At 38.5% G+C, this 69,995-nt stretch overlaps 2 protein-coding genes across 4 annotated transcripts in view; both read left to right on the forward strand.

Moving 5' to 3' along the window:
* Positions 1–358: 358 nt before the first annotated feature.
* nampt.L (nicotinamide phosphoribosyltransferase L homeolog) lies at positions 359–32,393 on the forward strand (the record flags this gene model as incomplete). The annotated part of the gene is given in 11 exon segments (NM_001096519.1): positions 359–589; positions 10,397–10,553; positions 13,715–13,818; positions 17,984–18,112; positions 19,518–19,676; positions 20,209–20,345; positions 21,144–21,369; positions 21,547–21,666; positions 22,351–22,491; positions 22,875–23,009; positions 29,653–32,393. Coding segments are annotated over 11 exon segments (1,476 nt in total). The 3' UTR covers positions 29,767–32,393.
* Positions 32,394–62,228: 29,835 nt separating this feature from the next.
* Positions 62,229–69,995, forward strand: part of sypl1.L (synaptophysin-like 1 L homeolog) — a 10,034-nt gene continuing 2,267 nt past the window's right edge. Inside the window, exons 1-5 of one of the 3 annotated variants that reach the window (XM_018252650.2) lie at positions 62,229–62,387; positions 62,724–62,795; positions 67,066–67,187; positions 67,867–68,071; positions 69,837–69,995. The exon at positions 69,837–69,995 is cut by the window's right edge and continues 24 nt beyond it. In XM_018252650.2, coding sequence (XP_018108139.1) covers positions 62,727–62,795; positions 67,066–67,187; positions 67,867–68,071; positions 69,837–69,995 — 555 coding nt within the window. In that variant the 5' untranslated portion in view covers positions 62,229–62,387; positions 62,724–62,726. Of the gene's footprint in view, positions 62,388–62,434; positions 62,620–62,723; positions 62,796–67,065; positions 67,188–67,866; positions 68,072–69,836 lie in introns of those variants that run through there. The other 2 variants (XM_018252651.2, XM_018252649.2) reach the window with 2 other exon arrangements.

Consider the following 69,995-nt stretch of genomic DNA (forward strand, 5'->3'; position numbering starts at 1 on the left):
GTGTGAGCGAAGTCACAGCAACTTCCCTATGGCAGTTACACCCCGCCTCCCGGCGGGCACAATATCCGGTAATTGCGCTTCTCTTTGGCCCTTCCGCCGCCGGTTACAGTTGCCACAAGCTGTCACACCCTCAGATAGCGTGTGCGCCGCCATGTTTGTTGCCGTACAAAGGCCATTGTGCCATCGCCGCCTCCACTGCTCCGCCAAAACCGAAAGTGACAGTAGAAACCGCCCTAAATAAAGGGGCATGATAACCACGTGCTGGGCCAATCCCGAAATTAACCAATAGGAAACGTGCGCCGCTGCCCCATTTTATGTCACTCAAACCAAGAATTAAAAAAAAAAAAATTGTGTTGAGATAGTCCATAATTCAGAAAGGTCCTGGGCTGCGACCACTCCCCGTGACGTCACCCCACGCCCCTTCTCCTAGCAGCCTGCCACTGTGAGAGGTATAGAGCCGACGGGTCGCAGTACGGCTCAGTATTGTTTGTTCATCGTTTGTCTGCGCTCGGGAGTGGAACTCACCGGCGCCGAGATGGAAAGCCGAGAAGCTTACTTTAACATCCTTCTGGCGACTGATTCATACAAGGTAAGGCCCCATGGGAGTAGCCTCACAATTACCCGTGAAAGGAAAGGTGCGAAGAGAAGAGAGCACTTTTACAAATAGGGACCCCGGGCCTCCCTGCTTGCCTGAGAATAACGGGGTGTTAAGCACCAGAGGGGATCACGTGACACACGGGACGGGGGTGTTCCGCGTCCTTTAGCTCCGCCAGTTGCAGTGAGAGGGGTGACCCCAACCTTTAGCAGTGCCGGGAGTGTGAAGGTCAGGACACTGAGCATTGGGCTTCCATGTGATCTCCAGAATAAAAGGGCTTCTATTAATACAGAAGTGAAAGAAATTGTCTCATGCGCACAGACAGCGCTAAGATACTTATTTTATTCACCGTTCTACCATGCGCAGGTTACCGTCATAACGCACATGCCTCCGTCATACCTCCTGTCCTTCTCTGACCCTCCTTCCCCTGGGGACCCCGAGTGATGCTGGGAATTGTAGTTAATCGTAATCTGTACAACATGATTTTGATCATTTGCTTCGGTAATGCTTAACTGCTTAGTGTCCGCTTTGCTACTTTTTTGTACCAAATTTTGCTTCTGGTGTGTGTGATTTTCAGAATTTGAGCTGGCTCTTCTATTTTGAATGTGTTTATTTTTCAGTCATACTCTCATACTCTTGATCATAGCCACCATCTAGCCCTGCTGAGCTTAAAGTCAAAATATAGTAAATAATGCTGGTATAATAAAAATCCTTCAGCTGTTGGTGAAACCTGGGGCTTATACTGACTAGTGGTATCGTGTATCTACAATGAATTCCAAAATTCTAGTAAGCCCATCCAACACCAGTGTTATTAATAATAATAAAAAAAAACTCTTATCAAATACAGCCAATATACAAGCAACTGGTATGCCATTTAAATTGGTTGTTCACCTTCCAAACACTTTTCCAGTTGAGTTGTTTTCAGATTGTTCCCCATAAATAAATACTTTTTTTCAATTACTTTCCATTTTTTACAGTTTTTCCAAAATCTAAGTTTAATGTCTCTGGCGTTTGTCTGGCAGCTCAGTTATATCAGGTGCAGACTCTGAACTGTTACAATTTTGCAACATTTAGTTCTCAGCAGCATCTGAGGAATATCAGCAACTATTGCATCAATTCTAACAGCTGCCTTTAATGAAATTCAGTAGTGATGTGCGGGCTGGCCCGATACCTGCGGGTTTACCTTCAGGTTTTCGGGGCCGACCTCACACCCCCCTTTCCGGGTCGCGCCCTTAGAAATGTTGACTTCTGGGTTGAACGTCTATAGATGCGCGCCCGTACCCTTTGTGACGCCAGTCCGACACTGATAGCAACACCAATCTTGTGTACTGTGCTGGGAAATATATTGCCCCTTTATACATTTGTAATTTAATATCTAGAAACTACAAATATTGCCATCAACAGTATTGTTTTTATCCTGTAGGTGTGTAGAAAGCCAAAAATGACATTCCACCTCTGCTTGTTAGCAAAACAAAAAACATGATATTGTTATCTGCTATGCAAAGTGGGCCCTACAGCACTACTGTGACCTGAATGGAGGCTTAGATAAATAGAGGAGCTAGTTTCTATAAACTATATTGTGTCTTATGTCACATGGGGCATCTTGGTTGGTTCTGACATCAGATGGTTAAATGCCCTCTTCACCTGTAACTGCTTGCCATAGAAATGTAGTACATGTAGTGTAGTACATGCAGTGGTGATAGGAGGACCTCTGCTCAGAAATACACAGGAGCACAGGGGGAGCAGGGAGGGGGCTCTATGTAGGGGTCGCCAAACAAGCGTATCTTTCCCCGATATGCCTACTGAATGCAGGGCGACAATCGGGTTAATCCGAATGATCAGATTACAACGAAGAGAATGGTTGCTAACGGGTCATAGGACTGCATCAAGTAGCCGATGCAGTACTCCATCGGAGGAAAAATCTGCCCGATTGATGGGACGGTTTTTGGCCTGATATCGATCAGGTGACCTGCCGGACACCCCCACACACAGGCTTATAAACTGGCAAATCGGTCTAATGGGACAATATTGGCATCTTTAATCTGTCTGTGTATGGCTACCTTAAGAGTGGTCCTGATAGGTTTCCCTGTCTCCTGCTCTGTTCTATGTGTGCCGTACCCTATGCTCCCTGTTTGTGTGTCATACTCTGCCTGTCCTATGCGCCTTGTATGTGCAGTGCTCTGCTTGTCCTGTGTTCCCTGGGTGTGCCATACTCTGCCTGCACTATGCTTCCTGTGTGTGTCTCATACTCTTCCTGCACTATGCTTCCTGTGTGTGTCTCATACTTTGCCTGCACTATGCTTCCTGTGTGTGTCTCATACTCTGCCTGCACTATGCTTCCTGTGTGTGTCTCATACTCTGCCTGCACTATGCTTCCTGTGTGTGTCTCATACTGTGCCTGCACTATGTTCCTGTGTGTGCCATGCTCTCCCTGTGGAACAAAAGGGTAGGGTTAGCAAATTGTTGTTCGGGGCCCCTAAGCTGTTTCATGTACTGGGGGTGCTGTGTTATCCACAGGGGAGGAAGAGGCATATGGATTTAAGGCTTTGTCTTCATATGACCACTTTTTTCACATATGAGTGATGAGTGGTATCTCTGCAGTGAGCACCAGCCATTTGGTTTTTTGGTGTGCTACCACAATTAAAGTGGACATGTTTTTGTGGTTACTTGGGTGTGGTTTAAAATCAGGGAGTGGCTAACACTGACTTCCTTTATCGGCCCCCCCACCACGTAGGCCAGATAAATTCCATCTCTCGGTACCACAGATGTTGGACAGCACAAAAACAATGCAAGTATGCACATGTGCCATCTCCGTGATTGCTTCCAATTTAGATTTAGTACAGTGCTACCCTGCCTTTGGGGTGTCAGTTTCAGGTATGGGTTAAAAAGAATTGGGAGTGCAGTAATAAATGGTGGGTCATGGTCAGATTATTTTTTTCAGTCCATTCATAACTAATCACAGTGCTTTACCTCTCTCAGTACTCCCTAGTGGGCAATGTTTGCACTTGCATCCCATCCCAAGAAACGTGATTGGCTCCAATATTTGGGTTAATGAGTAGGTGCTGTAAGGCTTACGGCTTACAAAAAATTGTTGCTTGGATACGTCTGTGTTAGTATGGCACTATAAGGAGGAACAGGCTGCTGTCCCCTGTGCTGGAACTCAGGAAAAATGACAGAAGGGGAACTATCGGCGAAACACCCATCTGTATGAGCCCATATAGAACATGATTGCACACTGTGGATCTCTGACTTCTACTGGGTTGGGCCAATTTGTGGCTAACTGAACATTAGGACAGCTAGAGCACAGAATGTCCTGATTTACAAGATCTACAAGTTAACCTTGTTAAACACTTGATCAGTGTGTGATGAAGCATTCCTATTATTGAGCGTTTACATAAGCCAGTGAAAGCTTTGCTATAGTAGTAATAATAAGTGTAATGTACACCATTTGTACAAAGCTCATTGGCCTAAATTCCTACCTAATGTCATATTTTTTCTTTATAAATGCACAAAATATTTACCAAGTTGTAAAGGTTTAGGTTTTCTATACACAGTTCTTTCTAATAGTTGCAATTCTGAGAGAGCAGTAATTCAGTTCATACAAATAGGCTCCTTTAGCAGGACAAAAGTTCAGAACAGAGTACACATTCTTTTACTGTACAAGGTCAGTCTTGTAACCAAGGTTGCTAGTAGCTAGATTCCTCTATATAAATTATCATTGCTCAGTGATTAATATTAAATGTTTTGTACTTTTTTTCTCTCTCTTTATTTATTTATTTTTTAAGACGGCTTCTAATTATTTTGCAACCTAGATATATGGGTGCTCGATAAAGGAACACTTGTGTTGTCATTTGCGTTCGGGCAGATGTTCCTCTTCTCTTGCAGAATTCTAGCCTAAAGGCACACTTCCATGAACATTTAACATTGTGTATAATCATTTTTAGTAATTTATATGGTTCTGCAAATGTGAATTTCTATAGTTCTTGTGCTATTCCATTCCATACTGTAACTAAAGTAGTCTAGAAAGGTAGTCAAAATTTAAAGGGGATGTTCACCTTCAAATTGACTTTCAGTATGATGTAGCGTGTAATATTCTCAGACAATTTGCAATTGGTTTTAATTTTTTATTTTTGTAGTTTTTGAGTTATTTAACGTTTTGTTTAACCACTCTCCAGTTTGCAATTTCTAGTTGCTAGAGCCCACATTACATACAGATTGGAATGGTAGAGGTCCTGAATAATAAAAAGTAGCAGTAACAATACATTTCTATCCTTAAAGAGCATTAGCTTTTTAGATGGGTTCAGTGACCTTCATTTGAAAGCTGGAAAGAGCCAGAACTATATAAAAATAAAAAAATGAAGACCAGTTGAAAAGTTGTTTAGAATAAGCCATTCTATAACATACTAAAAGTTAACTTTAAGAATTGGCTTCGGACTGTAACATAAGGGACACTGCAACAGTCAAATCTTTGAAAACTGTTACAGATTTGTCCTCACTTTCACAAGGGTGTTTTAGACATGTACATTAATAACAGAGGTGTGCATAAAATGCAACATTGATGCATGTAGTCCGCATAGACAATAGCCTGCATAGTAGGTGTAGCCCTCTACTTTGAGTTTTCCGTCAGAAATACATGATATCCTCAAGCAGAAGCAGTTGCAAACTTCTGAACCAAGAACATAATTTATTGTAAATAAAGTATTGCACCTATATGACGAGTGATCAACAGTGCATGTATTACGTGGATGTCTCACAGTGGTACCTGCTTTATTTTCCATTTCTATGATTATGTATCTCTAGATAAGAAACGCGTTGGGACATTTGATTTTAACCTATGGAATAAAGATCAAATTTTTATCCAACCTGGTGTGCCGCGTGAGTGCGTACCTATTCTTCCTTTTCCTTGCATTTCTATGAAGGCCTACACCATGGAGGAACGCCTAGCGTATATCCACATTTACTGCAGTCAGTAGATAAGTAAAAATTACACCACTGTAATGGAAAGTTAGTTCTTTTTAGACCTGATGTGCCCGTTAGATGAAAGCTAAAGAATATACATGGGTTATTTCTTGCACTAGTATTTTGTCTCACCAGCCTTCAAAGTGTTAAAAGAGGCACAGTTGAGGCTTAATCCCAAAAACATTATTCTGCCTCAGGTAATTTAAAGGAGACATAGTGTGTGAAAACAAGAAAGTGCCTACAAACATACATATTTGCAATTATAGACCTGCATTCACTATCCCAGTTTATTCCATAAGTGTTCTTTTGGGTGAAGGTCAGGACCAGACAGTACGTTTTTTTTTTCTTGTAAACAATTTCTGTACTGACCTCTGTGTGTGGGAGCATTATCATGCTAAAACAGGAAAGGGAATTCTGCAAACATTTGCCACAAAGTAGTAAATTCAGAACTGTCAAGAATGCAATCGTGATGTGTAGGTCTGGACTGAGAATCAAAATAAGCCCTGGCATTTCAGGTATACAGAGGCCCAAACAGCCCCCACCAGCCCACTAAATACTGACTTTTTATGGCACCTTATAGCAGCCCCTCTGGCATTTGCCAGAACCTACAGATTGCCAGTCTGGGCCTGCTAATGTTTGCTTTCACTGGAATTATCAGACCTTTATTCCACTTCCACCAAATGTCATGGTTGGCATTACATACATACAGGTGGTGTTCTCCTGGCATCCACCAAACAGGGAATCCTCCTTCAGGCTGTCAGTTTGTGATGTGCAAATCATCACTCCAAAAAATAGTTTCCTCTGCCCCATTTGTGGTCCCCTTAAAGGGCACCTGTTGGACAAAAATATTATCCCCAACCAAAGGTGTGGGATAACAGTAGTAGTTTTTTAAAATGATTTTTATTTATACCCCCGCCAGCTCCCGTTACGAGTGGCCATGTCATACATAGCTCATGCGCATAATCAGCTACTGACGTCATGCGCATAATGAACAAGTTGTGGCATTCACTCGTTATGCGCATGCCCCAACATGGCAGCTCTTACCAGGTGCTCCCTCCCTGTTCGGTGGCCTAGCACTGGCTTTGGGCAATTAGAAAAATTAAAACTGCTACCCCAACCGGAGAGCAAGCTCTGTTAGTCTGCACCTTTGGTTGGGGATAATAATTTTGCCCAATAGGGGCCTTTTAACTACTCTAGCAGAATCCTGGTGTTGCTTGTGTGCAGCTGAAGTCTGTATGTGCCTATATTTTATGTATGAACTAATAATTTATTAGCATACATTGCAACTTTGCCCTGGATGACCAAGTCTGATAAATTTATGCTACGTATTACTTAGACATCAGTCAAGTGCCAGGTGGAATAATCGCACAGTGCTTAAAACTGGTCAAAGTGTTGGTTTCCAGGTTTAGATTATATAATAGCCGAGGCAGTGGTTTCTGCTGTTTTGAACAATGTCTTAGTTAACAAGTATTCTGTTTATCAAGGGATGTTTATTATCAGTTAAAACCAATATGAAAAATTTGAATGTTAACATTTAAAAAATGTAATGTGTGAAAATGCACCTTCATATTAAATTTAAGTTCTGTATTTGAATAAGTTCCTCTGAACATGTTTGAAGGCTTTACATTCTTGTGCCTGACCTTTACTGTATTGTCAGATGGTATGTTGTGGGCAGGTGCTGATGAAGTGGTTATTCCAAAGTTAGCCAAGAGCAATATCTGCATGCTGCTGCTCATTACATTGCCAGAAAAGTATCAGGTATTCTAACTTGTTTAGAATCTTTGCGTAGTTTAGTCTCTTGCCATTGGTTTATATTCATACCGTGTGAAAAATTACCTTGCGGAGGTTCCTTTAAATTTGTCTTCTCCTTTTAATGTGGTTTCATTACTTGACATTTCTACATAACAGTTCAAATATTGGTGAATGTGCAAAATAAACTCACAAGTATCTATATGGAAGAACAAAAGTGGTTTCCTGTAATTTAGGCTACCTGTCCACAGTTGATGGTTTTTATCTGAAGCCTATGCATGTGTGGCTCCTTTCAATTTGATTTGGCCAACCTGTTTTTTGTTTATTTGCACCAAAATTGATATACAGGTATGGGACCTGTTATCCAGAATACTCCGGACAGATCTTTCTGTAATTTGGATTTTCATACTTTGTCTACTAAAAAATCATGTAAACATTAAATAAACCCAATAGGCTGGTTTTGCGTCCAATAAGGATTAATTCTATCTTAGTTTGGATCAAGTACAGTTTACTTTTTTATTATTTATTATTATTACAGAGAAATAGGAAATAATTTAGGAAAAAAATTGGATTAATTTGATAACATGGAGTTTATGGGAAACCACCTTTCTGTAATTCGGAATAATGGGTTTCCGGATAATGGATTTCATACCTGTACTGAGTTACACCAAACTGGGTAAACTTATGTATTGTCAGTGGCCAACTTAAAAAAATGCATAAGTCAACATTTTGTGATCCAACCAATCCGTCAAAACGGTGCAGTTTGGCCACGGGCCAATAATCCTGTAGAATGAATATCTTGCTCTTTATGACTAAGTAAATAAATGTTTTTTTTTTTTCATCTCTAAAATCACTCTATAAACAGCCCAAAAATAACTTACTTGCATTCAATATTATTTCCTTTCTCTATTAGATCTAGTTCAACTGCAGTTCTTATAGTTACTTGTCTAACGTGAAACTCTTGTTCTGAGCTCTCCTATACTCTCTGACCCAGTAGGCACCTCTTTGAGGTCTTCATAGAGTAGGAAGGCGCAGAAAGGAAAAGGGGGCAGAGTTTCAACTTAAACACTCCATAAGTATATGTACAAGTAAAATGTTTTTTACTCATTTATTTAATTGGCTTTTCATTATATAGTTTAAATTCTTCTTTGAAAAATAGATCAAATTTTTGGTCATATTCCTGTGGAAAAATTGACATTTCAAAGGGTTCACAAACTTTCAAGCATCACTTTATAAACAAACAAACGCCTATCAACAACAAATACGTGTAGTGGAACTTTTAGCTGAATGATAGTGTATACTATCAAAACAAATTAAACATATTAAATTTATAATCTCTTAAAAACAATATTTGGGTAAAACAATTGTTCCTTTTTTCTTTTTTCACAAACACTCAAAATTGGATTTTGTAATGGTATACTAGGCTTGTACCATTCCACCCTGTCTTATTTTTTGGTGATAAGTTGCTTAGACCTTTCAGACAATTTAAGAGTTTTGAGAAGGATGATGGTATTCAAATCCCAGAAAAATGTGTTTTTTTTTGTAAAAATAGTTTTTTGCAGTGTCCGGCTTACTAGGTTTTGTGCTTTCTAATTTGCGCTGTGGTAAGACTACCGGCATTCGTGATATTTGTTTTTAAAGCATATGCTTTCTTGGTTTATAGTACACTGGCACTTGACTTGTGGGGATTATAGTGCTCTGAATGGCTACAGAGCACAGAATTAAATATAATAGGCTCTGAACTACTTCACTTTCATACTTTTATTGACTATATAATACACGAGCTATAAAAAATTTGTAAAATGTATCTTTATAAACTGTACTTAAAGTTTTATGGGTCTCATTCAGGTCCTTTTCATCTTTCATTGGAATTGGTATTCAAACTGTTTTCAGGAACTATATATAATATACAGGCATTTATCTGAATGTCACAAACGTGAGAGTTACATTAGGGAAAAAAGTACATTAAAATATCATATCAAGGAGTGTCAGATGCAGATTTTCAGATAGGAAGTGACTACATTACTAAAATATTATTATATATTGGAAGCTTGCGCTTTAGTTGATACCCCCTTAGGTAAGGTGGTGTTAGCCATATCAGTCTAGTGACAACATATATGTAGAGATTTAAGCATTGGTATATATATATATTTTTTTTTATATATACAGGATAGTCCTTTCCATTATTGGCATTTCATCCATGGCCATGTGCAATTCCTGCACTGTTGTTGATGAGTGGTCTTTCCAGTGTAGAGTAATCAGCCTTCTGACCCGAAATAGGGCCTTGACAAATATTTTAGGAATTTGCCCTGTTCAGGTTTATTGTCAGGAAGCAGATTATAGGTTCCATTTATATATTAAATCTAAATGGACAGGAAACAGCCATTAAGCATTGCCAACTTAAGTAAACCTGTAAGCAAGAGACATCAAACAAAAAACTCTCCCTCCACAGAGAGGTAACTTTTCTTATAATAAGAACTGAGACCAAAGGTGCATTTTTAACATCTGTATAAGTTCAAGTACTTGCCAATATAGGTGTAGACTGCCTCTTCAATGGTATTCTCTTGCACATTAACCATTGTGCTCCAGCTCCTTGTAAGAATTCTCACTGTCCACAAACTCCCTGTGTGCCATCACCTTAAGAGAGATCTGCCAACATCTTTTTAAGGTGGACCTGCCATCCAGACACAAAAAGCTGTATAATAAAAAGTCCTTTTCAAATTAAACGTTAAAGCCAAATTCTATTTTTTATTAAAGCATTCATAGCTGTAAACTCATTTAAAAATATCAGCTGCCAATCAAATTGTGTCTGCCAGACAATTACAGACATGAATGAATTCCCAGACTGAAGGAAAAAGATTCAAATAATTTATATATTGTATTAAAGTTCATTGTGCTTGACTCGTGTGATAAAATAGTATTTTGAATAATTTATTTGGGCGACGGTCCCTTTTAAGTTATATTTTTAGTTGTTATATATTCTGTATATATAATAATATTACATTGAAGCATACTTTTATCATATCCCTTGCATATGTAGGTTTTGGTTGGATGCAGACATTTCATTCTCACTTGTTTTAATTTGATTTGCAGGTTACACATTACAAGCAGTACCCACCAAATACCAGCAGAGTTTATTCTTACTTTGAGTGTCGGGAAAAGAAGACCAAAAACTCAAGAATAAGGAAGGTGAAATATGAAGAAACTGTCTTCTATGGTTTGCAGTATATTCTAAAGAAATATCTAGAAGGTAATTTAATTCTAGCATGTTACATATTAAAGGATTAGTCCACCCATAACTTTTGTCTGCATTGTTGCAATTACATTTTACTGGGTACTGCAGGTGTGTGCTAATGACCTCAATTGCCACCACCCCGCCTCACGTCACAGAATATTTAATACACTTTCAGGACCATTTACACAAGGGTGGGAATGATAAAAATATATATACCGCTATGTTATATAATATATATTATATATATAATTTGTCCAGCTGGAAAAAAGAAATTAAGCAACAGGAATTGCTCCAGAGCCTGAATATAAAAAGAAAGAAGGACAGGTCGTTGTTTTTAGTGTTTGGGGGGCTGATTGGTAATAGCAAGGAGTTGTCCATAGAGTACTGTGTTGACTGGACAGCCATGTTATAGACTTTTTATTTTAAACAATGCTTGATGACTAAGGTCAGTGACGGTTATTAACCTTGTAGCAACTGGAGAGCTGTAAAAAAGAAAATTAAACGTTTTTCAAAACATAATCAAGGTCAGTTTTTACTTGTATTATGGAGCTATCTACGTTTTGAGTAAAAGTTACCGTCCCTTTCTAATTTTATAGAGCTGACATGTTATGCAGCACTTTACAAAGTGTTTATAATTCACATCAATCCCTCATCCAGTGAAGTTTAGCACCTGATTTATGTAGGACACATGAATCCAAGGCAAGTCATCAGGAACCATCTTCATATGGTTCAAGGGACCTCTGCCATCGACTCCTACATGACCTCAACAGGTTTTATATGGTGTATTTTCAGATTCAAGCTATTTCCAGGTTTGGGGTATAATAAATGACAAAAAATTTGTTTTTTTTTTTAAACCCCAAGAAGAAAAATCGATTTTTACCCAAAAATAACCTTGAAAACCCAACTCAATCATTAATAGATCTGCCCCTTAATAGTGGTAAACCTTACACGTGTAATCGCCTCCCAACAGCTAAACCTCTGAAGACAAAGATCTGAGGATCTCAACATACCACCCCTCCAGCTACTGCTAAATCACAACTTCTATGTGGGTAGTATAGTGCCCTGTTCTGGTATTGATGATGTCATTGCTTGAAAATCAGTTGAGCTATGTTGCCAAATGTACTCTTCCAGGAATTCATGCAGTATTCTGTAGAAATGTGCCACCAGTGATTCATCATCCTGTAACAAAATGAACAGTAGAAATTGTCTTTTAAAATCTCTAAAAATAACTGTAAGATATTGTATCTGCCCTGGACTTGGCAAGGAAATATTTCCAAATTGCAAGTAAGGAAAACTGTAATACAGCATAATCACCACAACTGGACAGATGAAATTCACCTGAAAAGGAACTAAATCATCTAATAGTTCACAGATTATTTTTGCCCTCTCTCATCTGTCTAAGAGTTAAAGCCCCAGTTCGGCTCTCGAGAATATGATGCAGAGGCTGCAGAGTGAAATATGACCTTTCCTCCAGCCAATCGCATTCCTGCACAGAAGACCCGGGGCATAAACACTTTGAGATAAGAGACCAGGAATTGCTAGTAATACGCAAGCGGCTGCTGCACTGCTCCTTCTCCTCTGCATTCCTGCGCAGAAGATCATAAGAAGAGGGGCAAGATAGCTAAGGAGGAGGAAAAAAAATGTAAGAAATAGTCCTAAAAGAACATAAAGATAGAGATTTAAAAGCACAGTTGAAGAGTAACAGGATCTTATAGTCTGAATTTTAGGTGTAAACAATGCAGGGCCAGTTTATCTGTCTGATACCTTTTATAGGTTACACATGTCATAGCAGGCAGACTTTCATGTGGGGGGCCACACAAGGGGAGTTGTTGGTTGGATGCTCACAGGCTGCCAGTTGGACATCACTGTAAATATTAGGGATGCACTGAATTCGGGATTCGGCCAGGATTCGGCCTTTTTCATCAGGATTCGGCCGAATCCTTCTGCCTGGCCGAACTAAATCCAAGTCCTAATTTGCATATGCAAATTAGGGGCAGGGAGGGAAATTGCGTGACTTTTGTCACAAAACAAGGAAGTAAAAAATAGTTTTCCCCTTCCTACCCCTAATTTGCATATGCAAATTAGGATTCAGTTCGGTATTCGCCCAAATCTTTCAGGAAGGATTCTGGGGTTCGGCCGAATCCAAAATAGTGAATTCAGTGCATTCCTAGTAAATATGTAGAATGAGGTAGCAGGAGAGACTGGGAGTGAAAATCTAACAATAGAGAACAATAAAAGAGTAAGTGAACAACACTTGCACATTTTGTTCATGTTCATCTATAATGTATATGATTGAGGGTCTGAACCCTGCATTGCTTGTGTACATCGCAATGCCCTGTTGGCAGTCCAGTTGTGATATAACTATGTTTTGTTTATAATCTGACAACATTGTGCTTATCTAGTAGTTACAGTTCAGTTCAGCATGTGCTCAGTGTAAAATGTATTTGGTTTTCTAGTACACACTGCATTTCACTGTTCAATATGCCTGTAGTGCCAGGAGCTCTCAGTATATAATCTGCTTTCAATAGAGGACCCACACTACCCTTATTGTATAATACGTTTTTCAATGTGTTTTTCAATGTGCTGACAAGACAATGGACAAAATGTTGGATGAAAAGGAGGAGAGGTTTAAAGAACAAAAGGGGCAGAATAAATGGGAGTGGTAATGGTGGGCAGAATAAGCAATGAAAGCAGAGGAAAACACTGAAACCGAAGAAAAGCTAGATGATAATGAAAGGTGGAAGGAATGAGAATTTCAAGAAAAAAGGAAAATAGTATAGACATCCTGCTATCTTTTTCTGTAACCCTTGTGGCAGGGGGCTGTCACTGTGTCTGTCATGAAATACATGGAGGCCAAATTGTGCCATGAAGTGCTGGGGGCAATGGAACAAGGGAGAGAGGTACCGAACTGACCAATTGTAAAAAAACAAATCGGTAATATAAATTAAGAATTATTTTAGTAGGCCAGTTTTCAGAGGTTTTTGGATAACCAGTTTACAGATTATATAGCCCATACCTGTATTGGAGCTATTGTAATTAACTCTGCATATCCACACCAGCCATGCTGTACATAAAATCTGGCCAATAGTTGTAAACTTATCTGTCTTTATGGTGACCCATGAGGTACTCTGTTCTTTTTCTGTTTGTTCTGATTTAAAACACTACTATTTTATCAGGCAAAGTAGTAACCAAACAGAAAATTCAAGAAGCCAAAGAGGTGTATCGAGAACATTTTCAGGATGATGTATTTAATGAGACGGGATGGAACTACATTTTAGAGGTAAGGTGGAACAGTTAACAGTAAAGTTCAGTTATTTCATGATTTTGTCCTTTAGGCCGCTTTAGCATGGTGGATCCTTTGCCTAAAATCTGATCAATGATCCGTTACATACTGTGCCTAAAAATTACATATTTTTATGTTTATGGACAAATAGAAAAAGTAGGTCTGTATTTAGCTTTTGTATGTATTTTTTATTGATGCGATAACTTTTGTGTGTCCCTTAACTGTGCACAGATGCTCAAGTCATTGTTAGTGTTATTGAAATAACAGTAGGGTTTCTTAGTTTGTTTAAAGGAACCATAACTAGTGATGGGCAAATCTGTGCCGATTCGCCAAAAAATTAGCAAAATGCATTGAAGTCAATGGGCGTCAAAATAATTTCAATTTCCCGAACTGACTCCAAAAACCCATTCAACCCCTCTTTAACTCTATCTAATGTATCAGCCTGTACAATTGATTCAGCGAGAGAATTCCACATCTTCACAGCTCTCACTGTAAAAAAAAAACCCTTCCGAATATTTAGGCGTAACCTCTTTTCTTCTAATCAGAATGGGTGACCTTGTGTCAGCCGGTTATGATATCACCTCTTAAAGGAGAAGGAAAGGTTAAAACTAAGTAAGCCTTATCAGAAAGGTCCATCTAAATATACCGGTAAACCCCCAAAGTAGTGCTGCTCTGAGTCCCCTGTCAAAAGAAACAGCACATTTCTTTCCTTCTATTGTGTACTCATGGGCTTCTGTATCAGACTTCCTGCCTTCAGCTTAAACCTCATTGCCCTGGGCAAGAGCATGCTCAGTTTGCTCCTCTTCCCCACTCCCCTCCCTTTTCTACTGTAATCTGAGCCCAGAGCAGGGAGAGACTCAGGCAGGAAGTGATGTCACACCATGTTAATACTGCAGCTCCTATCCTAAACAAACAGAGAGTTTCTAGAGCTTTTTACTCAGGTATGGTAAAACATTCTACAGAATAAATATAGCATTCTAGCTTGCACTATTGCAGCTAATCTATTGGCAATAAAATACCTCCATAGCTTTCCTTCTCCTTTAAGCGCCTCTTCTACAATGTGAACATCCACAATTTGGCCGTCTTTCCTCATAGCTAAGATTTTCCATACCTTTTAACAGCTTAGTTGCCCTTCTCTGTACCCTTTCTAATACAATAATGTCCTGTTTGAGCACTGCAGACCAAAACTCGGCATATTCTAGATGGGGAAGTATGACCCCCTCCTCCCGTTATTCTATGCCGCTTTTAATACAGGTCAAGACCTTATTTGCCCTTGATGCTGCTAACTGACATTGCTTGCTACAGCCAAGTTTTTAATTTACAAGGACTCCAAGGTCCTTTTTCCATAATGGATTTGCCTAGTGCAGTCCCATTAAGGGTATAAGTGGCTTGGATATTTTTGCATCCCAGGTGTATGACTTTACATTTATCAACATTGAATCTCATTGGCCACTTAGCTGCCCAGATTGCCAGTTTGTCAAGATCGTGTTGCAAAGATGCCACATAATGCATGGAAATTATTGGGCTGGATAGTTTTGTGTCATCTGCAAACACTGATACATTACTTACAATACCCTCCCCTAAGTCATTAATGAACAATTTAAATAAAAGTGGACCCAATACTGAGCCCTGAGAGACCCCACTAAGAACCTTACTCCAAGCAGAGAATGTACCGTTAACAACTACCCTCCGTTACTGCATCCTGTAGCCAGTTTCCTATCCATGTGCAAACGACTTAATTTAGCCCAACAGACCTTAGTTTAGAAAGCAGTCGTTTGTGGAGCACGGTACCAGACGCTTTGGCAAAATCCAAATAATCCAAATAAATCACATCTACTACGAAACTGTCCAGAATCTTACTTACCTCATCATAAAAAGCATATTTGTCTGACATGACCTTCATTTGTCTGACATGACCTTCATAAAGACATGCTGATTGCTACTCATAATGCCAATCATTAGGACAAAATTTTGAATGTGAAACAAGCCTTCAAATAAATTGCCTACCACAGATGTGAAACGTACTGCCCTATAATTGCCAGGCTGAGATCGTAATCCCTTTTTAAATATTGGAATGACATTAGCTTTTCTCCAATCCATAGGCACCATACCAGATGAAAGTGAATCTAAGAAAATCAGAAATAGGGGCTGGTCTAAAACTGAACTAAGCTCTCTTAGACCCCTGGGATGTATGCCATCAGGCCCTGCAGCCTTGTTTACATTAATTTTTATTAAAGCATTTATGAATCATATCCTGAGTCAGCCACTGACTAGATTGAGCTGAGCCATCAGTGCAGCTATGAAGTGAGCCTGGGAACTCCAACTCCTCTATTGTATACACTGAATAAAAGAACTGATTGAACACATTTGCCTTTTTTGTATCTGTTACAACCATACTGGTACTATTCTTTAAAAGAGCAACACTCTCAACCCATATCTTTTTACTATTAATATACTTAAAAAAGCTTTTTGGGGTTAGTCTTAGCCTCAGCCGCAATGTACTCTTCATTTCCTTTTTTTTTGCCTTCTGAATTGCTGATTTACAACATTTAGGGGCAGATTTATCAAGGGTCGAAGTGAATTCGAGGGAATTTTCTAAGTAAAAAAATTTGAAAGTAATCTTTTGGATACTTCGACCATCGAATAGGATACTTCGAATTCAATTAGAAGTAAAAATAGTTTGAATATTCGACCATTCGATAATCAAAGTACTGTCTCTTTAAAAAGACTTCAACTTCAATACTTCGTCAAATTAAACCTGCCGAAGTGCTATGTTAGCCTATGGGGACCTTCTACAACAATTTTCTAAGTCTTTACACATCGAAGTAAAAACGTTTGATTGTACGCTAAAATAGTTCTATTCGAACGATTTAATCGTTCGACCGAACGATTTTACTTCAATCATTCGATGGCCAAATTCGGTGAAAAATACTTCAATGTTCAAGTATTTTAATTCGATGGTCGAATTTCTAAGTATTTTTTACTTTGAAATTCGACCCTTGATAAATCTGCCCCTTATTATAGTATTTATATTCATTAAATGTAGCTTCTGTCCCAACAGTCTTGTTGTTTTTAAATGCCTTTCTCTTCTTGCCAATTACTTCTTTACTTCTATGTTAAGCCACATAGGGTGATTTTTATTTCACTACATACGTTTTCCTCATTTTACTCCTTAAGTAAATTGAGAACAGTAACGATTTAATATCATTTTAAATGACAACCATTTCTGTTCTGTGTTTTTAGCTGAAAACATAATGCACCAATCTATGCACTGAAGGGCAGCTCTCAAGGAATTAAAATTAGCTTTTCTGAAATTCATGGTATATATATGTTTTTTTGCACCAGACATTAAATGATATAACATTATGGTCACTATTACCCAGGGGTTCAATGACTTGCACATCAGTTCTGCGTCATTAGAGATCACTAGATCCAGGATAGCATTTTTTCTGGTTGGGTCTTCAACAACCTGGTACCATATTGAACAATGACATGTGGTCCTCCCTATCCTTAACAGTACCCCCAGCCAAATCTCCTCCCCCATTTTCCCTTCCTTTGCCCACTAGCTCATCTAACCTGTCTTCCACTCAATCTTTTACTGAACCCCCCCCCCCACGCCTAGTTTAAAATCTTCTTCAACCCTTTAGCCATCTTCTCTCCCAAAACAGCTGCACCATCATCATCGAGATGCAGTCCATCCCTAGCAAAGAGCCTGTAGCCAACTGAGAAATCTGTCCAGTTCTCCAAAAACCCAAAACCCTCCTCCCTACACCAATCTCTCAGCCAGGCATAAGCGCCCGCTGTCTTAGTGTTGCTCGTGGCACAGGTAATATCTGTGAGAAAATAACCTGAGAATCCTCGGCCTCAACTTTACACCTAGTTTTTAAAATCGTTCTTGAGGTCTTCACCACCTCCTCCTTTGTCATTGGTACCGATATGTACCAAGACCACAGGGTCTCCCCCCCCCGCAATAATCTGTCCACTCGTTCCACATGGGTACAAGCTGTTGCTGCAAGGGAATGGAAGCTTAAAGCCACACTTTATGCTACAAGATCATGATTCTATGAATATGCATTTTGTATTTAGTCTCATTTAACCAGAAAACTGGAATGTTTTTACATTTGTTCACATATTAAACTATATAATTATTTTTTAAAAACAGAAATATGATGGCCATCTTCCTATTGAAATCAAGGCCGTTCCTGAAGGCAGTGTGATTCCAAGGGGAAATGTACTTTTTACAGTGGAAAATACAGATCCAGAATGTTACTGGCTAACCAATTGGATTGAGGTACACATTAATGTCAATTGAACATAATTGAGATACTAGTTTCTTAAAATTAAGCTGTCTTTGTGAAAAAGAATGATTATGCATCCACCACAGTATGAATGCATGTTTATGGGTTTTTATTTTTATTTTCTTTTAAATCGTATACATTTTCGACCAATACTGTTAATGTGTTGGTAATGGCAACACACAGTAAGTAGATTTTGCTAGAACACTCAAGATGTGCTCATTTTGTCTGATTTGGGATAAAGAGTGCCTCTGCCTTTTCTGCTGCTGGAAACATGACTGTGGAACAGGTTTTGAAAATCATTCATGTAGTTCTATATATCAAACTGAGAGCATCAGAAATGTATTGTAGGAGACTGTATTTGCTTATATGTTTTGCAGTTTTACTCTCAAAGACAGACAGTGGCCTCGGTATGAAAATTATGTGTTTAAATGCCCAAAACAGAAACCAATCAACACACAACCTCCCATACTAAACTATAAGCTTCTTTACTATCCTCCTAATTTTAAATTTTTAATGTGCGTAATCACTCTTCTCTGGTGTAGAATGTTCTTCCTCTGAACCAGAAGCCTCTCTAATGCCACCCAGGTATATTAAACATTTAGCAACTGTCAAAGGGTGTGTGCAGTTGTATATTCATAAAGGCTAGAATGCCTTAAATTCAGGGTCAAGTGAAAGCTGTAAGTAAGAAAAACTAACGTGTGTTATTTGCTTAGTTAGTTGATTCACCCTTGGAGAAAGAGTATGTCTGTATACTTTGCATATCATATCTTGTGAGTTACAATAAGTAAAGATTTTTGTTTACATAATAGCTCTGAGACATATGATATCCTCTACTACTACTCTTGTATCAGTCACATTAGGGCATAAAATATTAAGTTCTTCTGACCTTCCTTCTCATTTTTCCAACACCATTTTTGGTTTCTTGTCAAACTACATTTTCTTCAGTGGCAGGTTATTTGTACATGAGATAAAGCTTGTTGTACTACTGTGGGTGTGTACGTAAAGGTGTTGGCAAAATTATAATTCTCACAGTTTTCACTTTGAAATGTATAGCATTTATTTGCATCATCCATTTAAATAGGTAATCGGTATGTCTAATGTGCTAATATTAGTTGTACTTTATTAGCAGCAGTAAATATGTTTATTGTACAAGTATTTTCAGTGATCTGTGTTCAGACTACATTCAGGGCACTGCAAAGCCCATTGCAATGAATAAAGTCATATATTTCAAAACATTGTTTGCTATGGGAACTTTATTTGATGGTAAAATTTTATTGATAAAATGTTAGTTATTCACTAATAGAGTACAACGAGAGCTCTCCAATTTAATAATTATTGTGATGAACTGTCAAATATATTAAATGTCCTTTTATTGTTTAATATATTTATATATTCTAGACCATTTTGGTGCAAACATGGTACCCAATTACTGTGGCAACAAATTCAAGAGAGCAGAAGAAGATCCTGGCAAAATACTTGTTTGAAACCTCCGGTAGTTTAACGGGTTTGGAGTACAAATTACATGATTTTGGCTACAGAGGAGTTTCTTCACAAGAGGTATTATATTGGAATAATATTGTCATGAGTAATAGTCGATTATTGATAAGGTTCTGATAAAGTCTGATTTTGTGAGAATATTTGTGAATAAGCTTCTAAAGTGTCAGTCTGTGCTTCAAAGAATTACCTTGGAAAGTAAAAGCAGTTTTCCTGCTAAATCACAGACTCTTAATTTATATCACAGACTCTTAATTTATGATTCAGGACACAAAACTGGGCCTCCATGCTGTTTAAGTGGTAAATCGTAATGGAAACAAGGTGCAAGACAAGTTCTGTTTTTTTTTGTTGCAAAATTCCCTGACCTAATTAGGGTCAGGGAATACTCCATTAGATGCTTCCCCATTTGCACTTCTCTTCCAAGTTACTGACTAGATATGAGGATATCTATGTTGGCTGTATCCTTACTTAGGTCACAACTGACAGTCGGGCATTATGAGATAATTTCAATGGCTTAAAAATTTGCAAAAGCTAAGACATTTCAGCAACAATAAGATCGAAAAATTTATGGTTATATATTATATATATTTTTAAGACTGCAGGAATTGGTGCTTCTGCCCACCTTGTAAACTTTAAAGGAACAGATACGGTAGCGGGAATTGCACTGATAAAACGCTACTATGGAACAAAGGATCCAGTCCCAGGATTTTCCATACCAGCTGCTGAACATAGGTAGAGTGCTGTTAGTTTCCTTATGTATCCTTCTACACCTTCTAATGCAATTTTGGTGTTTGTTGTTTCTTTCTTTCTTTGCTGTGCTTATAGTTGATATTTTAACTGGCATTATCATAACATCATAACATAACATGCCAATGTGTTGTTTTTTTTTTTTGTTTTTTTTGTTTGTTTTTTTTTACTGTGAGGTCGTAAAGGGGGTTTTCACCTTTAAACTGACTTTTAGTATGATGTAGAGGGTGATATTCTGAGACATTTTGCAATTGGTTTTCATTTTTTATTATTTGTGGCTTTTGGATTATTTGGCTTTTTATTCAGCAGCTCTCCCTTTTGCAGTTTCTGCAGTCTGGTTGCTATAGGTTCCAAATTACCTTAGCAACCATACATTGATTTGAATGAGACACTAGAATATGAATAGGAGAGGCCTGAACAGAAAGATGAGTAATAAAAAGTTGCAGTAACAATACATGTGAAGCCTTACAGAGCATTTGTTTTAGATGGTGTCGGAGACCCTCATTTGAAAGCTGGAAAGAGTAAGAGGAAGAAGGTGAAGAATGTATAAAATAAATAATGAAGGCCAATTGAAAAGTTGCTTTGAATTGTTCATTCTATACTAACATACTAAAAGTTAACCTAATGTTTTTCCTTTATATCCAAATGTTTTTTGTTTGTTTTCCTGTTAGTAAGTTGTTTGTCTATTTTTTGCCTCTGGTAAAATTGTGAATTAGAAATTAGTTTTGTAATGTTTGTATAACACAAATTTATATTTGTTTCCTCCTTTTCATTGTTTTTCAGTACTATAACCGCATGGGGAAAAGACCATGAAAGAGACGCTTTTGAACATATTGTAACACAGTTTTCTTCTGTACCAGTGTCTGTGGTCAGTGACAGCTATGATATTTACAATGCATGTGAGAAAATCTGGGGGGAAGACTTAAGAAGTTTAATTGAATCAAGAAGTGACAAGGCCCCATTAATAATCCGACCAGATTCTGGAAATCCTCTTGACACCGTAATAAAGGTAAAATGTTATATAGCACACATTTCTTTAAGGATTTTCACGTTGTAATTGTAATCTGTTGCAAAAATATCTAAAGCATTTGTTTAGCTAATTCTGTACTCTGTGGAAACTGAATTGCTGTTTTACTTTCCATACCGGTTTATTATAGTTCACTTTGTTGGTTTTCATGTGTTCCAGGTGCTGGAAATTTTAGAAAAGAAGTTCCCTGTGGAGGAAAATTCAAGAGGCTATAAAGTTTTGCCCCCTTACATCCGTGTTATCCAGGGGGATGGTGTGGATATAAATACTCTTCAAGAGGTTAGGACATTTCATAATTTTACAGAATGGATTTTCCAACATATGCTGGACAATCCATGTTGTGCTTTCCAGGAAACCATTTAAAGAACAACTATCATTAACAGCCAATGGTTTTTTTTTTAATTGAAAGCCTTTTCAATTAATTTAATTTAGTCTGAACAACAGTCCTGTTAGCTGTCTGATTACTTAATCTGCACATCCGTTTTTTTTGGCAGCATTCGAGACTTCAGTATTCTCTAGTGTGACCCTTGACTCCTCTAAATGACTGCATATTCGATTTCTTATTGGCAATAGAGCGATACAATACTTTTTTTTTTTTATAAAAGAAATGTACCTAAGTTTTCTTATATGTAACAGTATAGTAGCTGCAGGTTAGTGATGAGCAAAATTTTAACCAAGTTTCTCTGCGAAAATGACGCCCATAAACTCCAATAGGTGAAAAAAATAGTTGCGCGTCAAAAAAAAAAAAAAAATGTTGTCGCCCATAGACTTCAATGCACTTTGGAGTCGTCCATCACTACGTGCAGATGGTTTAGAAGGGCCACTTCAAATATGAGATATGATCAAGCCCATAAAATGTAAGTGTTCAGGGCAAGTACCTCTTTGTCAACACAGGTAGTTTATAGCAAAAAACAAGATGTTATGCTGTTTGAAGTTTTTACAGATACATTTTTTTTTTTTAAGATTGTAGAAGGAATGAAACAGCACAAGTGGAGCATTGAAAATATTTCATTTGGATCTGGAGGAGCACTGCTACAGAAGCTGACGAGAGACCTTTTAAACTGCTCATTTAAATGCAGTTATGTTGTGACAAATGGCTTAGGGGTAAGTAACTTAACAGTCTGTTTTACATTACCTTATGAAGCCTTTTCTAAACAATAAGCTATTTTACAGTACAATATTGTATTATCACTGGTTGGTGTTCTTTTGATTGCTATGTATTCAGATTAATACTTAAACGTGTTTTATTTAGCGCTATTATTTTACATTGTTTCAGACCTTTGTTCGTAGGTTCTGGCTGAAGTCGTTATAAGAAAAACGCGTAAAAAAAACCATTTTTTTTTTTTTTTGTGATGTGTCCTGCCATGTTTTACACCACATAATAAATCTACCCCTTAAGTTGTGGCTAGAAGGGAACAATTATATGGCAATTGTTGGAACTATGGACACTTGTAGAAATAAACTATTTTTTATTTTATTTTCTATAGGTAAATGTGTTTAAGGACCCAGTTGCTGATCCAAATAAAAGGTCAAAGAAAGGAAGGCTATCTTTGCACAGCACACGAAAAAAGGAATATGTTACTCTTGAAGAAGGAAAGGGAGATCTGGAGGAATATGGGCCAGTAAGTTGTACTGGGAATGCAAGATTATGGGCAGTTCCTTGTTTGGGTTTCTTATTTTTAGTATTCTGCTGCTGTATTTGTATTCACAACTCATATTCTAATGATAAAAGGACAGATGTTTATTTTTTTTTAAGACCTAGTGAAGGAAAACTTTGTTCAGGTCTTTATCTGTAAGATCAAGTGTACATGGTGCGTTTTGTCTCCTGTGCTTAATCTTCTTCAGTGCAGGTGGCAAAATGTCCAAATATACCTTTGCCTTTGTGTCACTGTAAATTGGCAGTGATAAAACATTGTATATGTGATTCTGTTGCTTCACACTGACACCATTACACCATTTCTGACATTTTGTCACTTCTGCATGTGAGACAAACTTATCCTGTGCCATTGACCATAGATTTTGAGACTTTGTCATTGTATTCAGTTTCCGGCTGGTATGTTCATTGACTGTATGGAATGCAAGAATATAATTGTTTAATTATTTGTTATGGCTGAAATACATAATGTTGCCTTCCTCTGTATCAGATGTTTCCAAAAGATGGGACTGGCCAGCATAGTGGGACCTGAAACATTGGAATGTGGATGTCTATTATGTTGAAATTTGAGATTAAATATCATTAAACTGTAGTACTAATCTATAACACTGCATACGTTTTACCACTGACAAGTGAGAAAGGGCCAGTGTGATCTGAAACGTGTTTTGAGAACAATAAAAAATAGCAGTTAAGTACTGCATTTTAAGTTGCTCCTTTCATACTTTTGCTTTTTCGTATATACAGGGGTCTAGTATGGTGAGACCTAGTAAAGGTTGAGCATTTACAGTTGGTGCTACAGATATGTCTATGGATGCCATCATATAGTAGTCCTTCACCTGTTGTTGGGTCTGACTTTACTGATCACTCTGGTAGCCTAAAAGACAAATAGATCTTGTACTGAAAATGTGTTCTTCTTATTTTTTAATTTTTATTACATAATTTTTTATTTATTAGTGGGAGGGTAAACTACAAAGTTCATATAAGAGTATTGAAGTGCTTCTATTCAGGACATTGGTCATTAAGTGCCAAGATTGCACCAGATGCTGTTCTAGTTCTCCAACATGTAGGATCTGAGTTTAGTTTGAAGATGTTGAGGGATAGTTTTTGGAATTTCAGAGGTAAGGACAACAAGGTAGACCGGTTTAAGGTGCGAGATTGCAGTGTATGAGGATGGTGTCACTCTGATAAAGCATTGATAATCATGGAAATACAGAAACTCATATATAAAGGGCTTTTACAATATCACTTCCTGACAATTTTTGTAAACACACCAACTGCTTAGCACTTCTACAATATTTTGCATTCTCTCACTTTAGGTGCATATTTTGGAGCAACATTTTGTTTATTTGAGCATGCAGTGATAAGTAAATAAGTGAACAGGGACAGGTTTGTTCAATTATAGTTAGGTTAAATTTTAGGTAGGGTTGATTTACGTAAGATAAGATAGCTAGGTTATCTGGGTCCAAGTATAAGTGGTTAATTACCAGCAAAATCTGCCAGAAAGGAAGAAAAACTCCAGCAGATTGATGAACATTTGATTAAGGGCATTGGCCCAAAACATGTTGTATAACCACTACCCTGAATAAAGTCACTGCAGTTAATCAGGCAGAGTCCTTCTCCTTTTCTACTGGATCTGGATATTATTTATATACAGGTGATATTTACAGCCAAATTAATAGATGATTTATGGAAGGAACTGTTGACATTAAGGGGATTATTTATTAATGGTCGAGTTGTGTTTTTCTCAAAAAAATTTAAGTTTTTTTGAGGGTAGTTTAACTAAAAACATGAATTTTTCTGATTTATTATGCCCCTAAAGCTGTTAAAATCCCAAATCCGAAAAGGCTCCAGCTAATACCCGTCGAGGTCATGTAGAAGTCAGTAGCAGAGGTCCCTTGAACCATTTGAAAAATGTTTTTTGCCTTGATTGTTTGGTTTTTTTTTTGTTTTTTTTACAGTGGGTTTTCCTCGAAAACTCGAATTCGATGTATTCAAGGTTTTTGTCCACCAATAATTCAAATTTTTCCCCCCGATTGCATTCAATTGGGTGTTTTAAATTCAGGTTTTTTCATATATAAGCAAACATGCCAGTTGTGAGTTTATTTGAGGTAGAAAACCCCTAACAAGCCTCACAAACTTGACCTTTGATAATCCCCTAAGAATAAACCATAGACGTCTAGTAGTAGAAGGTAAATAGGGAAGGAAGGGTTGCATGCAACATTATAGTATACATTTAATTTACACCTGTTTGGATGAAAAGTAGAAAGTTAGAGATGAATTGAATGTACAGTATGTGTAGGAGCTAGAGTAAGAACGTGCACAAAGTAAAATAATATGGGCTTATGATCAAGAGTGCAAGTGGAAAGGAGAATTTGGGTAAAATTCTGAGCTAGTTGTCTGCATGGAGGGCGGTCTGTGAATGGTATCTACTTTGCTTTTGATTAAATTGGCAAATTCCTTGGGAGAGTGTAGAAAATGAGTTGTTGGTAAGTGGTGTAGAAGGGTATTGAATATGGAAAACAAGTATTGTGGGTTGGATTTATTATTGTTTGAGAGTAGTATTTTTTGGCATGGGAGATGGTATAATTGAGGCACAATATGAGAAATTGTATATTGGAGAAAGCCATAGAAAGCTATTTTTAATTGTTGGCCTGGATTTCCTTTGTCTGGCTTCTTAACAACTCTAACATGTTTTCTCCAAATGAAAGGAACATGTAGGCACAAATATAAAGAAGAAAAAAGCAATTAAATGCTGCAATCTAGAAGGCCTGTCATAAGGGCCGTAGTTACTGGGATAAAGCCCCCAGTTCTAAGGGCATATATCCAAAACAGAAAGATATCCCAAAACTCTGTGATTCAGTTAAAAATGCAAGTTTTTATTTAATATTGAGTTAAAAGAATAGGCAATACAGACCAACTGGTATTCCGCCTTATGCGTTTCATACCCTCTGGTACTTATTCATAGCCATTAATGATACCCAATTTAACAGCAATATTTAAACCCAAAGAGATCCCTCCCTTAACATTTTAAAACCAATCACAAATTGCCACATAACACTCAGATGTCAGAGCAGCGTTATACAGTACATGTATATTGTTAAGGTTTTCTTTTTTTCAGTATGCCTATAATCAGCACAAATAATAACAAAAGCAAAAATATATCAAAATTCTCAAAAAAGCGTGTACATATGTCCTGATTTTTAAAAATTTAAAACGGTTAGTACCATAAATGAAGTATAGATCAGGGTAAATGCTCCACTATTGTTGCTCAAAAATAGTTAAGTCTACTCGTATTCTCTTTGTTTGTATATTGACCTAATACTTATAGTTTTCATGAGTATATAGTTAAATAACTGTACCTTATGTAATCCCGCTATAAATAATTCGTAATTAAGACCAAGTGGTAAGAGAGTATGTAAATAAAAAATCCAAAATACCTCAGTTTTTGCTAGAAGGCCTGCCAAATCACTTAATCTAACTCCTAGCCTCACTCTTTCAATCCCTTGTACATCTTAAAAAAAAATATTACTTTCATTACACTGTGCAAAATGTCTAGTTATATTACTCTTCTCAACATCTTTTGGATTCTTAATTTGACTTAGGTGTTCCCTTATTCGTTCTTTTAGTGTTCTATTTGTACAGCCCACATATTGCTTTTGGCACTTCATGCATGTCACCAAATAGATCACTGTAGGAGTATTGCAATTTATACAATTCCTTATTTTATAGCTTGTATTTGTCACTGTTGACTTGAATTCCTTTGACACTTGTATATGCTGACATGTTATACATCTATGGATACTGCATTTATGGCTCACCTTGACTCCCACTGGGCTCATATCCCCTGCTTTTTCTTTCTTCTTCCCTAAACATATTTTGTTTCAATAAATCCCTCGGTGTATGGGCCCGTCTAGGAACACTATTTAAACCCAACCTCAACAATTTATGTAAATTGTCATCTGCATATAAAATAGACTGCAGCAGATACTGCAGCTGCTTAAAGAATTTCCGTCCCCGGACAATAATTTGCAGCGAGCCGTGCAACAAGTATCCTGCTCGTGACTGAGGGAAGCCAGGGACCTGGTGGGCTTCTCCTTTCCTCTGTCTCATCTAGTTAATGATGGCAGAAGGCAGAGCCTTGGGCCCTGGGGGGCTGCCGGCTGTCATGAGGTGCCAGTGGGCTGTGCAGGGCTTTTGGTGTGCAATGTGCGGGAGGGGAAGGCCGGGACCTAGAGCACATATGAGAGATGCCGGTAGACGTGCGTGCTTAATCCTCTGTGCCAGGAGGTTAGTGGGAGGCCCAGGAGGGGGCACTGAGGATCCTTCTAGGCTGCACGAACTGAACCTGTTTCCTTCCGCTCACGGCCTCCTTTGTCCTCTGTTCCGGCACTCTTCTCCCCCACAAATGTGTGATTAAGATTGCAGCTGCCTAGCACAGGGGTGCCCAAACTTTTTGCAATGAGGGCCAGATTTGGTGAGGTGAAAAAATGTGTGGGGGCCGACCATTCAGCCTGACATTCTTTGAACCATTAACATTAAATTACAGGAATCGAGTAATCGTAGTAGTAATATTTGGGCACATTCGTGAAATGATCTGCCACTTGGTCTATACTGCTGCCTGTGTGCTGAATGTGTTAGCAATAGACACGTACTGGAACGTAGTGACACCATACTTCTTTACTGTAACGGCACGTCAGTACGTCTATTGACAGCTTCAGCCCTAAAGAAGTATGCAAAACGGGGGAGGAGGGAGGTCTACCTGGGATGGGGCGTACAGGGTTTTTTCCCCACAGATTGATTTCTCCTTTAATTGTGGCCCTGTCATGGTGATAAGTTGTAGTTGTGCTGAAGGGGCTGTGGGTTGAATCTGTCAGGGGCAGACGCTAAACTGGGGTAAGCATTGCAACAGTTGCAGTCAGTGGATACTACTACTCTGGAGTGTTTTACAATGCAGATTATATTACTATCCTCATTGATTTTAAAAGGGATTGCTCACCTTTAAATTAACCTTTTATTATAAGCAGTTTATGGGCTTTGTATACTTGTTCTTTTGCCATACGGTAGACGGCCCACTGTTTTTATCAAGGTAGATCGCCTGATGGGGGCCAGGTTGTCGAGAGTAGATCCTAGGGTAACAAAGTCTGGGCACCCCTGGTCTAGATGATTTTATTAGAGCTGTCTTTAAACTTTAAAAATACACTCCGGCAAAAAGCCTACTGCCAGAGATTTGCTGAGAGGGGAATAGTAAAGATTAACTTCATTATTTTGGAAATGGTTGTAAATGTTTTTTGGTTTCATGAGTTTTACAGGACAGGGACTGTGTTTGAAATCCTATCTTAGTTCTTCTTGCATAACATCTCATGGACATTTAAGCAATAATGAAGAGGGAGGTATTCAAAAAGTATGCTATGTGCCCTACAATCCTTCACCCTTTACAGGTTCTACAACCATCTTGTCAATCACTGTAAACAACACTAAATTCCAGTGCTCTCACGTTCATTCTTCTTTTCTTTATTTCTCATAAAATCTTGCCACTAAATCTGACTTTTCCAAGATTATATCCTTCTATTTCCTGCCATGGGAATTATTCTGTTCCAGGGATTTGAAAAGGGGCAATAGACACATGACACTGTGATACAAAATTGGGCAAAATGCCAAAGAATGACAGAAATACTGATTAAATCTGAGTTGCACCCTGTAGTAGAAGGAATATTTAGAATGAAAATGAAGTTCGTTCCATTGTCTCTAATTGGACAGGGAAAGGACTTACAGAGTATGTGTGCAGTATGTGAAAATTTGTGGGTGCAGGAGTTGAAAGAAGCGAGGTGAAAAGCTGGCAGTCATATGCAAACTGAAGATTACATCTAGAGAGGTGTTGTATGTGTTGAGTGCCAGTGGAAAGTGTGAAGTGAGGGTTGACATTAAGATAAAAACTGAGCAATTCGATAAGAGTTTAATTAATAACTAGGGGGAGAAGTTCATAAACAGTGAAACTGTGTTTGGTGTCCCTGCTGGGAGGGTTCGCTAGACAAACAATCCTGAAGGTGTACAATCTTTGGTAAAGGCACAACAGTATTTTAGTGTCATGAAGAGAGATTTTAGTTGCCTTGCGCAAAATAAATGGTTAATGTATTGTGGCCCAGTGGTAAGCGCTGCTGATTTGAAATGCTGGGCTCCTGAGTTTGTTTCTGGCTTGGTCAGTATCTGCAAGGAGTTTGTATTTTTTCCTCTTGTCTGAGTGGCTTTCCTCCTGTTTCCTCCCACACTCCAAAAACATACTAGCAGGTTTGAATTGACTCTAATTTGTACATATGAATGAATATAGGAATGTAAGCTGCACTGGGGCAGGGTCCGATGTTAATGCTGAATAATATGTGTAAAACACTGTGTATAAATATTTTAATAAGGAAAGTAAATAAAGAGGCACTCTTCTGTATAGGACAAAGGAAAACCGGGGCTTTCCTGTATATGTTACTGTGTCAGAATTGCAGATGAAGCAACACAACCCTTCAAAAAAATTTTTGTTAGTCAGTCTTGCTTCATGGCTAGTATGTTACAAATGTAAAGCAATTATTATCCAGCTAATTTATGTACAATTATTTGTTTCACAGGATCTTCTTCGCACAGTCTTTCAGAATGGCAAAATCATTTCCTGTTATTCATTTGATGATGTGAGAAGAAACGCTGGCCTAATAAACACAGAGTTGGAAGAAGAGATTCAGTAGATTTTATTTGATGTTAACCATTGGTGGATTCTCTGTACAAATGTGTGTGATTTATATTTTGCCAAGTTTATATATTAATTTCTGAACAGAATACCAGTTTTGCCAATGTTTTTACATGCAGTACACAGATGTCCTTGATATGGATGTCTGGAATTCTGGAGTTGATATCACAACAGACAAAAACCTTCATAGCTGCGGTAGCACTCTTTAACCTGCATTTTATTTCTTAATACAGACCAAACTTTGTAACTTTTTTAAATTTGTTCCCACAAAAATGTAATTTTACAAAAATCTTATCCCTATTAAAGAAATCCAGACGGGATTCTTACAGTTGGGCATCGTAAACCATAGTATCTTGGTACAAAACATACTTCTTAACATTACTCAGGAACACATCGCAAGAACAGGTACATGCCGCCTCCAGTTTTCTATTAATTTAGATGTTTCATTGGCTTGCAAGCAATAGAGATCCTTTTCAAATTTAAGAGCAACTGAAAGGCTATAAAATGGATGTAAAATTGACTATCCTTTAATGCTATTCACAGTGATCTCCCCAGGCCTTTTTTCTCCTACCACCCGGTTCCCCTCGGGCTAGCACAATATAAAAACTTCTTATTTTGAAAACTAGTAGGAAGCACACAGTCCCGTCAGCTTCTGCAAAAAATGTTTTAATAGGGCATAGCAGGCAAGGGAGGCCCATAATTAATCATTTTTTCCCCAATGGCTAAAATGTTTAGGTTTTTTTCATGGGAGAACACTGGCTATTCACAGATGTACTTACAACCATACATGAATACAAAGCAAGCATAGAATTACTTGCTGATTAGGCCTGTCTGTAATTCCAGGGTTGTTTTAGTTGGATTAAGACTAGGACCATTTTGGCACGAGGGGAGAAATCAGATAGCTGAAAGATGGCTGATTTCAGCCCTACCACAGGCATTACCCTCCTCTCTTTTCCACGTTGAATTGGCTTGATGAGAACAGACTAGGTGAGTTTCTGTGAAGAACGGCAAGTCTCTGCATTTTGATCCAAAATCCACTGAAGTCTTTTTGAAACGAGCCAATTCAATGTGGGAAAAAGAGGAGGCTACTGCCTGTGGTAGGGCTGAAATCAGCCAGTATATGGAAGATAGCTGATTTAAGCCCCAGTGTGGCCCTAACCTTTAAGAAAAGATTGGTTTGTTTGGTAAGGTGAGCCAGGTCAGGCTGCTCTAGTTCTAACTGGAGTTTATGCAAATATGTTGGGAAATAGCTGCAGTGCAGTCCTTGACATGGGGGCTTTTTAAACCTACCTGATTATTATCACATATTGACCAGATATCATTTGGGCAGTACATTTGTTTAACATCATAAAATACCTTCAAAGACATGCACTTTTTCAAAACGACCTTTTTAATGAAATCACAGTATCCATTGTGAGTGTCAATATGATGGACATCCCCTCCCAGAGAATTCAGTTCCTTCACTAGGAATGATTTACTGAATTAAAAGTACTGTCAGCTACTTGGACTTTTAAGCTGTTGAATGACCAGTCCTTAGGAACAATACATTCTTTATAAAGATAAATTGCAGCTACTTATCAAACTCCTATTGGATGACCTATAGTTATTGGCCCCCCAGCGGTTGCTGGGTCTCTATCCTCTGTGTCACACCCCTACTTTTAAGTAAAATAACCTGAAAGTTTGTAACACAGTACAAAACCATTATGTTCAACCTCTTGTCCTAACAAAAACTACCTAACTGCATGTTGATCATTTGTGTAGTGCAAGAAAGGGGAATGGCCAGAAATGTTAAGACTACACACGTGTTCATGGTAGGGCAAGATTTCTGATGGTGGCCCTGTGTGTGTGTGTGTGTATATTCAATATTTTAATGGCTTTTAATGATTTTTAGCAGCAAAAAGTTTGTGCTACATAATATTATGCTATGATCCCTTATGCAGCCTTTCATAATCTGTAATAAGACTGTTAACATTTTAGGCAATTATAAAGCGTTTAATCTTTAGAACAAAACAGCATCATGCCCTGGTTATGCTGTGTAACCAGAGTTGGCAGCCTATAGGCAACAGAAAAACTGCAATACATTCATAAATGATTGTCCATAGATGATTGCCTTCAATAATGTACTATAATATATGTAACACTATTGCAAAGCTGTACTGAGCTGTTTCTATGAAACAGAAGGTTTTTTTTTATGTAACCCTTTAAAGAAATAATATTAAAAAAATGACTGAAGTATATTAAGAGCAATATGCTGTACATAATAATGCACAGGGTTTTGCCATGTTGTATGTGAAGATTAGGAGTAAAAATGTTTAAATAGGGAAATGTCTGTAATATGTTTGAATCCACTTGAGTATCTTGCTGCTACCCTGGCTTTGGAGAGAAATCCCACTCTTAATTGTTGTTGTGAAAGTGCTGGATGACCTGATTACTGTATGTCATATGATGGTCACATGATGCTTAAAAATGGGGAATTTGCTGATACAAACATAGCTGGGGATTTACACAAAAATGAAATCTCAGAATTTGCTCAGCACGACACTGAATTCAATTTCATTTACCCATTTTGAAGAACGCAACATAGTGTGTTTTAGCCACCTTATGTACAATAAAAGACACACTTTACTGTGCCCTGAGCTTTAACAAAATAGACACTTTTAATATTCTAATACTTTATACAGACAATGTCCAGTCTGCTGCTTTCCGGCTGTTTCTGAGCTATAGCTTCCATTATCCACTGATATCCTTTGGCTTGTGCTGGGTCCTGGGACACATCCTTGTTTTTTCTCCTGAAAATAATGTGATCATTTGTGTATTTTATCTAGTTTTCCTGCAATATAGAATTTAGGTTTAGATTTAGTTGCATTTTTACACTGTAGAATATATAGTTTGTCAGTCATAAAAACATAATGTAGGGAGACTCATACTTTTAAATAACAGAGTGTACATTTTTGGTATTTTGTTACGAATTCAAACTGCCATTAGTATGTAAAGAAAAAAATCTAAAAGGTTCCTTCCTAATATTTTTATATGTCGGCCTATCTAAAGTTGTGATAGAAATGCACTGTTTTCACTGTATACCTTTAATGTACTATAATTTAAGTGAGTATCTTGTTTAGATATCATAGTGGGCACATACTAAAGGCTATATATGTGTACATATTTTATTTTAATATGGGAATAATATTTTTTCTTCTAAGCATGCATATCTGTTGATGCCTTCAAAATCACGATTAGACACCCACCAGCTCTAGAGTGACAGATCGGTATAACTCCCATAGAACTTATAGAACGTAATGGGCATTGTCCTTCAGCATTCCCCCTGACTTCCTGCTTATTAAGCCTTGCTTCTAGACTGACTGGCCAGTATATTTGCATTTTATGTCTCTTAAATCTCTTTTGCAAAATAAATCTAAAGCAATTTGATGGTGTGCCTATCTTCTGGTTTACCTGTCAACAGCTTCATGTATATAGGGGGCTTTAAATATTTGCTGTACCAGTGTAAATGAGCATAAAACTGCAACGATTACACTAGGGGGGCCTATTTATGATTGCTTAAGCTTTTTGGCTCAAGCAGTCATCAAGGAAACCCACTGTGTGTTTTCATGAGGTGGCTTTTGGGCAGAAAAACCTAATCATATATAAGCTCCTTCGTCTAGAGACATATAACGACCAATCTAAAGGTCTCTTATATTGGGGCGGACATAATTGATTGCTGTTGGAATATTAGGCTTGCTGCTACCTCATTTCTGTTAATATTTGAGGAAAGATATATATATATATATGCATTTGTTGATGTGGCCAAAAACATTCATATCACGGCACCAAACATATAGCCATATTTTTTCCACTTTACCTGCAGGAGATTAATGGCCTTTTCTTTATGTTGTAGTACAATCATGGTGTATCCAACAAATGTATAATACCTTTGGCCTAGGATGTACATGTATGTCACCATTTAAACATATGATCTGTGAGCTTTGTATGGTTTCCTAAATGGCTTTTTATATATACATATATATTCCTTGCACTGATATCACATTTAATGGCTTGGATGATATCTAGCACTGGAAAAAGATGTGCCCTTTTCCTATTTAATTTATCTATTTAGTTTCCTAGTTTATATTCCTATCTTTGTGGAATGGGATGATTTATTTAGTAGATATGTTTGTCATCTCCGTTTAATGTCGCTGATCAAGCAGTCCTGTTTTAATCATGAAATATAATAAAACCATGCCTACAAATTTTCTACTTGAAGGTCTTTGTTTCAATTTCCAGTTTGTAAATGTTGGTTTAAGCAATACAAAATATATTTTCTATTTAAAGCTGCATTACACAAGCAATTGAAGGGGTATGTCAGTATTAGAAAAGGTGCTTTTTTTTACGAAGAGAAATAAAAAAATGTTATAAAATCCATTAGGATAATCGAGATTGAAGTGATATTGAAGGAAAAGTTAATATGCATTGTGTTACATCAACTGTAATCAGCCACAGGTATTTTACATTTCAGTATGATGACTATGATTAGTTTAATATCAAGTCAAACATGCAACTGTTCTAGCATAGTGGTTTCTTGTTTGGTTAAAATTGTATAATTATGGTTGGTGTTCTGTCACTGAGACTACTACTGTTGCATACCCACTGTATATAACTGTGGACCCCAGAAGAGGCAGGTCTTAAAGGAGAACTAAACCCCCCACAATTTGTAAGTCCCCAACTGGCCTCCCTCCATTGGCCCCCTCCCTGCCTCCCCCCTGCACAGTCTTAACCCAGAATTATGTCCCCTCTTGAAATAGTGACCGCACATGCAGAGTGAGCGCAGCGGAGGTCATGGGCGGCATCTTCACTTCTGTAATCTTCGTGAGTGGCGTAATGCCGCATGCGCAGTTGGAGCAATCTTCCAGTTCGCGACAACTGCGCATGAGCCAAAAGAGACGGAAATTGCCGAAGGGGAGGAAGAAGACACGAAGAAGATGGCTGCACTCACTCTGCATGTTCGGTCACTATTTCAAGAGGGGACATAATTCTGGGATAAGACTGTGCAGGGCGGAGGCAGGGAGGGGGGCCAGTGGGGACTTAACATTGCGGGGTGTTTAGTTCTCCTTTAATGGGAATGGGTCGGAGTTTTGAGAGAGGGAGACTTAGGGCTTTTGGGTGGATCACTGGTGTAGTTTTTGGCATTATTGGGGAGTGGCCAGGGCAGATTTTGGTGGCAGTGAAAACAGGGGGCTTTTTTTTTCTTCTTTTTTGGGCCCCATTTTACTCAACAATGTAAACTTTCTTAAAAATGTTATTGTGATTATCATTCTATTGAATGCTATAGAATTGCGCCCCCCCAGATTGGAAAGCCAAATTTACATGAGAAAACTCGAGAAAAACTAATCAGTTTTCTATAGAAGTTGACCGAACTTGTCTCAATTCAAGTAACTTTATTATCCCCCCCCCCAAGTTTATTAAAACAATTGATTTTCAGCCCCACTGAAATTTAATGGAACAATATGATGTATTTTCTGTGACTTTTTTTTTTTTCCTGAAACAAATTTGAACAGAGCTCTGTAATTTATAAATCTGCCCCGTAGCATCTAAATTTAAGGAAATGTGACACCCATAGATGAAGTTGAATCCAAGATTATGAAGTAATGACATGAAAAATGTTAAGTCTGTGTTGTACTGCTTTCTCTATATATTTTTCTGATTTTATTTTGTGTTATTCTATGCATTTGTTTGTATTTAAAAATAAAGTATTCTATTAAAAAAACTGACAGATACTGTACATGGAAAGTGCATATATGCTGATTGCTTATTGTGTCAAGGCTGATGGAACTGTGAAGTTGGCATAAAAGTACCTGAAACCACCACTGCTACCTTCCATGAGCTTTAATATGACATGTCTGAAAGTGTTGGAGATTTCATCCCAGAAATGTTCTGATGAAAAGCACCAGTAACAATGCTGTAACATCTCCTATTCACATAACTAGTAAGCAGCTAAGGCCACTTGCTGGTGGAGAATAAATGCCATTAGTAATGCGCAAATCAAACTAAAATCCCTCAGGCTTATATGTATGGTTTTGGGACAGCAAACTATCACTAGTTTGTCAAGGGGCCTGGGAGGCGCTGGTTAGGGTCGGGAACCTGACATGCACATCACTGCTTCATGTGCAATAAGCCCTGACAGTATGGCACAAAGTGTGTGCGTGTGAAGGTGTTTTAACATATGCAAGCCTATAACAACTGCATTACAAGAACATACAGGATGTTATTACCTAAATTCTGATATTCCTTTCTGCCTCAAAGCTATTTTTGCACAGCTCCTTAGCCACAAAATGACACGTGCCTTAAGGATATATGAGGTGTGATAGTCATAATTGCCTTTTAAGGTTGGCATGATATTATCTTGTACCATGAATTCTTCACCCCAATTAAACACACTGAAGGTATCCGCATAAGGTTAAAAACATTTAAAAAATACATTGTCTGTATTGCTCAAGTTGCAATTTTTCATGGCTACAGTTACTCTTGATTAAAGGAGCCTTTCCAGTGCTTACCTATAAAAGTTACAGCTAAAACTTTAAGATAGAGACCACAAAAAGTCAGGATAAGCTCTTAAATTTTGGGGCACATGTATTACCATAGGTAAACTTATTACAGTTTTCAGAATCATCCATTTAAAACACACACATATAATATGATCTTGCTGGATCATCCCTTTATATGTGTATTTGTTTCACCTCTCGTGTTTCCTATAGCCGCTTGGCAAACCTGGTTAATGGCTTTCTAAATTGTTTCAATTTAAAGGAGTAGTTCACCTTTAAGCTAACTTTAAGAATGTTAGTTTTATTATTTGAGCTGATCTTCAGTTTTTATTTCTTACTGAATTGCTTGTCTTTTTCTTTGGAAGCAATAGTTTTCCCAAAGACACAAAATCCAATATTTTCAGGCTGATCTCCACTACGTGTACCTGCACCAAAGCGTAAGCTGTACTTTTCAGTACAGAAAAACAGAGCTTGGAGATAGGAGTGGATACACTTTACTCAGCCTGCAAAAATAAAGCAAACTGAGAGCAGCAAAGCCAACACTCAGCGCGCCCTGACCCTAAAGCCACTAATCAGACATTTATACAGTTTAAAGTGTTCTGAAAGTTGTTGAGCAACCATGTCTGCTAGATTAGTTTCTCTAAGGAGAGGATTATTTAGCCTCTCTTAGTATTGTGTAGGGCCACAGAAAGGTATATTTGATGAAGGAACCACCATCGAGTTGTAGAGATGTAGTGTGGATATTGGAGGACACCATGGAGGGAATAGGATTATGAGGGGTGACCATTTCTATTATGAATTAGGGTTCATGAAGTATGGGAAAAGTACCCAGGTTGTGCTCCTTTAACCAACAAATGTTCTTTAACATATTGCACAAGGGATAGTAAAGAACCTAATTATAGTAGCAGATCCAGCTGTTCCAAACCAGGACAAAACAGAAGGGTTGAGATAAATAGAATATAAATCCATTCTTCAGCTTTTTTACCTCCTAGCACAAAATAGATTCCTATGTTAGAATATTTTATGGGTCATTTCCGCTGCATCTGTGCTCTGTTTCTTTTTAATTACCAGCACCCTCAGTGACACACTCTTCACAGATCACATAACCAACCAACAAATATTTGTGTTACTTTTTTTTCCACTTATCAAACCTTAGACTTTCAGCTCAATACATAACTAAGAATACCCTGAGATGCTGGTTAAGACCTTCACTTACTTATGCTTTTTTTTTATGCTGACATGTATCCATGCCCCTTCAACATCTGATGAGACGAGTAAGATTAACTGTACAAAGTGTTCTGTATGACTTGTGTTTTCATAAAAAATAGTCCTTTCAAGTACTATTTCCAATTTCTAGTGTGAGGATTGTGAATCCTCTAGCTTTACTGTGGCGCTAATTCCCTAATTAGGCTGAGATTTGTGAAGCAAGCCTATTAGCTTTCCAAGATATTCCTTTAAGGGCACATAGGGTGATATTGTGACTTATTTGCTTCCCTAGTTATTCTTGGAACTGTGGCCAAAAGGTTGTATTTTCGTTTAACGTTAATTGTTTTGATGTGGCCCTGGCTGAAATTTGGATCTCAACTGTACGCTAGAACTTAAAAAAACAGGGTAGGTATTTGCACTTGGTGCCCAAGACCAAAATTGGTAAAATAACAAAATTGCATTTAACATCAAGGCTAAAGTTAAGGCTCGGGTTTATGAGGGGGAAAAAACAGATTAGCACTGACAACTGTGCACCCAGCAGTAACATCAGGTAAGTTATTAATTATGTAGTAATGTAGTTATTGCTGAACTACAGCTATCAGCAGCCCCCAAGATCTAGTGGGTTTTTTTTGGGGGGGGGGGAAGATCTGCTGTAATTTAACAATAATTTGAGAGTTGCAGATTTGCTCATGTAGGATGTGTTTTTACTTCATGTTGTTGTTTTCAAATTCTAGGCCTGTAGTCTTTTTGTATAGGTCTAGGTTCGTATGCATCATCAATGAATATACTATTAAAGGAGAACTAAACCCTATTGCTAATAAAAACCCCTACCCTCCATAGTGCTCCCTCCCTGCCCCCCCCCCTGCACAGGTGTTAACACAAGTAAATGCCCCTAAGCCGATAATTACCCCTCATTGCAGAGTCAGCACAGCGGAGCTCACAGGGGCAATCTTCAGAGCTTCGGTAATCTTCAGTAAGTAAGGGCTGTATCTGCTGTTTTCTGGTTCGTTACAACTGCGCAAGAAAGTCACAGAAAGTGACAACAATTACTGAAGCACCAGAAGAAGACTCGAAGATTACCGAATCGCCGGAAGATGGCGCCTGTGAGCTCCTCTGCAACGAGGGGTAATTACTGGCTATGGAGCATTTACTAGTGTTAACATCTGTGCGGGGGGGTGCAGGGAGGGGGGACTATGGAGGGTAGGGGGCATTATTAGCAAGGGGTTTAGTTCTCCTTTAATGAATGAGCCATATTGCCAACAGCAGTTTAAAGCAGATATACAGCCAGCTGCAACAAGCTAAAAAATAGACAACTGAATTTAGCCTTTGCAAAATCAAATGATGTGCCCATGAGTTTTATTTTTGCATTTCCAAATGGTATGACCCTGTTTATGAAAATTCCCAAGGAGTTCTTGTTTCCAATTTTAGAGAAGGTCAACATTCTTTGAGCTTCAGCCGCACAGGACTAATTATAGTAGCAGATCCAGCTGTTCCAAACCAGGACAAAACAGAAGGGTTGAGATAAATAGAATATAAATCGTCAGAATCCATTCTTCAGCTTTTTTACCTCCTTGCACAAAATAGATTCCTATGTTAGAATATTTTATGGGTCATTTCCGCTGCATCTGTGCTCTGTTTCTTTTTAATTACCAGCACCCTCAGTGACACACTCTTCACAGATCATACGCGTTTCGGCTCACCTGGAGCCATCGTCCTGATGATGGCTCCAGGTGAGCCGAAATGCGTTGATACACCATGCACCAATAAATAACTTTTGATACACGCTGGATGGCGTTTGCTGTGAGTGATTTCATGGACTGTGAATAATATATATATATATATATATATATATATATATATATATATATATATATATATAAAGACCAGAGAATAGCACGCACACCGTTTCTTCTTTACTCCAATGGGTTTATTTCAAATACAAAAATTAGTTACATCGGTTATACATCGACGTTTCGGTTGTGGTCTACAACCTTTATCAAGATGTGTTTCTTAATCAATGTAAGATTTAAAATGAATGGTAAAATTTAAAGACTGTGAAGCCCTGCCCAATCTGTGACATCACTACCTCTATGTGTACCTAACTCACACAAATGCATTAACTCGGGTTACTCAGGATAGGGTGAGAAGATAAGTGTTCCCATGCTGCGAGTAATATCACTAAAAATATGCATGATATCATCATGGCGATAAAGAGAGTTACAAAATACAGAATATTGAAACAATAAGACGCACAAACCATAAAAGATACATATAATACACAAGTAACAGTCTACCTCTGTTCAAGGAAAGCAGCTATAGGAGCAATATTCATTTAGCCCTGCGGGTGTCAAAGTACCTAAAGTTTTTATCCAGAAAGTTTCCCGCTGTAATAAAAGACGTGATCTATCACCACCTCGTTTGGGCATTGGGATATGATCAATTGCTACATATTTGAACATGGGTAATCTATGACCAGCTTCCAAAAAGTGCTTTGCGACGGGTTTAGTGCTCCTTGAATCCCTATATGCTGTATTAATGGCTGAACGGTGGGCGTCCATACGTAATCTAAGCATAAGGTCAGTCTTGCCGACATATGACAGGCCACACGGGCAAGTAATTAAATAAATAACGTGAGTAGTTGTACAGGTAATATGATGGCGGATCTTGAATCTATGTCCTGTTCTTGGATGTACAAAACTATCTGTGGGAGTCATATATCGGCAAGACAGACAGGATGGACATTTAAAGCATCCCAACTTTTTGGTTACAGATAGCCAAGACGTCTCCTGTTTTTCTTTCTTATAAGCTTTAACAGGATCAGTATGGACGAGTAGATCCCTAAGGTTAGAGCCCCTACGGTAACCGACCATCGCCGGTCTAGGGCATAGCTGTCTCAAGCGTTCATCAGCCGTAATTATATTCCAATTGGATCTAAGGGCTCTAGCGATAGGTTTTGAGAGACTGTTAAAGCAAGTTGATAAAATAAGGGGGTTAGTCGAACTGTCTGATATGATAGGGGATTGGACCTTCTGTTTAGCTTTCTCTAAAGCAGCGTCAAGTAAATCCGCCTTGTAGCCTCTCTGTAGGAAGCGTTCCCTCATTTGGGTCAATTGTATTTCACAGATGGATGTATCTGAATTGTTCCTCAACACCCTACAAAACTGTGACACTGGAAGAGAATTTTTCAACATCGGAGCATGGCAACTATTGGCATGTAACAATGTGTTGCGATCGGTCTTCTTCCGATATAAGGAAAAGTCAATTTTTGTGTTAGCCAATTTTAGATGCAGGTCTAAAAAGTCAATTTCAGAGCCACAGTTAAAGGTGAACTTAATATGATCAGAGCATTGGTTCAATGACCCCACCATGTTCGTAAAGCTTGTTTCATCCCCACACCACACCAGAATGACGTCATCGATGAACCTTTTGTAAAGAATTATATTTTGTGAATAATGGGACAAGATGTGTTGCATTTCAAACTGGTACATAAAAAGATTCGCATATGAGGGTGCCATCGGGGCCCCCATGGCGGTACCAGATAGTTGTTGATAAAAATCATCTTCAAACCGAAAGTAGTTAAATTGCAGACACATCTGTAACATTTCCACAACAAAACTTACCGGTGGACCTTCATATTCATTAAAACTCGAAAGGGACCTCTCAACAGCAGCCAAACCGTCACAGTGGGGAATGCTGGTATATAGGCTAACAACATCTATTGAAGCCAGTAAATATGATCGTCCCTCAAGTAAATTAATATTCTTAATAGTGTTAATGAAATGAGGTGTATCTCTTAGGTATGTTGTAGTAGAACAAACCACGGGTTGTAGAATACGATCTAAATAGATACCCAATGGGTGTAACAGACTGTCTCGGGCAGACACTATCGGTCTGCCAGGGGGTGTGATCAAGCTCTTGTGGACTTTGGGGAGTGTATAAAGAATTGGACACTTTGGGTGGTCCTGTTTTAAAAAATCGAATAGTGTGTTGGTAATCCAATCATTGTGCAATGCTGCTAGTAATAATTTATCAATTTGTCGTTTAAATATCCACACAGGGTCACCGTCCAATTTTTTATACACATGACAATCAGCTAGTTGTGACAAAATCTCAATCCTGTAATCACAATAATTAAGTAATACAATCCCACCCCCCTTGTCTGCTGGACGTATAATCAGCGAGGTATCATTCTGAAGGGACTCGATTGCTCGTAGTTCAGTATATATATCAGTATATATATATATATATTGAAAACAACAAGGTGAAATGCCACTCATCCCTTTTTATTGGGTGCACAACATGGGTCAGGCTTGATATACATACTACTACAGAAATTAACCCCCATCACTCTTAATACATAGCCCCCTAGGAAAAACTATTTTGCACAACTGAACTGTAACTCTAGTAAAAAAAAAAACACTTTTAGTTACAAAGTATGCATAAGCTGACACGCCCCGTCAGTCCTAACTAAGTGAAAAAAGAGAAAGTGTTATCTCAGTGGTGTCTTTGGAAGAGATCATGCTAAATAAAGAGATAAGCAGGTATGGTCTTTTTCCCCCCAAAGATAACACTTTCTCTTTTTTCATTTAGTAAGGACTTGGACGCTTGGACACTGCCTTGACGGGGCAGTTTCATAAGATTATTTAATATGGCACTTAATGTGACATAAACTCTGTTGCTTAAAGATTCTATAAAATCTGTTGCTTAAATATTGATTTTGGGGGTATAGTTTTCCTTTAAATCCTTCATTACAGGTAGATGAATTGTTTGCATTTATGTTCACTTATATATATGTTAGTTAAAAAATATAGCATAGATTTCCTAGTACAGGGAGAATTATATTTCAGTATCCTTGTATTTATTCACATGGAGTCTGTCATGCTTGCAATAGGCCAGAATGTCATAGTAATGGTACGAAGCTTAAATATTTTTTTCCCATTTTTTAATGTAACAATGTAGTCCAATAACATGTTGGGATAACCAGAAAATGAGGGGTTGTTCTCATGAAACCCTCCACTTAATGTAATATGATGTTTTAGGAATGGGGAAAGTTGTGTCTGCTTGTATTTATTAAACAATCCCCGTTCAGCTATCCTTATTGAGGACAGGCTGGGGGAAATTCTGAGGGGCTCATATAGGTAGGACTAATGAGAAAGTGGGTAAGATTTCTGCAGTATGTGGAGGGCTCATTATGTCTTAAATATATTTGTAAGCTAAGTGGGACCAAAACTTTGGTCCCACTTGCTTGGGCTATATAAGGGAGCTTGAACGGAAAAAGTATGAAAAGTTGTAGATTTAGAGTATAAAATAAAATACCCTGCCTCATAGCAGATATGAATTAAGAATCAGTCAATTAGGGGTATGCCAATTGTTCTTTGTGAAAATAAACCAATACAACATGAAAACCTGATCAGCTTACTGTTCTTAAAACGGATATACAAAATAACGGGGGGGGGGGTATACACGTATTTCTCCACTTCAGTTTTATTTGTCCCATCTTGTTTTCTAGTGTATAATGTAATAATGGACAAGAAGAAAATTACCAGCACTCACGGTCTTAATTTGCAGGAAAAGCTTGCTTTATTTCAGTGCGGTGAAAATAAAGCAAGGTTTTCCTGCAAATTAAGACCGTGAGTGCTGGTAATTTTATTCTTGTACATTGAATAGGAAGCTGCCGAAACTTCCATTACTAAGCACCAGGCGACTCTAAAGGAGGGTGTTGTGTGTGTGTGCGTCCGCTCACACTAATTTGTTTGGACTTAATGCAATAATGGAGCCATATTTCATGTACCTGTCTGACATACTGTATTTATATATTTAACACTACCTATGATGATCTGTCCTTTTCCATTAAGCTGACATGTCATTTCTGTGGGGCAGCAGAAATCTGAAATACAACTCTGGTCTAACTGACTGAGGTAAATAGAACATTATTGGATGTGATTCAGAGTCAGTTGGTTTGATCTTGGTCCAAAGTGTGGTAACTGTAGACTTTGATTCAGAAATGTGTGGACTGAATTCCTGTAGCTGAAACATAAGCATATACTTTACAGGGAATATTCTCATTGGGGATAATAATGTTGTGTTTGTGAATAATATTATAGTAGTTTAGTATTCATCTCAGCTACGCAATTTGCATTTGTTATTCAGGGTGACTAGGCACAATCCTCTGACATTACTCCCACAGTCCTGGAAGTTGTGACTGGTTTAGTCTCTGTCTTGGAACAAATATCAAGCCCTTTTTTCATCCTCTGCTCTGCAAACCTAACTGGCCAATGACAGTGTAATATAAGTGAGCTATTATCATTAAAGGCATACTGTCAGCAAAATAACACGAGAATTTAACGTACCTTCACATTGTAAATTCCATTTCTTCTAGTCTCAACCAATGTTCCCTCTAATTCCTTCTTGGCTATGTACACCAAAAAATTCTTTTGTGTGCATATTTAAAACTTGGAAGAGCATTTTTATAAACTGTTTGCTCCAACTACATACAAAATGTCTCAAAATTTGTGTGCATACACAAGTGCACAGTTTAGAGGGAAAATTGGTCCCAACATGTCACTACAGATAGGCAGTATTGCCCCTCCCAGACTACAAGGTAGGACCTATAACATAGCCAATCAAAAGCAATCATATGAGCCCACCTAACTTCCTCCTCGCTGTTATACATTTGTCATAGATGGCCAACCCTGTACTGATTTGGGATGATAGATTCAACCCTTATCCATTAGCTCTACATGTGGCTCTAAACGCTGGGACGCTCTGGTAATACTTTTAATTACTTAAGCATTTATGGGTGCCACAAAAGCTGTTAAAGGAAGGGGAGAGGAAGTGAGAGCAGGCCCATATGCGTGACCTTCAATGATAACAATATATGCGGCTGCAGACACTGGGATAATCTGGCAATGCTTTTAACTATATGCTGGATGATTTAACATTCTTCCTAACCTGGCCCACAAAATAATCTTCATTGTGTCTGGGGCAAAGCTGTGGGAGATGTTTCTTAATGCAATCTGCTACTCTAATTGAGCTATATATTTGAAGTAATCTCATCGGAATGATGTTGAGCTCCACGCGTGTATATACAGTTGACTGTATAAAGAGTATAATCTGATGGATGAACTTTTCTTTCCCCCATTGGGACTGCTCGTAACGTGTGAAGCAGTTCAGCTATAAATGCCTTACACTGATTTTTCAACACTATGAAGCATTGCACGGCACAAGGGGTATTTGGTTATAAATGATGTTCTTATGTTTTTAATTGAGTGCATTTCAGAGTGCATTTCTTTTATCAAGTTATAAGTACTACCCATAGGCACCGCCACCATCAATTATACTGGGAGTGGTGTTTAAACAAGTGATTATTGGTAGGTGTGAAAAATCTACTTATTTATTTAAATAAATACATGTCAGTACAGTCCCTGTACTGACATGTTGTGATTAAAAGAAATGGAATTTACTAAATGAAGGTAAGTGAACTTCTTATTTTCTTCTGTCTTTCATATCAGTACACATGGGGTCTACCAAAGCCACCAAAAGGGGTGAGACTGAAATAACATAAAATAAAAAAAACAGATGCTAAAAATGCCATTAACAACAAAGCCAGCATTACAGAAATAAAACACAGAAGCTGATATAACTTGTAGCCCCTGAAAATGAGAGACAACAACCTCTACAAGCACAGGAATGCACAAGAGCATGTGTTGCTGTTGATGGCTTAAAAAGGTGAAAAAAAATATGACACCTTTGAAGGAATGGATTATTAATGTTATAGGGCTGCTGAACCTCTGGGATTGTATAGTAAGTTCAATATATAAAATACAGAATTTCTATCTATATTCTTTCAGTCTTTAGTTCTCCTTTAAGTATTTTCTATTTGCTCTTTCTTTAGAATGATCATCCCAAGCATAGTTGTTCTAGCCATAGGAGTGGGATTAAAAATATTTCTGTTCCTGACTATTTAAACTGTACCTGGCTGAGACTAAAACCAGCTGAAAATGTTGTGTGTTAGCATCTGTATTATTTAATTTAAAAATAAATAGTTAACTGTTGGACACGATTCAACAAGGTTCTGGTCTTCTCCTATGGAGTATCCTGTGCTTGATCTCCAAATACAGCCGGATGTGTCTGATGCAACATAGTAGTAGTGAGAGGAAACTGACATAATAATCTTTGACTGCAAGTGTTTATTGGGTTTGTGGAAAACACATTAACACTTGCACTTTCCTCTACTAATACGTTGAAATTAAACTATTCTATTATTTAATTTAAGCTGCAACATCAGTACATACGGTCATATGAAAACGTTTGGGAACCCCCTCTTAATTCTTTGGAGTTTTGCTTATCATTGGCTGAGCATTCAAAGTAGCAACTTCCTTTTAATATATAACATGCCTTATGGAAACAGTAGTATTTCAGCAGTGACAAAGTTTATTGGATTAACAGAAAATATGCAATATGCATCATAACAAAAGTAGACAGGTGCATAAATGTGGGCACCCCAAACAAAGATATTACATCAATACTTGTTGAGCCTCCTTTTGCAAATGTAACAGCCTCTAGATGCCTCCTAAACCCTTTGATGAGTGTCTGGATTCTGGATGGGGGTGTTTTTGACCATTCGTCCATACAAAATTTCTCCAGTTCAGTTAAATTTGATGGCTGCTGTGCATGGACAGCCTGCTTCAAATCATCCCATAGATTTTCCATGATATTCAAGTCAGGGGACTGCGACGGCCATTCCAGAATATTGTACTTCTCCCTCTGCATAAATGCCTTTGTAGATTTCAAAGTGTGTTTAGGGTTATTGTATTGTTGGAATATCCAACCCATGTGTAACTTAAACTTTATGTCTGATGCTTGAACATTACCCTAAAGAATTTGTTGATATTTGGTTGAATTCATCCGGCCCTCGACTTTAACAAGAGCCCAGTCCCTGAACTAGCCACACAGCCCCACAGCATGATGGAACCTCCACCAAATTTGACACTAGGTAGCAGGTGTTTTTCTTGGAATGCGGTGTTCTTCTTCCACCATGCAAAGTGCTTTTTGTTATGACCAAATAACAAAATTTTTGTGTCATCAGTTCAAAGCACTTTGTTCCAAAATGACTGTGGCTTGTCTAAATGTTCTTTTGCATACAACAAGCGACTGTGGTGTGAGCGCAGAAAGGGATTCTTTCTCATCACCCTGCCAAACAGATTTGTGCAAATTGCGCTGAATGATGTACAGATACACCATCTGCAGCAAGATGTTCTTGCAGGTCTTTGGAGGTGATCTTTGGGTTGTCTGTAACCATTCTCACAATCCTACGCATATGCCACTCCTGTATTTTTCTTGGCCTGCCAGACCTGGGTCTTACAGCAACTGTGCCTGTGGCCTTCCATTTCCTGGTTACATTCCTTACAGTTGTAACTGACAGTTTAAATCTCTGAGATAGCTTTTTGTAGCCTTCGTCTAAACCATGATACTGAACAATTTTTGTTTTCAGATCTTTTGAGAGTTGCTTTGAGGATCCCATGCTGTCACTTTTCAGAGGAGAGACAAACTGAAGCACAACTTGCAATTGGCCACCTAAAATACCTTTTCTCGTGATTGGACACACCTTCCTGTATTTAGCAGTTACATGCATTCAAATTAGCAAAATTACAAGGGTACCCACATTTTTCACATTTGATTTAATTCTATACAACTGAATACTGCTTCACTAAAAATCTTTGTTCAGAAAACATCCCGGGAAATAAAAGACATACCACTGTTTGGTTGAAAGTGGAGTAAATTATTGTGTAGGCTGAGAGGGGTTCCCAAACTTTTTCATGACTGTAAATGTACCATATGTGTTTTCACAAAATCTTGTTTGACATCTAGCATGGTTTCATTCTGCTGATGGAGGTTTAAAAAACAGCTGAATTGTTGCAGTTTTAAACTTGAGGATTTCTTTGAATTTCTGTGTTTAATTGCACTTACACAATGTGCTTGCCACATTTCAGGAAATGTGCAACATACTGGATCATGACAAATCTAACTTCGTATTTCCTATTTTGCTGCTGTTAAAAGACAATCTACAACAAAGACGTCTGAATCACTTCTGATGGGAGGGATCATGATTTTGGGAAAACAGAAATCTCTATTCCTTTGGTGTGATATATTTTTTCATATACAATGATATAAATCATAAGACTCTTGTTTCCTCCTGTCTTTGAATTCACAATCATAGCAAGCAGAAAGTTGCCATTTTGTGGACACTGTTATTTAGGCAAGCTTTTCATCATCCCAAAATCTTGTTTATGCACCAGAATGGGGGACCTGATGCCCATGCACTGACTACATGATTATAAGCAATAAGGAGGGAGGGGAAATATGAGGAGTGAAATCCAAGAAATGCAGAATGGAAAGTGAAAGCAATGGAGTGATGAAAGCAAGTGATTCCCAAAAAATTAATGTGGGTTTTTATAGTATAAAATACTATAGTAAGTAGGTGGCTGCTTCTAGAATTCAGTCCAGAGGGGAAAGTCAGGAAAGACAATGATAGGTTATTTGAATGTTTAAAATATTAGGGCATTTGTCAGATAATCTGTTGAGTACAGTATATTTAAAAACAATGCTGGCAATCTGCAGCTTTTTATGAAAGTATTTGTGGAATAAATAACAGGGTTTGGCTGGGTTCCTAAAAGCAGTCAGGGATTTTTTTTCAAGTTACAGGAAGAGGCTGCTGTACTAAGAAAATGAAACCGAATGTAACTTAATAGAGAATGGAATAGAGACGAGAAATTTATACTTCTGATGTGATTATATACTGTAGGTCCATAAAGGCTTATAGTGCAGAATGACCACAGTCTAAAGTTCACTGGCCAGCCATCCATTGTATCTGACCAATGGCCACATTCTATGAGCCCATTATGTTTCTATTGCTTCGGACAGCTTTGGGGGTTAATGATGTGAGCATATATTTAAACTATCATCCCTTCTCAACTGGCCAATACCTGGGGGATGGAAAAGATAATGTGGAGGAAGTGGGCCAAGTTCTTGGCACAGAGAGAATGGGTCCAGCCTGTGACATTGCCCACACATTGCAGTGCGCCAGTGCTTGGCACATCTGGAGGAGAGACTACCATACCCAGGGTCGGACTGGAGCACGGGGCCCACTGGGTTCCAAACTTCCAGTCAAATGTGTAGAGGAGGACAAGGTGCTCCAGAATTAAATGTAAAGTAACTCACCATACAGTGAAAGTGGTCCGGGTGCACCAGCCCCAGACCCCCAGCTTTAGGGAGCGGTACAGCAGAAGATAAAGAAGCAGAGCTGACCAGCACTCAAACGGATCCACAGGACCAGAGATATTCAGTTAAAAAATATTTTTATTAGTAGAAAAATTAAAAATATATTTGCATCTCCATCCACCCTACGCGTTTCACACCTTTTAGGGTGCTTAGTCATGGGCTCCAAACTTCCAGGCCCCCCGCCCGAATGCACACATTGATTTGGGGGGCAGTTTAGGGGAACATGCCCAGTCCGACCCTGACCATACCCTGTGGAACTATACTGTGCAGCTTGTACATGTGCTGGATTACATGTCAGTGAGAAACTTTCTGTTGCTTGTCGCTTGTTGCTGGTTGCAATTACACCCTATATTTACCATTACTCCCAGCTGAATAAACACATAGGGGGCATTTATTTGCTGCGTCATTGTGAGTGGATCCAAAAGTTTCAACTCCCAACAACCATCTGGGAGAGACCGACATGTGGACTGTCAATTGTTTTTGCCTCTATTTTGTTACATAAATGTTGGAATGCGCTATTCATGCCACTGTTCTCAAGTCACCAATTTGATTTAATTCTATACAACTGAATACTGCTTCACTAAAAATCTTTGTTCAGAAAACATCCCGGGAAATAAAAGACATACCACTGTTTGGTTGAAAGTGGAGTAAATTATTATGTAGGCTGAGAGGGGTTCCCAAACTTTTTCATGACTGTAAATGTACCATATGTGTTTTCACAAAATCTTGTTTGACATCTAGCATGGTTTCATTCTGCTGATGGAGGTTTAAAAAACAGCTGAATTGTTGCAGTTTTAAACTTGAGGATTTCTTTGAATTTCTGTATTTAATTGCACTTACACATCGTGCTTGCCATATTTCAGGAAATGTGCAACATACTGGATCATGACAAATCTAACTTCATATTTCCTATTTTGCTGCTGTTAAAAGACAATCTACAACAAAGACGTCTGAATCACTTCTGATGGGAGGGATCATGATTTTGGGAAAACAGAAATCTCTATTCCTTTGGTGTGATATATTTTTTCATATACAATGAATATAGAAATACAAGGATATGGTCCAAGCTAACAAGTACATTGGTTAAGGAAGTTGTGGCTGAGAATTGTTTTGCTTGGGTGCTGCCATACTAATCAAAAGCTATAAGGCCATCTACAAAATATTAACAATGAAACTGCAAAGAGAGGATTTTGCACATTGCTGCCCCCTTTTTTTATTTTCACCCTGGTCCAGGTCAGGGTTAAAGGAGTAGAAAAGTGTTAATCACTTGGGGGTACCAAATGTTAGGCATCCCTAAATGATTGTAATCAGTTACCTAATACCCCGGGTCAGGGCCGGAACTAGGGGTAGGTAGAAGAGTCACGTGCCTAGGGCACAACAACAGGAGGGTGCTGTGAAGGTACCTGTTCTACCTATCCCTAGTTCATAGTCACTTCTATCTCCTGCTAACAGGAGCACCAGCCCAGGGTATCCCCCAGGTGATTTACACTTTCTTTCTACTTTAAGGGCTTTCTCCTTCAAAAGCATAGCCTTCCTCATTTAGACAGGGTTTGTTTTTTTTTCCATATAAAAGTACATGCCTTTTACTTCTGACCCTTTCCAGTTTTCAAATGGGGGTCACCGACCCCATCTAAAAACCAAATGCCCAGTAAGGCTACAAATTTATTGTTATTGCGACTTTTTATTACTCATTTATTTAGTCCCACTCCTATTCTTATTCAGTCTCTTATTTATATCAATGCATGGTTGCTAGTGTAATTTGGACCCTAGCAACCATATTGCTGAAATTTCAAACTGGAGAGCAGCTGAATAAGAAGCTAAATAACTCAATTAATAAATAATGGAAACAAATTGCAAATTGTCTCAGAGTATCTCTCTCTATATCCTACCAAAAGTTAATTTAAAGGTGAACAACCCTTTTAGGGGTAGTTCACCTTCCCGTCACCTTTTTGAGTTGAGTTGTTTTCAAATAGTAAACCAGCAATACAATATTTTTTTTAATTGCTTCTAAAATTGAATTTAAAAACTTATGTTCCTCTCTTTGGTGTTTCAGTCTCACACCTCAGTAATTCAGGTTCAGCCTCTGAACTGTTACAATATGCTCCATTAGTTGATACTTTTTTCAGCAGTGTCAGGGACATTCATTTACAGATGTGCAAAGTTTATTTGACATAAGCTCCATCAATTTTGAACTCACCAAGAGTTAATACCCCAAACAAAAAAATCACAGGGTTTTTGTAGTCTTTTACACGGGAGATTAAGGGAAGTACCGGGAGTTTCGAAGGAGTACAGGAAGGAGAGCACAATAAGAAATGTATCAAATTACAATAGTTTGCCAAGTGGCTGAAACCTATCACATAGCTGATCTTGGGTGGAAATGAAGCTTTAATATTAGAAAAAAATATTCACCCTTAAAATATAATTCCAGACTTTACTTACACTATATAAATCATAAGACTCTTGTTTCCTCCTGTCTTTGAATTCACAATCATAGCAAGCAGAAAGGTGCCATTTTGTGGACACTGTTATTTAGGCAAGCTTTTCATCATCCCAAAATCTTGTTTATGCACCAGAATGGGGGACCTGATGCCCATGCACTGACTACATGATTATAAGCAATAAGGAGGGAGGGGAAATATGAGGAGTGAAATCCAAGAAATGCAGAATGGAAAGTGAAAGCAATGGAGTGATGAAAGCAAGTGATTCCCAAAAAATTAATGTGGGCTTTTATAGTATAAAATACTATAGTAAGTAGGTGGCTGCTTCTAGAATTCAGTCCAGAGGGGAAAGTCAGGAAAGACAATGATAGGTTATTTGAATGTTTAAAATATTAGGGCATTTGTCAGATAATCTGTTGAGTACAGTATATTTAAAAACAATGCTGGCAATCTGCAGCTTTTTATGAAAGTATTTGTGGAATAAATAACAGGGTTTGGCTGGGTTCCTAAAAGCAGTCAGGGATTTTTTTTCAAGTTACAGGAAGAGGCTGCTGTACTAAGAAAATGAAACCGAATGTAACTTAATAGAGAATGGAATAGAGACGAGAAATTTATACTTCTGATGTGATTATATACTGTAGGTCCATAAAGGCTTATAGTGCAGAATGACCACAGTCTAAAGTTCACTGGCCAGCCATCCATTGTATCTGACCAATAGCCACATTCTATGAGCCCATTATGTTTCTATTGCTTCGGACAGCTTTGGGGGTTAATGATGTGAGCATATATTTAAACTCATCCCTGCTCAACTGACCAATACCTGGGGGATGGAAAAGATAATGTTGAGGAAGTGGGCCAAGTTCTTGGCACAGAGAGAATGGGTCCAGCCTGTGACATTGCCCACACATTGCAGTGCGCCAGTGCTTGGCACATCTGGAGGAGAGACTACCATACCCAGGGTCGGACTGGAGCACGGGGCCCACTGGGTTCCAAACTTCCAGTCAAATGTGTAGAGGAGGACAAGGTGCTCCAGAATTAAATGTAAAGTAACTCACCATACAGTGAAAGTGGTCCGGGTGCACCAGCCCCAGACCCCCAGCTTTAGGGAGCGGTACAGCAGAAGATAAAGAAGCAGAGCTGACCAGCACTCAAATGGATCCACAGGACCAGAGATATTCAGTTAAAAAATATTTTTATTAGTAGAAAAATTAAAAATATATTTGCATCTCCATTCACCCTACGCGTTTCGCACCTTTTAGGGTGCTTAGTCATGGGCTCCAAACTTCCAGGCCCCCGCCCAAATGCACACATCGATTTGGGGGGCAGTTTAGGGGAACACGCCCAGTCCGACCCTGACCATACCCTGTGGAACTATACTGTGCAGCTTGTACATGTGCTGGATTACATGTCAGTGAGACACTTTCTGTTGCTTGTCGCTTGTTGCTGGTTGCAATTACACCCTATATTTACCATTACTCCCAGCTCAATAAACACACAGGGGTAATCTATTTGCTGCGTCATTGTGAGTGGATCCAAAAGTTTCAACTCCCAACAACCATCTGGGAGAGACCGACATGTGGACTGTCAATTGTTTTTGCCTCTATTTTGTTACATAAATGTTGGAATGCGCTATTCATGCCACTGTTCTCAAGTCACCAATAATTACATTCGGTTTTCACAGATTTCTGTTTTTCTTTTCATTAAAGCATTTGAGAGTTATCTACTGCCGGGTCTCCTAAAGGTAACATAACACTCCGGGGTGCGTGCAACTCAGACAAAGTTACTTTCTCTTTAGGCCATATGCCACTAATTAGAGCCCTATCTTTTTCAACATTTAAAATTGGTAACCTGCATACCCCAGCTTCTGTGTCAATTTAGAATCCTAGAAAAAACAACTATGTTGAAGGTTCTACTGCTTCTCAGCTGCAGTTCAACAGTCTCTAATTTATGGATATTAGTTAAGCAAAATGCACTGAAAACAGTGCTGTGACTTTGTTAGTAGAAGAAAGGCCACCGTATGCTGCTACTACTCCCATTTACTCTTAAATTAAAGAATATGTGGCACAATACTGAACTGTATCACTGGGTAGCAAAAAGTAACCATGTCACTTAAATAAGCAGCCCATTGGGGATGGGGGAAAAGGTTATGTGGTCCATGACCAAGTTTTCTGGCCAAAGTTCACCCCAATTAATGTAGCGCAAATCTAACAATGTTCATAATGCAAAGAAAAGCATCTTTCAGCAGAAAGTAATACCAAAAACAAGGCAAAGTATGGCATGGCTCTGCTACAGGAATAAAAAAGTTAATGTGTTACATAGCTGTTCTATTTTTGGGAGACTAATATGGTGAGAGTAACTAGGCCGCAGTGGCCCATCTGGCTGCTTAAAACTCCTATCTACTAAGCACATTACTTTTTTTTACTGCCTTTATGGATTTTTCGCTTTACTGGCTGTTCCATAGAAAGTGACTCTATGATCTTACATTTTCAGCCTTGTGCTGCCATCTAGTGGATAAATGTCACACTCCAAAAACATACAGGCAGTTAATTGACTCCTGTTAAATTGACTCGGCTGTGTGTGAATGCGATAGGCACTTTAGACTGTAAACTTTACTGGGGCCGAGACTGATGTGAATAAATGTGCGAGAGTTCTTTAGATTTGTCCTGGTTGTAGCCCATAGAGCTTTATGATGTCCTTCACTCTATAATTCTGTTTCACATTATTCTTGAGGATAAACTATCTACACAAACCTTTTCATGTGCCATGTCTGCTAATCTTTTATCCAACATATCATCCTCACTTACTATCCTTTTAACCCTCAAGTACTGAGATCTAGGGAGACATTGAATACAAGACGAAGGCTGATATAAATTAAACCAATTATTACAATGTTTGTTCTTTTATCAACACATTGTATTTTACATAAATTGCAATAAATAGGAAGGTAACATTACATAATTCTTGTGGCACATCTTCACAATAGTCAATATCATCTTCCTGGCAGAGGCAGCCTTCATATATTCTACTCCTTGGTTTCTCACTTTCATTCAAAACACATGTCCTCACATACAAAAATGGAGCATACTCCTAATGCCTCAGTATAGGCGCAAAACAGAATTGTCCACTGTTGAGGGGCTACCCTAAGTCAGTGGTGGAACTAGGTCTTCTGGCTTCCAGACTAAGCCGCAACTTACCCCACACATTACTTTTTCATTAAAGCTACTACCACGCCTGATTGTTAACCTAGCTGCCTCTCATTTCTGAGTGGGTTTATTAGAAGCCTTGCCTTGCCCTAGCTAGTCAAACTAAGAACAGCCTGCTCTTCCTGAGAAAGCACTTGCTGCAATAGTATGTACTGCCACCAGAAGATACTTAGACCATAGAGTCTTCTTCCCTCTCCACCCACTTATATAGTTTCCAGTGCCTAGGACCTCCACCACTCTATAAATTTTCCAGGTGATTCCTGTCTGTGGACCCTATATGGCCCCTTACTGACCAAAGTGAACTTACACTTAACTATATACAATTGCCATAATTCCTCATTCAGGGATTCATAGGGGTTTCACACTAAATATATTCAACGACTGCCAAATTTAAATGTTCTTGGCTTTACTAGAGTAGGAAGTAATTTAAGATGTAATCTGAGTGTTAATTCTTTATTTGTCATTAAACCATTTGCCCACACATACCCCATAGCAAGTCAGCAAGTAGCATTTGCTAGTCACCTGCTTAAAAGCAAACATCTTAATGGTTGCTATAGGTTACTGCACTTGAGTAAACTTAGTGCCTTTTATTATATATCATATAAGGACAAGAGTTAATTTTTTTGCTGGGGGGGGGGGTTGGGCAACAATCATGGGTGATTCTACAAATATATAACCAACGTTTTAAAGAGATACTGACACCTGAAATTAAACTTTTTTTTACATCTATTATAATATTGGCTTTGCAAGCTACTTCTAACTTTGCCATAAAGTATTTGCACGATGCTTTTACATTACCTGTCTGATCCCCCATGTTCCTGTATGAGGGGGCTGCCATATTTGTGCAGCAGGAGTCAGTTAGCATTAGAAACTGTAACTAACAGGCTGAGATGGGACAGTCAGGTTGGCAAAGTCAGAGTGTCAGAGAGTCAGGCTTAGGAACTTCAACTAACAATCATATACAAAAACAAACCTCTCAGCAACAAATGATCAACATGACCTATAGGTAACATTTAATGTACATTCATATGCTAAAATTCATTTTTTAGTGTCAGTATCACTTTAACGTAACAAGAAGAAAGCTAGCTGTATCCTGGAGCTGAGGTCATTTGTTGAAGTCACACGATTGAAAGTCCAAAGGGTGTCAAGTTAAGTAAACAATAAGCTTATGGTGTGCTGATTATCAATGACTGTGTATATAAATACTTTTATTGATAAGAAGTGATTATGACACACAACTCATACAGCTAAGATCTTGTTAATGTTAATTCATCTATCTTTAATTCATATATTCTTTAAGGTATTTGTCTTATAGGTGGTAGTTTGTTTTTTTTAATGTGGATAAGATCATTCCAGAAATGCTGGGCTTCTCTGATATACTGATGAACAGCTGAATATCTACTGGTAGAACTCAAGCTACCTTTAGGGCACCCCTGTAATATCCTGTTAATTGTAATTAGTCTTGGGCAGAAGATATGTTTTAGGTGTGAGCCCTACATCTACACTGTCCTATAAATATAGCATATTGCATGAAATCATGTCATACTTCTCACCTTTATTTTTTTTCCCATACCTTTTGGTTGTTGTAGCTCAATAATATTAAATGACATGTTCCTATTAGTAACAGTAATGTGTCATTATTACTTTCAGCTCAGCACCAGAGGGTCTCAGCATAACTTGAGCAGTGCACGGAGAGTCCTTTCTATTAAGCTGGGCTTGGGGCAGCACAGTCTTTCTATAGTGTTGAGTCCACTCCAGAGGAGGACTCCAGAATAAAGCTGGCCTTACATGGGCAGATTTAATTATTGTTTTAATGAACAATTCTTCTGTCATTGGTTAATGATATGTAAGGAGACATATATCACACATATTTTAACCGATCTGTTCCTCTGTTTACTTACTGTACGCATTTAGCCCAACCTTTCAAAATAAACTATTAGGATAACAAGATCAGAACGATTGTAAATTTTACAATTGTATGCACCCCTTCAATGTAACAATTAGTAGATGATTTTATAAGATAGAAATCTGCCTGTGTATGGCCTCCTTTAAGGAACCAGTATTATCATATGACAAGATATGATACGACAAGGCGACCGATATTGGCAAAACCTTGGATATTGGTCATCTTTTTTATTGGACAGGATTGAAAATGTCTCTGCTTCAAGTGAGGGATGGGTATGTCCTAACAGTCCCTGCAAGAAGCACAGTAGGAGAGGGACAGCCAATCACAGCTCTGCAGTCACACAAGCAAAGGCAGGCTTCAGTTCCCTATCAGGTCCTCCTGGCTGCTGATTGGTTCCTGTCAGTGCAGTGAGCTGAGTGCCACCTGGGAATTCAGGGATCAGGAAGTGGAAGAGAAGGGCGGGATTATTAGGGTTTTTGCAGAAATATTCAATAAATCAGCTTGAAACACTACTTTTTTTTAAGCATAATTCTATATCTGAGTACGCACTGTAATTTTAACATATAATTAATATATATATACCTTAAAAGAGAATTCAATCCTTTAGCAAAAAAACCCGTACCCCTCATTCCACGTAGATCCCCCTCCCTCCTCCCCCCAGCCTAACTGTCCCCCGGGGAGATGCCCTTCACTTTTTACTTACCCCTCGGTGCAGATTCAGGCATTGGAGATCACCGCAGCCATCTTCCGGGTCTTCGTGTCTTCTTCCAGCACTTCTGCAATTTACGTCCATTTCATGCGCAGTTGTCGCAGACTGGTATATTGCTCCAACTGCACATGTGCCGCTTTGCCGGTATACGTCTCAGCTTACTGAAGACCCAGAAGATGGCTGTGTGGAACTCCGATGCCTGAATCTGCGCCACCATTCCCCGGGCGGCAGTTAGGCTGGGGGGAGGGTTTTTTTGTTAAAGGGTTGAATTCTCCTTTAAGCCCTGTCATTTGACTCCAGACTAAGCCATGCTGAATTAAAGGAAAACTATACCCCCAAAATGAATACTTAAGCAACAGATAGTTTATATCAAATTGAATGACATATTAAAGAATCTTACCAAACTGGAATATATATTTACATAAATATTGCCCTTTTACACCTCTTGCCTTGAACCACCATTTCGTGACTCTATCTGTGCTGCCTCAGAGATCACCTGACCAGAAATACTACAACACTAACTGTAACAGGAAGAAGTGAGGAAGCAAAAGGCAGAACTCTGTCTGGCTCATGTGACCTTACATGTGGTTTGTATGTGTGCACAGTGAATCTTACGATCTCAGGGGGCGGCCCTTATTTTTTAAAATGGCAATATTCTATTTATGATTACCCAATGGCACATACTACTAAAAAAGTATATTATTATGATAATGGTTCATTTACATGAAGCAGGGTTTTACACATGAGCTGTTTTACTCAGTATCTTTTAATAGAGACCTACATTGTTTGGGGGGTATAGTTTTCCTTTAAGCCAGGTTGAATTTCTCTGGTCATGCAAGGTTAATGAAGACTACATTATCAATGTAAGCATCCTTTTATAGTGATTTCTAGCACTGATAGGAACTTAAAAACAGTATAGTAAAGCCAATATGTTAGACACCCCTTAGTGAAGTGTTTTCCCTGGGCCAGGGTATAAGATGCACCAGACCAGGGATATTTCTATAATAGCACAGCACCCAGGGCTGGGCCAAGCCAACTGGTTGCCCTAGGCAACCTGGCTGGCAGATGGGGAGGGGAGATTGGCAGAGCGGAGGACAGAGGGGAGTGAATGCGAAATGGGGTAGGCAGAAGACCCTTTAACAAATACATGCCCAGCACCCTCCTATCTTTGCACCCTATACAGATGCCTCTTCTGCCTACCCCTAGTTTCAGCCTTGACTGCACTAACTTGCCTGAAAGTCCCAGGGGTTCCTAGCATAGACTTAATCTTAATCTCGCTTGTGTTTTCTTATATCAATATGTCCAAACCCTTACTATGAATAATAATAATGTCTGCCACTAAGATCTCCATGACGTTTTTTTTACAACAATACTTGTTTCAAACTAATTAAAAGACATTCAAGTCTAAGGGTATATGGTGTCTAATCATTTTCTTCTGTCTGCCTGCATTTTGCAGGGGAGCTGCTGACATGAGGCAAGTTGAAAAACTCCCCTTAGGCGCCAGCAGCCTGCAGATTACCAGGAGTAGCACTCCTGGTAATTTACACAGCCAGAATTCTGATTTTTAAATCATACTTTCAGCTCTACTACTGCTGAGAGGGCCCCCTCAACCCAGTCCAGCACAAAAAACAATGTACAGAGAGAGAAGCGGATTCCCTCCAATCTGTACAGATCTACAATGACATGCACGGTGGTAGCCTGTGTGGAGCTACACAGAGCAGATATTTCCATGGAAAAGCAAAATCTGCTCCTTTTAGTTGCATGCATGCCTATGAGTTTCTTGTACTTTTACACTTTAGTCCATCAAGGGTTAGTATGTCTATCATGCATTTAAATTTGTCAGCATGATCTTTCACAGGGAGGACAGAAATTGACAGTTTACAGGCCCCTAGCTGCCAGGAAGAGAATTGCTGTAGCAAGGACCTTGAAAGTGCAAAACAGCTTCTTCTTCTTCTTCTGAACCCTGCAGAAAGGGTTGCCCCCTGGACAGTATATTATAAACACAGCCGCTAAAACCCTTTTATTGTATTATGATTTTATTAATAGGGGATAAAGCAGAAATAACAAAAACATTTTCCAGAAAAGGTAGCAACCCTCCCCACAGAGCAGTATAAAATATATTTCTGGCATTCAATGTACCAGACAGGAGGGTAAGGTAGTCACATATTTTGGTATGACTGGCTTCACAGCTAGGGTTGCTGCCTTTATTGTAAAATTATTATTAATAGCACTGAATTCAATGGTCAGATGGCAGGTATTACTAAACACAACAGACAGGGCCTTTTAAAAAGTGGTCAAAAGGGGCATTTATCCAGAACCCACCAATAGTTTGTAACCTGCAAATAAAGCATCCAATGAAAATGTTGAACCTGTCATTTTACTTATCTGGAGCATTATGCAATTCTTGGAACTGTTTCCTAAGGGATTTTACTTATAAATACACTGCATATATTTTTCATTCCGAGCAGAAACATTTTTTCTTGTAGTTTGCTATGTAGAGGTGGGCGGTGGGCTTCATGTTGTTTTCTCTTTCTGATGTAAAAACTAAAGAATGAGGAGTCAAATCAAGTCAATCCTTTACCAAATTTCACACTACACCATTTTACTATAATAAAGGGTTATGTATAGTGGTCTGACTACAGTTGCCTCCATAGCAAACTTCTATAAGACCATCATAACATGTGGAGGAAGACATGTTTTCACAGAATTATCATTCAGGGCCCCAATGGGCCCACTACATTCCTCCACCTGCACAGCAGTAGCAGGTTTAGCTTCTGTTATGTCCCTGGGGTGTACAGTTTCTACAGCACTATATGTAAGTTCTTCTTGACAGGAAAACAGGTATTGCATGGCAAAAATTATAAAAAGAAATGCTGATGGATTTACACTGCCATATTCCCTGAGCACAGCACCTGTAGAACATAAGGAATTAATACATCTTTAGTTCTATAAAAGAACAGGGCCATATTTGCTATGAGGTAAAACCTTGCGTCAGGTGGCACTTTACAAGGTGTTAAACAAGTGCTGCTAGCATTAAGAGATAAATGTATTTTTTTGTGGGAAATGTTGCTCTTTAGTATAGAAAAAATGGGAATGGTTAGCAGCATGGCCCTCTTGACTCAGGTGGCAGTGCCAGCAGAAGAGTCCCTGACAAAAAGTGCACACAAGACACTGTATGGCTCCCTGGGTTGGAAGACAAATATTAATTTTGCTCATCTACATCACAAGTATAAAATAGCTTGGTACTTAAAGGAGAAACAAACCCCTTATTTAAAAAAAAAAACCTACCCCCCCACCCCACATAGACCCCCCCCCAGCCTAACTGCTACCCGGGGCAAATGCCCCTAACTTTTTACGTACCGTACGTGCAGATTCAGGGATCTGAGTTCATGGCCGCCATCTTCCAGGTCCAGGTTTGTTTCTCCTTTAAGAATGAGATTTGTGGAGCGGCGCCTGCGCAGTTGGAGCAGCAACTGTGCATGCGCCGCAATAGATGGAAATTCTTAGCAACTGACTAATTAGTCTTTATCTTTTATAGCTTTGGAACTATTTGTTTCCCACTTCTGATTATTTCCAGCTTTCAAATGAGGTTCAGTGACCCCCTGGCAGCCAAAAAATTTATGCTTTTTGAGGCTACAATTTAATTGTTAAGGTTACTTTGTATTTAAACCATTTGCTGGGCGCTAGGGTAATTTGGACTCTAACAAGATAGCTGCTAAAATTCAAAACTGGAGAGCTGCTGAACAAAAAGCTAAATAAAAAAAACAATAAATGAAGACAAATTGTAAATTGTCTCAGAATAGCACTCTCTACAACAACCCATTAATGACTATCAGGCAGGGTAAGGGTAGTACTCTAAGGGCTCTTACTCACTGGCGTTCTGACCTGCGCTCCCCTGCGTTCTGTTTTTTGGCGTTCAGCCGCAGGGGAGCGCAGGAATAGACGCATGTCATTATTTCAAATGGGGCTGTACTCTCTCAGGCGCGTGTAGGCGCCGAAGGCAGGTTGAGACGCAACATGCTGCATTTTTCCTGCGTTCGGCGCCTACACGCGCCTGAGTGAGTACAGCCCCATTTGAAATAATGACATGCGTCTATTCCTGCGCTCCCCTGCGGCTGAACGCCAAAAAATGGAACGCAGGGGAGCGCAGGTCAGAACGCCAGTGAGTAAGAGCCCTAAGAAATGTTTTGGGGTTGGTGTTGTGTGGGCCCACTAATGGGATCTGCAATGGCCAGCTTTAGTCCTTTGACCATCACAGTCTGAAACATGACCTGACAGCAGCCTCAGTAGCCAACAAACTACACCGCTTTTTCTCATAGATACACTACCTCCACCTTTAACAGAATTGTTATACCGGTAATATAAATTGGCAGGGTTGCCAGGTTGGCGGTTTTCTAGCCAAATTGGGCTACTAATTTAAAACCCACGTGGGTTTTGAAAGTACAAACTAGCCAAGGTAAGGATTTGGGCTACTTTTTGGGCCTTTGGCTGGTTTGTACTTTGGAAACCAGACAAATTTTTTTTCTTTCCCTAATGTGCCAAGCCTGTCTCCCAATGCATGGTGGGTAGTGTAGTTTTTAAGTATGTTGCCAACTGCCACAAAAATGTAAGACTACAATACTCATACGCATGCAATGGGAGTTACCAGATTTTGGGCTCTGTACCCTAGTCTCCCGTTCTATTCTAACATTTTCTGGCGATTTTCCTCAATTTTGGGGCCAAAAAACTGCTGGACACGAAAATGTCCAGAGGTTGATCTGTTTTACCAATATTTATTGAAATTGTATATGAATTAGGCCACTGGTGAATCTGTCACAGTTAAAAATTTGCAAAACTTGCAAAACAGTGAGAATTTGAAGGCTTTTTTTCACATATATTCATTTGTTTTTTATACTTTTTTTCACTGCATGTATTGTGCTATTTTTGGGCTAATTTTGAAGTACCTCTTGGCTAGTTTTGTAGCTGAGTTTGGCTGGTTTTGAAAATTACACCTGGCAACCCTGAACTGTGGGTATGTTTAATTAAGCCACTACTTCAAGACAATACTGTGTGCACACAAGCCTTTCTGGTATGATCTGTAACCATAACTAACGACACAGCTTGTTCTGTGACGAGATATTGGCTAGATACTCAATCATAACGAATACTTAGCGAGGCCCCACCCACCATTAAGAAGCTGTCACCGGACTAGCGCGCAGTGCAGCAGCAACCTCTTGAGGCGAATAACTAGAAACAACAGGCGGGCGAGGCTACAATCTGAACTGTATTAGGAAGGCAGGACAGAGGGGACGTGGGCGTCAAGGGGAGTGCAGCGCGAAAGTTGTCGCCTAAAGACATTTATTCGGTAATTTTCGGAAAACGGCACGATACATAATGTAGTTAGTCAATCAGAGAGACCGTTATATTAAATCAAAACCCAGGTCCGAGCAGGAAGGGAGCAGCCAGGCAGCAGTAAACCCGGGTGTTAAGAAGGAGGAGCCAGTGGAATTAAAGCGGGTATGATTTTGATTAGATTAGGCTCGTGCCCTCCCCTGGGGCGGGGCTACCGGTTGCAGGAAATCAGCCGGCTGAATCAGGTAGTGGAGGAGGCCGCAGCTACATTGCGTGGCCTGGGCTAAAAGTTGCACTCGTGTCTTGGCCTATCGTGATCATCTTCATCCTGTTTGTGTCTCTCTTGCAGAAAATGGTTGCCTGGCAGTTGAACTTCGGCCCGCTGAAGGAGCCCCTGGGATTTATCAAACTATTGGAATGGGTGAGTCTAAACATATGGGAGGGGAAGGGCCCTCTGACAATGGACGGTCATGTAGGTAGTTATGACCGTATTTACATTGTACTTGTGATTCTTTCCCATCTTGCGAGCCTTCGAGTAGCAACTCGGTTTTGTTCCGAATTGTGCGAGTTTTGTAGCCGTGAGAAATGAATAAGGAAGGTTACAGGTCCGTGGGAGGCCTCCAGTGATCACTGACAGGTGACATACACGCGCTCTTGTGTTGCCTCCCTGAGTCACGGGACTGGCTGAGGAAATCATGCAATGCCTCACTCGCACTGTTTGGCTAATCTCTCACTCTTAATGGGGAGTAAGGGCTCGTACCTGTAGCACTGGAGGTAGAGCTGTACCACTACTGGCCAAGGGGGGAATTTACTAAAACAATCGATTCGTATTAAAGTTGTTATTGTGGAAAAGTTTAGTGTAGCGGTGTGTGTGGGGGGGGGAGATGAACATTATCTTCTCCATGCCGCACGCAAGGCGGGGTTTTGGTAGCGGGGGTGGCAGAACTTTTCCGTATCAGACATGGGCGCTGGCGGCTGCTGTTTCTTATTTGCCAAGTATGGGTGGAGTTCAAGTGCTATTGGGGGATCACGAGATGGGATTGTTCCAGAGATAGCGCGTCTCTCTGCTCATTACATTGCTCCTGTAGGCTGCGTGCGTGGGACTTTCTGTCGCAACTTTGTGCATCGGCGCTAACCGTTTCTCTGTCACAATACTTTCCTCACTTACAGGAGTGAACACTCGATTATATCAACGTCGCTTTCATTCCTCTACCTCGAAATAACGGAAACTATTGTCTTGTAATCGGTATAAGGTTGACTCTTACCTTGTTTTAATTTTAATCCTAACTTGGATTCAAGAAGATCTTGTGATTTATGACAATAGCACCATTTTTACCTGTTTTGTTTAACGTGCGCCTATATCGGTGGTACAAATTTGTTATTGCTACTTTTTATTACTCCTCATTCTAGCTAGGCCCTCGCCCATTCATATTCCAGTCTCTAATTCAGATCAGGGTATGGTTACTAGGGTAATTAGACCCTAGCAACCATAGTGCCAAAAGGAGAGCTGTTGAATAAAAAGCTAAATAACTCAAAAACCACAGATAATAAAAAATGAAAACCAATTGCCAATTGTCTCTGAATATCAATCCCACTCAACATCATACAAAGGTGAACAACTCCTTTATTTGTAGGGGCACCTTTGCTATTGTCCGTTATATACTGAAGGGCTTCTGAGATTTCTGCTGATCACCGCCAGTGTCTGCCACAGGAAGAGCTGTATGATGAATTCTACCCATAACTGTTTTAAACGTGTTTTTGAATTTAACGGTCAGTGCCCATGTGTTCCATCGGCCACTCACAATATTCTGAGGTGGAAGCTGCAAATACATGCAATGTTGCACGTTTCTTAATCAATATAAAAGACCAGTAAGGGCTAAACCATTTTATTATGAAATCCAGTCGTTTCTGAAACAGTCATATCCCATAGAGTCTATTTAAAACATCTATGTTTTCTTTGAGAAAGGTCCTCTTGCTGGGACCTGAAATGTTGATAACCACCTATAAATATTTAATTTTTATTATATGGATACACATTTTACTGGATCCACCCAGGCTATTGATTTTTGTTGGGGGCTGGGTTACTACTCCACCAACTACATATCTTTCAACAGAGGCAGCTCCCTTATGTGATATTTTTTGCTTTGTTGTTTAAAACCAATCAGGGGTTGTCTTGCGAAAGGTCCTCTTGCTGGTTGATAACTGCCTATATTTTTTATTTATATATGGAATCCGTTCATTGGAATAACCTTTTCAGGGAGTGCTGGTCACACTCATTTTTTATATATTATATAATATTCTGTGTTTTGTTGGCATAGATGGAAAATTAACAACAATCTGTGGGGTAATTTTGTTGTCTCTCAAGTAACTGAGTTTACTTTCTAAAGTGAGTATCTACCCCCAAGCAAAATTTGTAGGTGAAGATTAAATGTTTTGTTATCCTTATGGGTGTGTATGTGGTGTTTTGTTTGTTTTTTCCCTTTGTTATATTAACAAACAGCAATATTGTTTTGCTTGCTATGTATTCTCAGAAAGCAAGTCTAAATATGATATAAACTAACCCCCTGGATTGCAAAAGTTAGGCTGTTCACATGGACCAGTTGTGAGTTGGATGCCTGTTCAAGGGGTTGCTGAGCCTTCAGTATGATGTTGTAGAGAGTGATATTTTGAGACAAATTGCTATTAGTTTTAATTTTTTAGTTTAGCAGCTATGCAGTTTTCATTTCAGCAATCTGGTTGCTATGACCCTAGCAACCATGCAGTAACTTGAATATTTCTCTGCCAGTCTAAAATAAAAAGTAATCTATGAACACCTGATTGATACAGTGCCTCTGAATAAATAATAAATCGATGTTACAATGAAATGATTTTTTTTTTTTTTAATCTTTTTGCATGGCAGTGCATGTTTTACTGAGAAAGGCCCTGTTTTTAGAGGCTCAATACCAGCCTTTGCCTAAAATAAACTGTAGATCTCTCTGGTGACTAAGGTATTTCCCTTTTTTTTTTTTTTTTATTAAATATATATACGGCAGAGTGAAATCAATTAACATGTCCTTTATGGTGGCACACATAAACACACATTGTACAGCATGAACAGTTGAGTAACAGATTACATCATATTAAGTAGCATATTAAAGAATCCTACCAAACTAGTATATATATTTAAGTAAATATTGCCCTTTTACATCTTTCCCTTGAGCCACCATTTCGTGATGGTCTGTGTGCTGCCTCAGAGATCACCTGACCCGAAATACTACAGCTCAAGAAGAATGTTAAAGCAAAAGACAGAACTCTGTCCGTTTATTGGCTAATGTGACCTAACAAGTATGGTTTGTTGGTATGTTTTTGTGCACAGTGAATCGTATGATCCCAGGGGACAGCCCTTATTTTTTTAAAATGGCAGTTTTCTATTTATGATTACCCAATGGCACATACTACTAGAAAAGTATATTATTATGAAAATGGTTTATTTACATGAAGCAGGGTTTTGCATGTGAGCTGTTTTATGCAACATCTACATTGTTTGGGGGGTATAGTTTTCCTTTAATAAGCATTTAAAGGAGAAGTTTCTATTTGTTTTCAATGTCGATCTGTCTCATTACATTTTCTATATGTGATTGGATTATTATTATATCTAGAAAGTTTGTTTCCCTGCAGTGAAGCTTATATTATCATGATAGTTCCCTTTCAAATGGAAAAATAACATCTGTCTCATAAGTGTTTATTAAGTGAATAGGCTGTTTGGTACAATGAAACATATACATTTTTGCATATTTCAAATTATTTATATGGCATAGTTTAACCTTGACAAAGTTAACTCATCCAAATGCTGTCGTGTCCTTATGACTAGGCTTGGGTGAATTTGACCTGATTCGTTCGTCGCCGGTGAAATGTCGCCAACACCCATTAAAGTCTATGGGCGTCAAAAAAAAATGTTGACGCCCAGCGCCATACAAGTCTAGGGGCATAATTTCTGCGGCAAAACAAGGCGAAAAAATTTGCCCATCCCTGCTTGTGACAAAAGTTTTCTAAAAAAAAAAAAAAAATAATGTTCACCAAATGTATCTACCAAAGGAAAAAGTTCCATAGTTTTCTAACAAAGTCCCACATACTGTTTTCTAAACATATGCACAAAATATAGTAATGCATAGGGGTCGCTAACTGAGAAAAGTTGGTAGAGAAAAAATACAGTTCAATCCCCCCTGTTGGAATAACAGATGTAGATAAGGTACCTTAAGTAGTAAACCTTAATTAACTTGAACATTATACTACTTCATTTTTTAATGTCTAATAAATAATATTTTTTACTCCCAAGAGGCGGTGTGGCACTCAATTGTTTTTCCGAATATCATTGTCAACCACCCTAAAGAATTTTATTTTGCAGATAAATATGCACATTTCATTTTTGCACTGATTTGTTTCCACTAATAAATGGGAATACCTCCCAGTGTTTGACTTTTTTGAAAAAAAGGGAAACCCACCAGATCTGCCTTTTAACGCTGTGATGTGGGAGGTAGGGGTTCATTGGGAGGAATATGAATATGCATTATGTAAATAGTGTGTCATCAGTATATCATGCAGATACCAAATTTTCATTTCACAATTGTTCCTGCAGTTAGTTTATAGCAATGAACACTTTCTTCTGCCATTTCTTAATTTCATATAATTTTTTATTTTCTGTCTTATTTTAGTTTGCTTCCATCTTTTCATTTGCCACTTGTGGTGGTTACAGTGGCAAAACTGAAATAATTGTGGAGTGTGCAAAGTTGTCAGAAAATAAATCCGCTGTTGCTCCATTTATGTATCCATTTCGGTAAGTATGATGTGCTGTATTTTGTACCATCTCTGGTCGATTATTGCATGTAATTGTCTACTTGTTCTGACATTGCATTGCATTTTGACCACATCGTTAATTCACCTCCCAACCAAAACTTATGTTGCCCTTTTTTAAAATACTCAGGCTGTTCAACTGGTGCAGTAAAATTGTATGGATAAACTAGGCTGACCTGATGTTGCAAATTATTGATTGGTAAAGCCCTACTTAATTATTTCAAGATTTCAGTTCCATATTTTTAGGGATGTACCAAATCCCTATTTTTGGCAATTTGCAGAACCGTGATTATTTTTTGAAGGACTTGTTTGAACCCTTATTTACATATGCAAATTAGGAAACACAGTGGAAAAAGTGTAAGCGTTTGATTTGGCCGAACCCAGGATTCAGTGCATCCCAAATTATTTTGATTTAATAGAGATATTTTCATTTTGTAGGGCATGAGGGCCAATAGTTGTTTTCCCCATATAGTTTAATCGGTGTTGGTGTCATGCAACTGTTTATAGTTACATAATTGGATTTACAAGTACTTTACACGCATTTTGTTCATAATCAAGAGTGCTCATAGTCTGTTTAATAATCTTTGGTAATATGCTATCTCTAAAATAATTTTTCTGATTTATGAAAACTGAAGTAATTTTGTTTATTTTTCCCCATTCAGATTAAATGTTCAGCTATTTGGAGGGATACCCGAAAATTTCTGTAATGCAACATGGAAAGAATTGCACCTTACTGGGGATTATTCCTCCCCAGCCCAGTTCTACGTTTCAATTGGAGTTTTTGCTTTTCTTTACTGCATGGCGGCTCTTGCATTTTATCTAGGTTTTATGCACTTGTATCGGGACTCTCGGACATTTCCATTATGCGTAAGTATGGAATTAAGGTTTAAATACGCTAATTTAAAAAGTGTATTGCCAAGTTAAAAAGATCTTAAATTATTGCTAGTTGATCTAAAGGAAGGCAAAAAAAAAACATCTAAAGCCTGTTTGCTTCAGAAGGGGAAAAAATACTTCCTGACCCCAAGATGATAATCCGTTCTTATTTGAGTGGCTTAACCTTTGTAAAGTTTGAAATCTAGCTAATGCCCTGTCTCCCTAGAGCTAGTTCCTATTTTCTCCCCATTCTTGTATTATTTTAGAAGGTATATTAAATGTATCAAAGTTTGAAGTCAGGCTCACCAGTAGAAACTTTTTGTCCTGGGTGCAGATGTTTTCAGACCTAAAACTTAAGCAATTCTAGTTTTGTGAAAGCTGAAGGACCACACATTTACATGGTGGATCATGCTTTCTTCATATTATTATCTCATATCATGTAATGGTCCTTCAGAACATGGAGAGGCACAGATGGAGGGACACCTTCTGATATGTGCTATTGAATGAGGGAAAAACTATCATCATCGCAGCAGGTGGCCCTTTAGTAATCCCAGAACCACACCTACCTCCAGCCAAGGCCATTCTGTAATAACAGAATGGCCTTATAGACACTTCAGCTATGATTTAATTATAATTCTATGTATTCAATTGTATTTAGCACAACGATTCATATGTATTGTATAAAGCTGTGTTTAACAACTGGAAACTGTAAAGCTGTCTATAGACAGATCTACTTGTTGCAAAATGTAGTTATTGGCCAACTCTAATTTTCCAACCTTATCAATAACATCGCCCTTATCGGATACTGGATGCCATCTTAAATTCCCATACTAGAGGAATAACTGTACATAGATCCAGTTGAATATTGCTGTATTTGATTATTGTATGTCCAACTTGACAATTACTCTAATGCGAGCCTATTGATCTTTTTATTTGCTGCATGGAAAATCATTGGTAAGTAAACATTTTGACCTTGTGGAAGATGCTACTCCCCACATTTAGCACGACTTAAGTTTTATTTTACATGCACATATCCAGCAACTTGGATGGCACAACCTAATGCAATACACGTGATCAAAATGTTATGATTTTATACCAACGCTAGTGTTTGGCTTTTCGAATTTCGTCTCGGGGTACACTTTGTAGTCAGCCTTCCACTTAAGTTACAGTATTTGTCTTTTTCATTAAGGCAAGGACACACACAGCACAGGCAAAGGCAAGCAGATCCTCCGTCATCTACTTCTTTATGTAGCCCAATTGACAGGCATGGCTTTGGCCTGGGTAGACTTACACTGAGTTTATTTTGGCAAGGAAACACAAATTTTGTGTTTTTGTGGCAAAATCTGCCAGCATTACACCTGTCAGTGGGACTACAAGGATTAGCAAACGGGCATTTGGGACCCTAAAATAGGGAGCTGAGAACAAAATCTAATCTTTCTCAGTCCAATGCACTGTACTGCAACATAGCACTACTTTGGTCAAACTGAACAAGGTGGCTAAATCATTAGTCGAACCATTTTGAAAGAGTAGATGTAGTTGTACAACCAATTTTCTGTTTTTGAATTTTTATCTGCCAGATTCTGCTTTTTCCTCAGTCTGTATAGTACTTGACATCCTTTTAACTAACTATTATATCCCAAATGAAATCTAGTATAGTATGCCAGCTTTTTATTTATTTTTATTTTTTTCTACATTATTGTAAATTGCATGTTTTGCAAATGAGTTGCATTTGTAAAATATCAAGTATTTTGTATTCTAGGACTTCTTCATTACTGTCATCTTTGCTGTAATGTGGCTGGTTAGTTCCTCAGCTTGGGCTAAAGGTTTGTCAGATATTAAAACCTCCACCAGCCCTCAAAATGTTGTGGATCATCACTGCCCGTCAGGTTTCAAATGTCTGCCTGGACAAGAGTCACAC

Source organism: Xenopus laevis, chromosome 3L, assembly GCF_017654675.1.
Source record: "Xenopus laevis strain J_2021 chromosome 3L, Xenopus_laevis_v10.1, whole genome shotgun sequence".
Classification (NCBI taxonomy): domain Eukaryota; kingdom Metazoa; phylum Chordata; class Amphibia; order Anura; family Pipidae; genus Xenopus; species Xenopus laevis.